The sequence below is a fragment of the Hipposideros armiger genome, unplaced genomic scaffold, assembly GCF_001890085.2.
Source record: "Hipposideros armiger isolate ML-2016 unplaced genomic scaffold, ASM189008v1 scaffold_18, whole genome shotgun sequence".
Classification (NCBI taxonomy): domain Eukaryota; kingdom Metazoa; phylum Chordata; class Mammalia; order Chiroptera; family Hipposideridae; genus Hipposideros; species Hipposideros armiger.
In genome coordinates this window covers 4,611,268-4,672,318 of record NW_017731368.1, presented here as the reverse complement: position 1 = coordinate 4,672,318, position 61,051 = coordinate 4,611,268, and the positions used below count along the sequence as shown (strand labels likewise).

General features: G+C 49.7%; 3 protein-coding genes across 6 annotated transcripts in view; 2 read left to right on the top strand and 1 right to left on the bottom strand.

Moving 5' to 3' along the window:
• KIF15 (kinesin family member 15) overlaps positions 1 to 8,307 on the top strand; it is a 67,594-nt gene extending 59,287 nt beyond the window's left edge. Inside the window, exons 23-30 of the mRNA XM_019630978.1 lie at positions 233 to 336; positions 637 to 801; positions 2,753 to 2,862; positions 2,948 to 3,020; positions 3,532 to 3,569; positions 6,948 to 7,113; positions 7,365 to 7,496; positions 7,815 to 8,307. Coding sequence (XP_019486523.1) covers positions 233 to 336; positions 637 to 801; positions 2,753 to 2,862; positions 2,948 to 3,020; positions 3,532 to 3,569; positions 6,948 to 7,113; positions 7,365 to 7,496; positions 7,815 to 7,874 — 848 coding nt within the window. The 3' untranslated portion in view covers positions 7,875 to 8,307. The remainder of the gene's footprint in view (positions 1 to 232; positions 337 to 636; positions 802 to 2,752; positions 2,863 to 2,947; positions 3,021 to 3,531; positions 3,570 to 6,947; positions 7,114 to 7,364; positions 7,497 to 7,814) is intronic.
• Positions 8,308 to 11,022: 2,715 nt separating this feature from the next.
• Positions 11,023 to 16,503, top strand: TMEM42 (transmembrane protein 42). Its single transcript, XM_019633033.1, has 3 exons — positions 11,023 to 11,247; positions 13,111 to 13,257; positions 13,940 to 16,503. The coding sequence occupies exons 1-3, from the start codon at positions 11,080 to 11,082 to the stop codon at positions 14,078 to 14,080; spliced, it is 456 nt and encodes a 151-aa protein (XP_019488578.1). The 5' UTR covers positions 11,023 to 11,079; the 3' UTR covers positions 14,081 to 16,503.
• Positions 16,504 to 16,722: 219 nt separating this feature from the next.
• Positions 16,723 to 45,444, bottom strand: ZDHHC3 (zDHHC palmitoyltransferase 3). Of its 4 annotated transcripts, none has more exons than XM_019632995.1 (7): positions 45,089 to 45,444; positions 35,830 to 35,954; positions 30,394 to 30,490; positions 29,689 to 29,770; positions 29,492 to 29,587; positions 27,098 to 27,228; positions 16,723 to 19,049 (listed from the first exon to the last, which is right to left on the bottom strand). In XM_019632995.1, exons 1-7 carry the CDS (start codon positions 45,392 to 45,394, stop codon positions 18,807 to 18,809), a joined length of 1,080 nt encoding a protein of 359 aa, XP_019488540.1. In that variant the 5' UTR covers positions 45,395 to 45,444; the 3' UTR covers positions 16,723 to 18,806. The 4 variants fall into 4 exon arrangements, with proteins under 4 accessions (XP_019488540.1, XP_019488555.1, XP_019488547.1 ...); XM_019633002.1 differs by lacking the exon at positions 16,723 to 19,049 and adding an exon at positions 23,106 to 24,754; XM_019633010.1 differs by lacking the exon at positions 29,492 to 29,587.
• Positions 45,445 to 61,051: the final 15,607 nt, after the last annotated feature.

Here is a 61,051-nt window from a genome sequence, read left to right as displayed (position 1 = left end):
GGCACAAATGGCAGCTCCAGGTATTGCCATTTATTACTTTAAAAATTGCTGTTTGTTGTTTTTTGTTTGTTTTAATATTTCACTGCTTTTCAAATTATTAATTAAATCCAAAAAAAAAAAAAAGATGTAAAAAGCCAGTTTCCACATGCCTTGGGAAGATTGGCTGTTCTAATGGGATCATGTGCCTCATATTATTTTATAACTTATAACCTTACAATCTGTTGATTTTCCCAGCTAAACCAAAAGAAAGAGGAAGTAGAACAGAAAAAGAATGAATATAACTTCAAAATGAGGCAACTTGAACATGTGATGGGTTCTGCTGCCGAGTATCCCCAGGTACTTTTCAGGAAAACGGTGCATTTCAGGAGGAATAAATAGCTTTGTGAGTGGTAAAAGTTTGGAAATTGCTAAGACTGTAGCTTTGTCTTTATATAGAAAAAGATTTTCACTAACACCTTTTCTGCTTTTTACCTGATAAAAAAGTACCAGTGTTTTATATGTTTTACTTGGACAAGAATTAGAATAACAAGCTAAACAGCCTGAGTATTTTCTATATGCTTGGCATATTCACCTAAAATGAACTCTTTAAAACATTCACTTAATCAGGTGTTTGGATGGCATTTGATTTTATTTTAGAGTCCTAAAACACCACCTCATTTTCAAACACATTTGGCAAAACTCCTGGAATCACAAGAACAAGAGATAGAAGATGGACGAGCCTCTACGATATCTTTGCAACACCTCGTAACAAAGCTAAACGAAGACAGAGAAGTAAAAAATGCTGAAATCTTCAAAATGAAGGTAACTGGATAATGTTGTTTTTCAATAGGATGTTTTAAAATAAGTAGTATCTTAGGGCTGGCCGAGTGGCTCAGTTGGTTAAGAGCTCACTCAAGAGTATGAGCTCTGAGCACCAGGGTCGCTGGTTTAATTCCCAGCCTCAGCTGCCAACGGTGGCAGGATGGCTCAGCTAAAAAAAATAATAATAATAATAAATAAAATACAATAAAATAAGTAGTATCGTTCATGGTTCCTGAGGATGCAGAATTCCAAAGGCACAGAACTAAGTGTAGACAGAGAAAAGTCTTCCTCTCGCCCCTGGCTGTGGGCGGCCTCGTCTGTTGTCCCTGGAGGCTCCCAGTGTAGCCAGCTCCTTGGTTATCTCTAAAGAGCCTTCCCAGTGTGTGTGTAACCAAGCCTGGGAGCCTTGTCTCCCTGTCACTTTGGTTTTTATATGATGGTATCATCATACAGGCTGCACCCGCTGCTCTCGTCACAATGCTCGCTTTTAGATCTTTGCCACCTTAATAGCTAAAGCATGTTATCTCCTGGTAGTTTTAAGTCTGTATTTGTCTTAGGAGTTATTGGGGAACTGGGGGATGGGAACAGCGCTGGGGAATCAGGGGAATGGGAACAGACAAGTTGCTGTCCTTTTTGTTCTTCAGTCTAGTTGTGGAGGACGTTGCTTCACTGGCCCATATTGGTATTATCATTACGTTCTTCCCGAGTGAGGCAGATTGGTCGCCGGCCTCTGGACGGCCGCTCACGGTAGCTCTTGGCAGCTCACGCTGGCTGCCAGCCACACACGGTAGCTTATGGCAGCCCACTGCAGCAGGGGCTGCAGCCTACGCCGTCGCCAATGACTCACACAGCCCAGTTCCAGGTCGAGGTGGTGTTCACAATCTTAGCTGCAGAGGGCAGTGTCACTGGCCCCCATGTGGGATCCAAACTGGGGCCCTCTGGCATCCCAAACCAGTTCTTAACCAACACGCCACTCGGCCGGTCCCACCCCATTTTTCTACTATTGGATTTTTTCCTTAATGATTTTGAGTCATTCTTTACATAGTAGAGAGATTTGCTTCTGTGATAAATATAAAAATGTTAAAAACACTCGTTTGCCATTCTTTTAAACTTCCTTCTGGTGTTTTACCCAGGTACTTGAGTGTGGTGTTTGTGTGAGGGGAGTGTGTTGAGAGTAGCACTGAGGGTGGGCAGTGCGTGGAGGAGTGTCTCGGTAGGTGATGGGTAGGTGTGTGCGGGGAAGGGTGGGGAAGGAGGGAACAGCATGCATGGAAGATTGCAGTTAGCCTGTGAAGCCATTGCTCTGCAGTGAGTTTCGTCTAGAAATCAAACTAGCTGTTGTAACCAAGTGGCATAAAGTATGTGAAGATGGTATCACTCTTAAGCTTTGTTTCTCGTGGAGGGGATCAGTCCTGGCCTTTTTATTTATGGCAGCTTTCAGTGTGCTGCTGTCTCAGGGATGTGGCTGGTACCCAGATTGGCATGCTCTTCGTACTTAGAAGAAATTGGGTCAGATTAAAAGAAATCAAACAGACAAGTAGAAGTAAATCAAAAAGGAACTCCTTGCAGACTAGTTTCTAGATGGTTATGCTCATGCTTTTTAAGTTAGAATCCAACAAAGTATTTAAATTAGAATCTGTTAATAGAATCAAATAGAACATTTACCAAAGTAGAGGCTTTTTGTCATCTTTCCTCATAAAGGAATGCTAATAAATTATGTGATACTGATAAGAGACTATGATTAAGACACTCTGGGTGTTATCAATAGAATGAATCCCAGTTCTGGGACCCCAAGAGCTTGTCGCAGTCGACTTTTAATCCAGCGCTATCCAGTGTTCTGTGCATAGAAGAGCTTAAAGGAGGAGCGCCGGTCTCGATCGTGGCCTTGGGGAGCAAAATAGCACCTTTTATCACACATTTTCTGGAAAGACATGATTTGATGTATTTTTAGGAGCAATTGAGTGAAATGGAAAACCTACGCCTGGAAGCTGAGCAGCTAAGAGAGAAAAACTGGCTCCTTCAAGGTCAACTGGATGATATTAAAAGACAAAAGGACAACAGGTGAGAAAGAGCCACCCAAAGTCCGTGACCTTGATACTTGACTCTACATGACTGTTTTCCCATCCTCGCTCCCTAATCTATGCAGGGAACAGAACCATCCACACAATCAACAGCTGAAGAGTGAACAAGAAGAAATTCTCAAAGAAAGACTTGCTAAAGTATGATTTTGATTTTACATCATTTTTCTTTTCTGAGAAGTGCTTTTATAGTTAGCATTTATGGTTGTATATTTTAGAAACCATTTACTATTGAGATTTCTGTCATTACTACTGAGATTTCTGTATCCCCACTGTTGAGTTTGATATTTATCATCAGTAGTTAGACCCAGCTGAGAATTAAGAGTGCATTTGTCTTATGCCTCAGTGGTAAGCCTACATTAGCGTACCCACACACAGTTGTCCATTTAGAAGCAAGGATCGAGTGCCTATTTGAGGTGTTAGAGGGCACAGTATACAAAGTCTTGTGACTAGGTGCCCCCTTTACGTGTGGGTAGTTGGGATTGTGGGAAAGGATGTTGGTTTACTTGATTTTATTACCGTGAGGGAGAGTGGACTGGTTACTTTCTATATCTATATATCTATGTATAGAGAGAGATATATAGGTATTTTTTATCAATGTTAAGAATTTAAGCTGTCTTTTTTTGTTTTTTTCTATTTTTTAATCTTATAGAATAAATTAGTTGAAGAAATGCTGAAAATGAAAGCAGAGTAAGTGCACTGTTTTGTAATTCAAGTTCTTGTTGGTCTTTTCTTTATTCTCCTCTAAGGGAAGAAATACTTATATCCACAGGGTAAGTAACTTCTTTACTTCGGCAGTAATATGTGAACATAATAGGTGTTTACAAAGTTGTTTTCTACATACCACTTGCTGAAGGGGTTCCCCACGTAAAGCCATCTCCAAAACAAAATCATAAAGAAATAAGAGCCAGGAAAAGCTTAGCTTCCGTGGACTAATTGATGGCTTTTCGCCTCATGGACACTAAGAAGGTTTCTCTTTCCACTTCTGGTTTCCTCTGCTTGAAAACTTTGAGGCGTCCTGAGACCCGTAGATCAATGCTCTGATTTCTTCTGGTCTTGACCTTGGGTCTCTATATATTTTCTGTAGACAAGATTTTAATTTATTCATAGTTTTAATATTAATTAATGTAATCTTCTAAACTGTCTGATCCTTTGATGAACAAGATACACTGTATTTTCTATCAAGTTCAAAGTAAGTAAGCTGGTTGGTATTAACAGAATAATAAAACATTGGAAACGTATTGTACTCTCTGAATAGACAGACACTCCTCATTAGGAAAAGAGGGCCTCAGAAACGGTTTCACTTGTTATACCTCCTAAAAGAATTTTGAAACACCACGTACTCTCTTGCACGTTTTTGGAGTTGAGTTTATATCTAAAATCCTAAGTTTAAATTGTTGCAAAGGATGGATGATCTGACATACAGGCAGACCTCAGAGATATTGCAGTTTTGGTTCCGGACAACCGCAATAAAGCAAGTATCTTAATAAAGTGAGTTGTAGCCTTTTTGCAGGTGGAGGGTCTTGCCTTCAGTTTGTAAAAACACAACATCTGTGAAGCACACTAAAGCCAAGTGCAATAAAACAAGGTCTGCCTGTGCTGAAAATGGTGACATTTAGAAATAAAGCTCTTGCGGTGTTCTTTTTACAGCATCGAACTGATTTGCTACTTGCCATCCACTTAAAAATACATGAAAAAATTCCTAAGTCTAAAATTTTACATTGTTTTCTTTTCCTTTGAAATTGAATTTTTGTTCTATACCCACCCTGGATTATATCCTAATTTAATATATTGTTTAGGAAATGTTTTGTTGATTAGTGTATCATATAACTTACCAATGAGAATACATATACAAATTGAAAGTGATTTGTATAAGTTTCTTATATTCTTATGGCTCTAAGTGTTGTATTTCTCCTGGATTGAGTTTTCATTACAGTTATTAATCACAGTATCCTAAATTTATTGTCAGTTTTCATAAACAATTATTATACCTGGTAAAATATTAGTGGAAATGCATCTCTCAATGCATTTTATCTTAATGCTTTTTCTTCAGTTAGCTCATTCCGTTATACTTAATTCTGGAATGAGATAGTATTTAGTATCAATTCTATTCCATTTTCTGTTTTTATAGATATAAATGCTGAGAAATCTTATTCACATAGTAAGTAAATGGCAATGGAAGGAGTTTTGTTAGAGTACTGTCATTCAGTCATTTGAACTCTGTCCAAGTTAATATGCAAAAAATCACAGTGATATGTCAGCAGAAATCCTTTTTAATGATCAGCTGATAAAGACCAACCAACTTGTGAAAGATTTGCTACCCGGTTATTGAGTCACATGCTTCTGAGAATCAGAGTGTGGATGTGGAACAGAGCTTCTCAGCACTGTGATCTCCATACGAGCAGTTCAGAGACTGGCTCCCAGCCAGTTAGTTGGAGAGCTGGATAGAAGCTGGGTTACTTACAGGATCTATGAGAATCCAGCTGTAAAGTTTGTAGAATTGCATCTATTTTAGAAATAATATCCATTTGAGACCTTATAGCAAAAAGAATAAAACTAAATGGGCATGTAATTTACTTCATAATCTAGTTACCAAGAGCCTCAGTGACACGTACCCCCTGTGGGCAGGTGAAGCACACTCCAGAAAATGGCACATGCCCTTCTATCAGCCCCAGCCTCCGGCAGCTTTTTAAACATTAGGTTATCCATGTGTGTATGGGAGGCCCCAGGAATCAACTTGTGTCTCCTTGGCCAGACTGAGCACACCTGCAGGGCACGCTGAGAAACGGGGGGTGGAGAGAGCCATGCTCAGCTCAGACCAGTTCCTGCTAACTGACCTTTGGGAGCTGGGTGTACATCTCCTCACCCTTCCTTTCCCCCAAGTAAAAGGAGTTTTTAGAAGCGAGGAAGAAGCAGGAGATTGGAGTTGGGTGGGCAGCTGCAGTGTCTGCCAGGCCTCAGAGCCTTTTCTTCAAACTGAAGCAATCAATATACACTAGCCAGACATGCAGGGCAGCTCCGTGTGAATCGGGAGAACCCCAGGCCCTCCTCCCCACTGTCCTGAGCTTCCATGGAATGCGGTCTGAGGACACCGTCCTAGAGATTAGTTGGCCTTTAGTGGTATATTAAATTCTGTGTATTGCATCATTTAAATCATCAGCATTCTGTTCCATATGTGCTGTGAAATGAAAAGCATTTTTTCTTTTGGGAATCTTATAAGATTCAGACCATTTTATAAAGTCAGTGAAATTCTATATACCGTATTTCCCCATGTATAAAACGCTCCCATGTATAAGACGCATCTTAATTTTGGGGCCTGAAATTTGAAAAAAAATGTATTACATAAAGTTATTGAACTCAAGTTTTCATCATCATAAAATTCATAGAACTCTTCATCACTGTCAAAACTCCCAACCATTAGCTTGTTCTCATCTGTGTCTGATGACAAATCACTGTCTTCATATATGGCCTCGTCCTCAGTTCCATCTATGGCATTTGAAATCTACAACCACTGTATAAGACACACCCAGTTTTTAGATCCCAGATTTTTCGGAAAAGGGTGTGCCTTATACATGGGGAAATATGGTAATTTTATAGTAAGCTTTTTTTCTTATGTTTCTTTTAAATTGATAGTTATACGAAGTATATAAGTTCTAAATAGCACATCCTTGAAGAAATGACTAGCATCTCACTGTCTGAGAACCAGATTTTGAAAACCGAAATGATGACTGTTAGATATGGGGCACTGAATAAAATGTGCAGACTGAACTAATGCTTAAATTACATTTGTTCCATGTGGGCTGAATCTGAAAGCTTCCATTCTAAATTTTCATTGTTGAAAAGAATGGTTTGAAGAGTTTGCCAGAATGAAAGTCTTAGGTAAAACACCGCCACAAAAAGCCTACCTGCAGGTCTTGTGATCTTCCTCTGCTGTCAGAAGGGTAGGGCTAAATATTCAGTGACACTTTCAATGCAAAATTCTGGGCTTAGGTGGAAAATGTCTAATTTGAGTACTGTTTTGTACTTCGGTTTCTTTGGAATACCATAACGTGATATTTGTTGTTACAGCCTAGAAGAAGCCCACTGTACCCTTCAGAACAAAGAGACAGACTACCTGAGAATGACTGAGGAAGTCGAACGAACCAGAACTTTGGAGTCCAAAGCGTTCCAAGAAAAGGAACAGCTGAGATCCAAGCTGGAAGAATTATATGAAGAAAAGGAGAGAACATCCCAGGTGCATTTATTTGTGTTTATTTTTTCCTGTGCTTAGGACATGTGAATGAGTAGAACCAATCAGAATAAGATGCCCGTCTGGGCATGGGTGTCCTGTGGTGCAGACTGCTGGAGCTGAGGCAGAGATGTGTGGTTATGAAAGCAGGGAGCCTGGGCGTCGTCTCTCCCTGTGCTCTCAGAAGCCATGAAATAAGGTTATTTAAAAAAAATAAGAACAGCTCATTTCTCCTCTCCGGATTGATTTATCTGCAGGAGCTGGAAGTGTTAAGGAAGCAGGTGGAGTGTCTCGCTGAGGAAAATGGGAAGTTGGTGGGTCACCAAAACCTACATCAAAAGATTCAGTACGTAGTGCGGCTGAAGAAGGAAAATGTCAGACTCGCTGAGGTAGGTATACTCTGAAAATTATCCTGATAAACTCACTCTGTTTTTTAAATAATTATTTAAATAAAACTTAACTGAATTATTGAATCACTTAACAGCTTCCTTTAGGGAACTTCTTGAATTCAAAAAAATTCAGTCATTGCTATTCCAAGCATAATTCAGTCCTCATACACATCAGATTCCTGTTTAATGGTAACTAGTTTACAAATTGAAAATTGTCATTTTAATTTGAAATATAAACTTAATGAATGCCAAGAATAACTCTTCCTGTAAGCGTTAGAGCCTTACTTTTTTTCTTTTCCTTTTTAAAAAAATTACCAGGAGACAGAAAAGTTGCGTGCTGAAAATGTAATTTTAAAAGAAAAGAAAAAGAGTTTCTGAGGAACATGCTGTATCCATACGTGTTCTGTGGCGATCAGCAGTCTGCTCTTTAGAGGTCACCACCCCGTTTCAAGGCTCTAAACCAACTGTAAATACTGGGAGAACCTTTTGCCTTTTAAAAATAAAAACCTGTAGCTAATGTTTACGGTGGATGTTGCCCAGATCATTTTCTCCTTAGATACTAACATACTCTTCTTCAATTCGCACATCATATAAGCTCTAACAATATATAGTGGTTCCAAACTTGAATGAAGTTAATGACTAATCAGCCATTAACTTCATTGATTGCGCAGAGTGTAGAAAAAGCAAACTTGTTAATACAGATTATTTTTTTATTCCTTCATTAAGTATTCTCGTGAGCGTCTTTATGACTGTAACATGGCCGATTTTCAAAATGTAATCTTTTTAAAATAAAGTCATGTTTTTTACTGTAGCCATCCTAGTGTGCGTGTGTACTGGTGGTCACTTACATTTTCCTAATGACCAATGATGTTGAACACTTTTACATATTATGGAAATACTACTCAGCAATAAAAATGAGATAAACTGATGTATGCTACAACATGTGTGAACCTCAAAAAAATATGCTAAGTGAAAGAAGCCAGACCCTAAAGACCACAATTCAACCCACAACGTCACTCCTAGCAAGGAAAAGGAGACAAAGCCTTAGGCCCACTCAGGACGGAGTTACAACTGAGATTTTTTTAAAACCAGACCCAATGAGTGCAGGGACCCTTGTCATCCTGCAACGCTGCTGCCTGGTGTGGGCCTGGCCCAGTATGTGCTCATTTGTTTAACTGAACAGAACAAAGGGGACAGAGGACACAGTGAAAAGAGAGGGGACAGAGGAAGAGACAGACAGTTCACTCCCTATCCGCCCTACTAGCACAGGCCCTGCCCACCCCTACTGTCTCACACTAGGAGCTTCATACATTTAAATTCCCACCTTGGCCCCAAGGCCTCATAAATTTGTGACTTCTAGCCCTTAAAGGTGAGGAATTTGAAGGGGTCTCCCGGAACTCAGTGGGGCATCTTGCCATTAGCCGTCTTTGAGGTGAGTTTTGCTTTTTTTTAATAAGGGTGGGATGAGGCATTCCTTCCCCTCCACCCTGTCCTAGTTCAGGGTGCTCTTGTTTGCATCATGTTGCTGTTTGTCAGTTATTTTTATGTTTTGTAATCAAACCATAGTCGGTTCAATCAAATATCTGTGGTCAATCAAATATGAGCTGGTCACAGTATCAGGCACGGTGGCAGGAACAGAGAGAACGTGCACAGCTCTGCCCTGACAGCCCAGATATGGAGGCCAGCGTGCTGCCTGGCGTGCGAGTGCACTGCGGGCAGCAGTCAGAGCCTTGCTGCTCAGTGTGGTGCGCTGACCTGCGGCATTAGCACCACCTGGGAGCCGGGTAGAAATGCAGAATCTCAATCCACGTCCAGACTTAAATCAGAATCTTCATTTTAACAAAGATTCCTAGTAGGTGGTCACAAGAGCATTTGTCTAGGAGGCAGAAATCACTTCCCAGCAGAGTGGCCAAGGATGGTGTCAATTCAGCCACCATCCCCATAACAAGGCCCAGAGCTGGACACTGGGGACGTAGAGAAGAAAGAAATTTCTCCGTTCCCTCAAGGAGCTTGCAGGCTAGCAGGGAGACAGGACTGGTGTGGGAGCAGCACAGACTGCTTTACAGAAGTGGCTCTGAGATGCTAGTAGAGGCATTGTGTGTTCTAAGAAGGCTCGTTTTATATTCTTTAAAGCATGCAGAGTTGATCAAGTGCAAGGCCACTTGATTTCTTGTAGGTACCAAGTAACATAAGAACTTTCCAAGCAGATCATCTTTGAGCTGGGTTCTTGCAGCTCTTTTCAGTGGCATGGTGCCTCTCTGAGCCTCAATTTCCTCTACTGCAAAATGGGGCAGTTTGTAACACATAGGAGTTATCGGGGTTGTCCGTGCTTGTATCTGAGCCACCAAACCACCCTGTCAGAAAGGGTGGCAAGGAAGGATTTCCATGAAAACTTCCTGAATGAAAAAGAAAAGAAAAAAAAAGCAGAACGATGTTCACTCTGAAATCATATTATAGAAAAGTCCCATACATATATGTAAACTTTTTAAACGTGTGCTATATATAGAACTAAATATGGATAGAGAAAAAAGTACTCTAATATTTTCCTGGAGAGTGGATGTAGTCCATACATTTCAACAGCACTTTATTTTCAGAGAAATGTACTACTTTTTTTTTTTTTCCCTTAGGGGAACAGGTAAGTTGCTGTTCTTTTGTTCTTCAGTCTAGTTGTGGAGGACGTTGCTTCACTGGCCCAAGTTGGCACCATCATTGTGCTCTCCCCGGGCAAGGCAGGCTTCTGGATGGCCGCTCAGAGGCTGCTGGCCGCTCACGCTGGCTGCAGGCTACACACGGTAGCCCATGACAACCCACCTGCATGGGCCACAGCAGCCCAGCTCCAGGTTGAGCTGTTGTTCAGCATCTTAGCTGTAGAGGGCAGTGTCACTGGCCCTCTGGCATCCCAAGCCAGCTCATAACCAACGCACCACTCGGCCGGCCGGAAATGTACTACTTTTTAAACGAAAACCTTTTAAACATATTTAAGTGCATAGGAAATGAGAAATGTTAATCCTGATTATCAGAGCGGAGTGATTATGGAGAACATCTTTTCTAAATTTCCAGCTATGAGCCTGTATCCTTTGATTTGTCCGAAACTAACTTGAGCCCGCCTCCTTGCAGAGTCTGGAGGTCTCTGGCGCTCTCTGCCGAAGCACCTTTCCACTAGGCCCTTCTCAAACTGGCAGGTACAGGGGAATCCCTTGGTCAAGGTGCAGATTCTGAGTCAAAGGGTGTGGGTCCCGGCCTGGGATTCCACATTTTAAATTCCCAAGGGAAGCTGATGCCAGACACAGCGAGTGCCAAGTATTGAAACTGCTAGGCCGCGAACAGTTACAACAGCAACCACAGAGCCCAGGTCTCAGACTCGCTCCGGGGTAAACCTAAACCTGACGCTGCAGGCCGCCCATCGCCGGAGGAGGCCGCGTGGACCTGGGCCCCGCCCCGCCCCTGCGAGGCCCTCGCAGGACCCGAATTGGCCTCCCCGCTCACGTGACGCATCACGTGAGACTGCCGTCCAATCGCGACGCGCGCTCGGCCCCTGAAGGGGTGGGCGCGGCGGGCGCGCGGAGAGGTGGTGGCTGGCGCCATGGCTTCGGGCACCGCGGCTGTTTACCCCGACACCCCCGCCGGATTCCCCCGGCACCTCCAGGCCGGCGCGATGCGGCGCCGCTTCTGGGGCGTGTTCAACTGCCTGTGCGCTGGCGCGTTCGGGGCCCTGGCCGCCGCCTCCGCCAAGCTGGCCTTCGGCAGCCAGGTCGATCCCTGGGCGCTACCGCGGCGGGCGGGCCGGGCGGAGGAGGGGCGCCGGGGGCCGGGCGGGGCTGGGGGCAGAGGGCGACGCCGCACCCACGGCCGTCTCTGGCCGGATCAGCCGCCCGGCTGCGCGGCCACCTGGGGCGGAGAGCATCCCTCGACTCAGTGATGTGTGCGCTCCCAGCGTAGGCGGTAAGAGACGTCGGGGACTGAGGCCTCTTCCCTTCCCAGGGACCCCAGATCTGCCCTCTGACTGGGCTAGTTCGCTCTCGGGGAAGACGCACACCTCCTACATCTACCTGCCTCTTATTTTGAGCCCCTGGTGCATGGACATTTCTCTCACGTGACTCTATGAGAAGCCTGTCGCCATAATTACGCCGTATTCTCTTTACGCCGTAATTAACGGATGTTTTGACGGGCCTGCCCTGCTGCCAGGAAACTTGGGAGTTTGGGAAACGCTCTGGACATTCCCTGAAGCTGAGAACTTGTAAACTGCCTACCCACATTTGCAACCCAGGGTTAGGCCCTGACCTGGACGGTGGACAGGCTGATTCTTTAGGTTTAAGCCTCTTTAGGGCGAATCCAGTGGGAGCTGCCATGCTGGAGGGTAGGTAGTACCCTGTGCGGTGTAATTCCTGAAATAAGTGGTCCAAAGTAAGAGGAACGTCTCTATGAGACCTGAGGTTTTCTGGTCTTTTTAATGGTGCACCAGGCCTTCATAACCCTTTATATAAGCAGGCTGCCACTGGCACATACAGTGTTTGTGTGTAAATTATACAAAGACACCCCTTCCTCAAGAGACTATGTATTCAGCTGCTGGAAAACTGTTATGAGAAATAAGAGATGATGTTTAAATGGACACAACCCCCAGAGGAAGCAGCTTTGCCGGCGGGTTGCTAACTGGAAACCAAGCAAGGGGGTCTGCATATCCCTTGTCTAGGAGGCTTCTAAAGATCCTCTCTTCTCTCAAGCAGTTCTCCTTGAAAAAAAAAGGAAGAAAGAACTCTGCAAATTCCTCAGGGGATGCCTGGATCACCAGTCAAATAGTCTCAGGGGGTTTGCTCTAGGCAGGGCTGTGTCCTGGTTAAAGGCATGGAGCCACACAGCCTGGGTTTGAATCCTGGCGGCTCCCACCAGCTGTGGCACTTTAGGCAAATTACTTAATGCCTCCAGCTATTTATCTGTAAAATGAAGTTAAGGAATAAATGAGAATGCATTTAAACACTTAGTACAGGGCCTGGCGCAGAATGAAAGCTCAAGGATGCCCAGCGGGACCAGAGTGGGTTGTAGCCTGCTCTGGTAACAGTAGCCAGCCATGGTAACAGGCTGGGGGAGACGCGATTAATTCGTGCTTTACCAGATCCCGGAAGTGAGGACTCAGCCCGATGTACTCATACTACAGACCAAGTAATAACTCTCAGGGCCAGCGGAGTGGCTCAGTTGGTTAAGAGCTTGCTCAAGTGCGAGCTCTGAGCAACTAGCGGTTCGATTCCCGGCCTGAGCTGAGCTGCCAACAGGTGGCAGGATGGCTCAGCTAAAATAAATAAAACTCCTTGGGCCTGTGGGACTGAACGACCAACAAAGGATTGGTGTTGAGGAAAATGCTGGTGATGGATTAGCATTTTACTTCTGCCCAAGGTCACGTGGCCAGCAAGATGGCGAAGTAAGTGCCATCTCTGAGTTTGTTTCAGCTGTCAAATGGATGTGCTGTCCACTGAAGGCCTGGCAGGAAAGCTCTGAGGATGCCCTAGGCTGTGGTGGGATCTCAGCAGGGGCCCGACTGCCAGTAACCATGACCCTGGGTGCGCTGTGAGGGGCGCTGCTGGTCGCATGGGCATGGCTGCAGTGATACCTTCTCCTGCAGGTGAACGTGGGCTTCTGCACCTTAGGCATTATTGTGATGGCGATGACCAATTCTCTGATGTGGACATTCTTTAGCCGGGGCCTCAGTTTCTCCATGTCTTCAGCCATTGCATCTGTCACGGTGACTTTTTCAAACATCCTCAGCTCGGTGAGTAGCCTGAGGGTATGGTCCTCCTGTCCCAAGCCTGGGTTCTGGGTGGGTTGTCCTTGGGCAACTCCTGCTTTGCCAGATAGGAGAAAGGACAGGAACTGAAGCGGTGGATGGGCTGTGGCTTGACCCCTGGCGGCTGCTCCTCTAATCTCTCAAACAGAGGAATTCTCACAATAGACAGGAATGAAGTCCAGGTGTAAAGCCAACCTGCTTGCTGCTCACCCGGGCTGGAGCCCTCGTTCTGGTCTCTGCACAACCCAGCTGCCTCCTAGGGGTCTGTGAGCTCCAGCATGCGTTGTGGAGAGTTCAGGTTCTCACCTCCGGTGGGCTGAGCCCAGTCCGCCCTGCAGTCAAGGGAAGGAGGATGCGATGGGCCAGTCTGGGTCAGCAGACATCGGTGCCAGCTGCCTGCTGGGCCTAGCTGCTGACTTTCTCCTGCACTTTGCTGGGGTCAATGATGTGAGCAAGGTACCCTCCCCGCTTCCACAGGTGAGACCAAAATGAGTAGAGTGACTTGCTGAGGGTGACAGCTGGGTTTTAAGCCCAAGACCTGCGGCTCCAGGCTTCCTCCTGCCCTAGGAGGGCAGTCAGCCACAGGAGGGCGAGGTCGTGGCCCCCTGCCACGGCTGGGTCCTGCAGGCACGTGTCTCCCGGCCTCACAGCTGTCTCTGTCCCGCAGGCCTTCCTGGGTTTTGTGTTGTATGGAGAGTGCCAGGAGGTCCTGTGGTGGGGAGGAGCGTTCCTCATCCTCTGCGGACTCATCCTCATCCATAGGAACCTCTCGCCACTCAGGAAGGCCCTTCCACACAAGCAACAGTAGTGTCAGTCGGCGGGGTGGACCTGCTGGGAAGAGTGATGGCGGCTCAGGCTGGCGGTGGGGACTACTCCCCTGGGTGATGTGGGGGTGCTGGGAGATGCTGCCACGGGCAGCTCCGGCTTCTGAAGCGGTCTTCGTACGTCTGCATGGTGCTTTTGACTCTCACCCTCCCGGACCCGCCCACTGATTCTTCACGGAGGCTGGAGACCCCGGGGTCCGTCTGCTTGGTGTATGGACTTGAACTACGCTGTCGTCGTAGCCCTGTGGCCTAACAAAGGCCAGCCACGTAACACTGGCATCAGGGCCGGCGGGGCTTTTCGGCAGCTTCACCTTGATTTTTCCGGTCATCTGTGTCCTGCTTCTGTGTTATGTCAAGAGAAGGAAAACGGGATTTTTTTCTAAGTTAAAACTACCAGCTGTGGAATCCTAATTCTTCCCTACATTTTTTTTCTGTCCTGATTTTTTGGAGTAAGAGGGAGCAGCCAGGGTGAGCCGCACTTTCCGGAGCAGAGTCGAACCCCCCGCCCCTCCCCCAGGCCTAAGGCCTGCCAAGCCCGAGCGCATGGCTCCCTCCTGGTCACCAGGTGGTGCTGTTCAGATCCAGGGGGGTCTGTCCGTTCTCTTGGTAAAAGGAGAAAAGCTGGCCCTCACGTCGGGGACCTAGTTTCATTTTACTTATTAGGAAAGAAAATGGGCTCAGAGGTTGCACCCGCTCCCTTATGTCACCTCTGGGCCTCTTCTGTGTTTTGATTTTTCTCTCCCAGATCCTTGTGACTTTTTTGTGTCTTGCACCATGTGAATAATTCCTGCTTCAAAATCTCTGTGCTGCCTGCAGTCTCCCTGTGCCTAGCTTCAAGTGTGACGCTCCCCTGCTCTAGTTCCCCGGGGCTCCCCTGGACGTTTGGGCCCTCTCAGCTCTCCTGAGCCTGACTGCTGGCCCCAGGTCGTCTTCAACATTCTCTGCAGTAAAAAGGGACTTGGGGGCCAGTAGGCTGGGGGAGAAGAGGGTCGTGTCCAGGCTGGCCCCTCTGTGCGCACGTGGCACCTCCATTGCCCTCCTCCATTCCTCATGGCAGCTGACAGATGGGCTTTCTAAAATTTCCATGGCTTCTACCAACTGGGATCTGGCACTAGCCCACCTCGCCCCAGCTTCTCTCATGCTGCCTCCTGAGTACCCAAGGAGCGTGCCTGGGCACGCCAGTGTTTAGAAGTCAGGGAGACATGGAGGAAGCAGGGAGACGCATAAGCTGACAGCCACTGAGGTGGGAGGAAACCAGGCAAGTGTGGCGTCTTGGAAGCATCTCCAGAAAAAGGCAGCGATCACCCGGGCTCATGCTGCTGAGGGTCAAGTAAGGGCAAGGTTGGGAAATGGCCTCTGGACCAGGAAAGAACCTTGACAAGAGCAGCTTTGAGGAGTGAGGCCAGGAGCCTGACAGGATCAGGTTCATGAGGCAGTGGTGGGTCATGTCAGTTAATGCAGAAAAGACATCTGACAAAACTCAACACTCTTTCATGATAAAAGCATCCAGCAAACTGAATAGAAGGAAACTGCCTCAACATGACAAGGACCTCCTATGAAAAACCACAGTGAACTCCAAAGTCAATGGCGAAACACTGAAAGATTTTCCCCTAAGATCGAGAACAAAGCAAGGATGCCTGCTTTCACCACTTCCGTTCAACAAGCATTGAGCATTCTAGCCAGAGCAGGTAGGCAAGAAAGAGAAAAGGCGTGCAAATTGGAAAGGAAGAAGTAAAACTTCTCTCTGTGCGAAGATGACATGATCTTATGTGTAGAAAATTCTAAAGATTCCAGGAGGAGGCCGCCCCCTTTCTCAGAAGCCTCAGGCAGGCCCTGGGGAGCCAGCACCCTGCATTCAGCAGCACCCCCTTCCCTTGAGAGGGGTCCATCATCTTGGGAGGAGGCACCTCCTTGTGCCAACAGAAAGCCCTTTGCTGATAACTGAAGCCCTTGTTCTGCCCTCCAGAGACCTGCTCAAATGATCAGTATACTTTTAATTAAACTGACTGCTTCAAGATAACTGCATGGTCCCCTGGGTCATGTGTTTTCTCTCTGCGAACAAGCTTTTTTAAGCATCTTGTGCCAGGGATCACGTGGGCGCCTGGGGAGCCAGCAGATCCTCTGAACTCCCAGGGCAAGGGACATCTCACAGGGTTCGGGCTTCGTCATTCAGGGCCCTGTTCAGGACGCCCAGCCCCTCCCTCAAAGGCCGTAACCCCGGTTGGACATACTCTGGCAGAGGCCCATGTGTGGGCTGAATGAAGATTATTCGGTGTGTAATTTACAAAACATTCAGGGTTGGTGGGCTGGACTGTAAAGTAAAAAACCCTCAATCCTGGCACTTTTGCCCCAAATGCCTGCCTCCCTGGCATACAGTAAGTGCTCAATAAATGCTCATTGCATGAAAGGTGATTGTTTCTTGTGCAGGAAATACCCCATGGGAGATAACCCAGAGAGAAAGGTTTAGTTAGTATCTCTCTCCATATGCAGCTCACTGCCTATGTGTGACATTTGTCCCCCACACTGGAAATGGGAGAAAAGAGGCTTTCTTTGAGGTGCCCTCCAGGTGACCCAAGGAAGGATGTCACACAGGGGTCTGTTGCTGAAGATGGGAGATTTCAGCCACTGAGGTCAAGCAGAGCTTTTTATTTAAAGAAAGGCAGAGGTTTGCGTCCAGCCTCCCTCCCGGTAGCCCCTTGTCTTGTTTTGACATCAGCTGCAATGCCAAACAGAATGTTATGCCACCGACAGCCTCCTAGGCCACTGTCACTGGTATGAGGCGATGAGGCTCCGGGGTTGAACAGGTTATTACCCACAGGGGCCCAGTCCAGCCCTCCCGGAACTGGGCACGTTGAGTCTAGCAGGGAGATGGGCTCAGCAAGGAGGGAGAGGCCTGGTCTGACTGGAGGTAAAACGCCTCCCGCCAAAGGACCTGAAGACAGAAAGGCTTTGGGGCAGATGGGTACGTTGCCTGCAGGCCAAGCTGGCCCCAGGGAAGAGCAGTTTCAAGCCCATTGTGCAAGGACACTTCTCAGGGGCCCCAGGATTTAGCACATGCCTCTGACCTCAGGCCGGAACTCAACAGAGAGCAGCAAACCCTCTTCCTTGTTCTAACCCCTAACCCTGCCTCCTTGGGGACGCCAGGGGGTGGCACTGCTTTGCTCCCAGGGTGGAGTCTGGTGCACAACCCACAATGCTGACAGCCCAGGGCTGCCTTCTGGGTTAGGACCTCAACTACTGGCCTCCAGGTCAGAGAGCAGCTCTCCCAAAGCGGGAAGCAGGTGCGCCCTGCAACTGGGGTTAGTGGGCTTCGGAGCTGAGCAGGGCTGCTCATCGTCATTAATAAATATTAAAGCTGACATGGCCTGAGGACATGCCCACGGCCTGGGTGTGGGAGCCGCTGTCTTTCTGCCTAAGCTCGAGTCCTGCCTCCACCCATCTGCTGGACATCACCAGGGAGCTTTGAGCAGGGACTCGGACAGAGGTGGCTGAGTGCCGGCCCCTCTCGGTAATTAACCCCGGAGCCTGATGCGTCACCTGCTGTAGGCAGGACGTCTTCCTCTGACGGAATCTCTACCCTTCGTGGAACACCCGAGGGTGCTATCCAAGAACCAGGACACTGCCTGGCCCCCACAGCCTTCCTTTCTAAGTGATGTGGGCTGCACCTCCAAACACTGACCTTCCTCGTTTAAGGGGCTCCAGGCCCGCCTGAAGCTGGGACTGTTCATGGGCAGGCTCTGCCCCTGTGCCCGAGCCCTCCATCCATACAGGTGCTGGCGACACGGGCAGTGGGCCAAAGAGAAAAATGGGCCCACACGGGGGGACGGGGCGGGGATGGGGGGAACCCTTGGACACTGTGGGTGGAAGGAAGAGGCTGCTCCAGCAGCCACTGGAATGGGGCTCCCCTGCTCAGGCCTTCAGGCTTCCAATGGCTCTGACTAGGTCTTCCCCACCCCACCCCCACCCCGACCTGTGAACGGACGGATTTGTAGCCGCAAGGCAGGCCAGCTCCAAGCTGCCTGGCTCAGTGAAGATTCTAGTATCTGTGGAACAGGAGCTAAGTTTGGTGCTGCTGCCATCAGTGCGGCTTGTTTCCATCCTGGGCACGTCCCACACGTATGAATTCAGCCTAGTGTTGGGTCCTCTCAAACCCTGACCCTCCCAGGGAGCTGTGGGTGCCATGCCTTCCTCCTGACTTGGGCGGCAGGGGGCGCCCTGTCCAGGGAGCCGCGGGGACCCAGGCAGCCTTTCAGGCTGGTCTCCTCATGTCAGTGTCCCACCCGGGTCCCTGAGGCCACCCCTGCTCTGTCCTTCTCTCATAATGTCATGGCCTTAGTTCTCAAACGCCAGAGGCAGGGCCCCAACCTTCCCAGGAGAAGACAGACAGCCCAAGAAAAGCCAAAGGCAAGTTCTCTTCTGCCCCTGGGCTGCCCTGGTTAGGGATATGCCCAGTCGTGGGGAACTGCTCCTGACAGTCGACTCCCCGTAGACAAACTCAGGGAGTCTCTTGTCCTCTGTCACCCCTAATCTGTCCCCACCCCCAGACCTGGCCCAACATGGGGAGAGGGAAGGGGTTACAGAGGCTGGCAGTGCGAGTGGGCGGCCTGAGGGAAGCGGGTGCAGGGGGGTGCCGCCCGTCCATGAGCCCTGCAGCCACACCACCAAGCTGACAGTGACTCGTCAGTGTCTGGCCCTCTCCCCACAGTGGCGTCACTCGTCTGTCACCTCCACCGAGTCCGAGTCCTTCCTCTCCGTTGTTTCCGTGTTGTCGGTGTCTGACATCGATGCCACCTGCCGCACCCAGTCCCTGTCATTGAGAGGCTCTGGATGACACGGTCCTGAGAAGGGGTTGAGCCAGTTCAGGGAAAAGTCCCCACCAAAGGCCTCTTTTACCGCCTTCCAGCTTCTTCTGTGCTCCCTGGGCTGGTGCTTTCGTTTGAGGCGCTCGATGCCCTGGAGGGACGAGATAGAGAGGGTCAGTATGGCATGGGCTGTGCACCCCCAGCCCTGGCGCAGCAGAGCCCCGAGGCCCCACAGAGGGCTGACGGACGCGCGGGGAGTGGCACGGGCAGGCCTTCCCCTCCCCACCCCACAGGTGCAAGTTTGCCCGGCATCGCTAAGTAGGGCCAGCTGTGCCCCAGGCTGCCGAGGGGCCAAGGAGTAACATCCCAGGCCTCCCCGGGTGTGAGCTGGGCCACCTGTCCTGAGACCACTAAAAAGGTGACCCCTCACTGAGGATTCTGGGCCACTCCCCCTACAGTAGGCGCAGCCAACAACATGAAGGATGATGGGGTGAAGGGGACAACGCAGGATACAAACAACGCAGTGAGGGTAGGAAGCAGATTGTGTACAGCCGGTGACAACATGCAGCGGGTGGCTGAGGGCGCACGGTCACTGTGGGGAGGCAAAGACTGGCGTCAGGTCTGCTCATGCAGGAGACACACCCTGCGGCCCACTCACCTGCCTCTGGTGCTGGCTGCAGAGGGCGCTGGGTAAAGGCAGAAGCCCCCATGTTAAAGGCGCAGCCAGGCCAGCTCTGCAGGCCCACAAGACCCTCCAGAGGCTATACCCCGCTGGGGCCTCTGCTTTCTCCATCTCTTCCGGAAGCCAAGGTTCAGGAGGAGCCAGTGGGGTTACTTTTTCCTGGAGGGACTCAATTTTGAGTTTTGTGTGGATTTAAAGGTGTTCCGAAGGCCAAGTTCTTAGGCGGAGGTTTGCGGAGTACCAGGTTCCCGAGGGAGACAGACTAATTACATGCTCTGTCATGACCCAGCCGAGAGCCTCAGAGCAAGAGCAGGTTGCTCGTTGCTCCCCACCTCACGGGGTGCAGAAAGTCACATGCTGCAGCCCGTAAACGTGCCCCGCCCCAGACGGCCAGGGAACAGGCTCCTCATCGGTGGCTTCACACCTGTTCATTGCAAACCACAGCACGAAATACTTCTGTGTTGCAGATCCCCCCAAAGTTTCATGAAGCAATACTTGTCCTATAATGTGTAATGCGTTATTTTTTATTTCTTTACAAAACTGTTGCAAACCAACAAACTGATCTCACAAATCATGAACAGCTGTGGCCATGGTTTGAAAAGTGCGGCTCTAACAGGTGACACTCACTAAAGCCACACGATGTGCCGGACGCCACACTAACATCCACATTCGTTACCCTGATTGAGCCCTCGCGTCAGCCTCGTGATGTAGACGATCACCCTGAGTTTACAGATGAGAAAACTGAGGCGTACGTGGGTCACTGCCCAAGGTCACAGGAGGCCAGGATTTGCACCAAAGACTGAGGCCAGGGCCCCCACGCCCCTCGCCAGCCCGCATCACATCGGCTGCAGGATCCTGGGTGCCTTCCGTGTCCATGTGCCCCCCCCCCCCCGGTTTCTGCAAAGCTTTTCTCAGCTCCTTGGACCAGCTTCATCAGCCTCCGTGCAGGCAGATGGAGAGGGGGCCCTGGGGGCCACGCTGCTTTGCCAGGGTAATGACACCACTCCAGTCACCATTGATTTTTTTTCTTGAGGGAGAGGGTGGGGAGATGAAGTCTTCAGTTTGGGAGAGTGCACTGGCCAGCGGCTTGTCTCGCTCACTGTGAATTCCTTATCTCCTATGAGGCGGTTCTCAGCTCAGACATGTATTTAAAAGATATGAGAAAAAGCCCTGTGGGTGTGGAGGCCCCCAGATGGAAACCAAAGGCCAGGATGTGTGCATGTGTCCACCCCAGGCTCCAATTACCACCATGCCATCTGGGGGACCCTGGCTCTACTCTCCCCTTGCCCTTCTGGGACCGTTCTTCACCCAAAGGGCCTCTTGGTCCAGAAGCCAGTTGGACAGATAAGATGTGCAGATGACTGCTGGACAGACTAGTAATTAGGCTCCCCTTCAATCACTTTCACTGTTTTCTCAGCATTCATGGGCTGGGGAGGCCACAGGTTACGGGCAGAGAGGCGCCCCAGTGGGTACACCCCACTCAGCAGCACTCAGGACCACATCATCAGCAAGCATCAGAGGCCGCTTATAGGGCGACCCCCTCAAGCCCAGGTAGATTCTCAGACTTGAGTGTGTGCACGTCAGAATCCCCACAGGGCTGCTGAAATCCAGGTGGCTGCCCCCCCCCCCTGCCCAGCTGGAGAACGAGAACCTGCATTTCTTAACAAGCTCCAGGAGATGCTGGTGGTCTGGGCACCACCCTGAGATGCACTGCCTCAGTGCATCACCAGCAGCAAGATTCTCAAGACGGCATCTAGCAAAATCTTCCTCTCTACATTTCTTTGGTATTGAAGGGCCCCTTCCAGGTTGGGATGCCTCAGCTCTACTGGCTGGCTCACCCTTCAGGCTGATGCACGACAAGTCTTGACATGAGAGAAACTTAAAACCCATGAGCCTGGCTGGAAGAGCCCAGCCAGCCTCCTGCGGTCGGGGGCTTGTGTGTGAGGCCGTCCTCACATAGGTGGTTCATAAACGCTTCCGAATCGACTTCATCTGAAAGCTCCCTACACCAGGAAGGGGGATGTTACCTTTCTAAGCTAGAAGAAGCAAAAGCTGGTAATTCAAGGGGTCTTACTTTTGGTTCTTCCAAGAAAAAAAGTATTACGAAGTTGAAATGGTTATGACTACAAGGAAACTTGGCACATGCATTTCTACCCAAATTTGCTTCGCGTGCACGATGTCACCAAGCCAATGCAAACCTGCAGATTTGTTTGGACCTAGGCTTTTTGCATGTTGTCTGGTGGTTACGAACACAAAAATGAAGTTGACAGGTGGGAAGGAGTCACCCAATCCAACTTGCCATGTCACCTTCCTCTTTTTCACTTCCACTCTCCAGAGCCCACGTTCTGTCATTTTCCATGCGAGCACCATTCGGTGCTGTCACATGTCCTGGCCGAAGCCAGAGGCCGGGAAGCCTTTGTGTAGACAGATGTCCTCTTTCGTTAGACGCCTGGGAATACTGAGAGCTCAGGGGAGACCCATGTCTTCCTGTGTGGACATCAGGTTGGTGACCAATTCCTACACTGCAAATGACAGCCACTGTCCTTACTTAGTCATTGTGCTCTCGGCGAAACGTTTTGTCTCAACAAAACTGAAACAGGGAAAACACAGGGACGCTTGAGGGTATTCGTATCTCCGGAGGGTGGCACCGGCACCCTGGCTTGAGAACTGGGGAACATTCACTCTTTCAACCAGAGGGCTCGTAAAAGCCCAGAGGTAGAATCACACAGAATGCCTTTCTCTGGGAAGGAGACGCAGTGTGCTCAGGTTTAAATGACGAGCTTCTATTTTTAGGACTCAAAAAGAAAAAAAATACATCTTCAGCACTATCCATTGCATTCCTTAGAAATTCCATGGGGAGAAAGAACCAACTTAGGTCACTAAAAAAAAATGCCCTTGAAGATGGGGTCTTTACAGGGCATCCGAATACTTATATTCCCTGGGTCCCAGTCTCCCTCCTGTGGCAGGAGGACCAGAGTGGCACAGCTGCCTCCCAGGGGATGGATCTCTGCGGGGCGTGACACGACCAGAGCCTTCTAACCTGGCCATGACTACAGTGCACATAGCACAGTAGGCAAGTCCAAGTTAACTGACTTGGGGTCGCAGAGTTCTTCGGTTAACCATTGAAGGGGTGACGGCGAGCTCATCAAAGCAGCGCACCAGAACTGTTTGTGGAGGTTTGGCTTTCAGCTGGGTGGGCAGAGGAAAGTAGGTCTCCCCCATGCCCAGCCCTGGAAGCAAACTCCACAGACAGGATGGCTTTTTCTGTAGCAACTGAAGACCCATGAGCACAGGGAAGGGATTTGGGCTGCAGAAACCCGAGGAGAGAGCCCGGTGGGGAAGCTTTTTCAAGAGGGGGACCTCCTGTCCTTTAAAAGAACACACTAAAAACCTCATTCCAGAGAGGGAGCAGAAAGAAATGTCCTCTAAAGGCAATGAAAACAAACACCCAGAGCAAACTCACGGTGACTGGACAATCGGCCCTCCCCACAGGGTAACACTGTGAGGGAGCAGAGCTCAATCAGAACAGGTTTTGGAAAAGTTTTATTGCATTTTGTTTCCATGTGGAAGCACTGACAGAATTGAAGAGGCAGCATGTTCCACTAACTTTTCTGAAAAAGTCACATGGCTAGATTCACGGTCTTCCTATCCAAGACTGGATTTAATAAAACTTATTCCCCCACCCCCACCCCAAGCAAAAGCTAAAAAAAACCCAGGTTTGTGGTGATTACTTATAAAAACAAATCCATGTGTGAGAATTCAGATGGTCGGTATTCAGATTTCCATGATTTCTACGTTTGATGGGCACTTCCTGTCTCCTCACCAACCCCATAATCGCCAGGCCTTCCTCTTGCAAATGAGACAACACAGGAAGCGCCTCCAAATGGAAAAGCTACCCAGTCCCAGCACCGGAGGCTTCCGTGGACCTGCTGATTTCAGTGACTGGGACAGCCACCCACCAGCTTTGAAGTTAGGGGGCTGGAATGTCGCCCCATGTGCGTCAGTCAGCCCCATGTCAGGCCGACAGTCTCCCAGGTTAAAATACAGGCAAGACGTGGGTCTGTGCACATTGATGGGTCTAAAATATCAGAAAGTGAACCCACTTTGGAGACTTACAAAATGAGGAAGGGGCTGATGGCAGCACTGCAAGTGTGGGGACTCCAGCTGTGTCACTCAGCGTTAACACTGTGACCGGACTACCGGACGGAGGAGGGGAGTGGTGAGAGTAAGCAGACATAATAGGAAAATGGCGCCCGCCTGAAGTCACGTCACTCTTTCTTCTTTTGATTGTGTGAGGCAATTCGAACCGGAAAGGCTTCTTTCCTTCATACTCTTCCAAATAATCACAGGGAATATGACTGGTGATTCAGGACACAAGGAAGACCCCTTTCATCTCCCCCCCCCCAGTCACTCCGCACACCCGAGTCCACAACGTACAAGGCAAGCAACTGATGTCCACATGGGGGATGAGGCTGCTGTGTCAAGGGCCCTTCTCGGGGCTCCGGCCCTGATCCTGCCCCTCTAGGCCACAAGGGGTAAGCATCCGTCTTCGGTGAGGTTTTAAGTCCCACGGGGCGCCTGTGACTGCCTCCAGGGCAGGGGGAGGTCACGGCCCTCCTATGCGTCCCCAGCCAGGCATCCGGACCGGTCCATCCACGCACCAGTGTCACATCCCACTCAGTTAGTAGAAGTGGGCACGACCCGGAGACAGCACCCTCCACGTTAGTCATGCCAGACAGACAGCAGAGAGGAAACCAGAGGCCAGAGAAGTGATTTTAACAAGGAGAAAAGGAGAGCAGCTTCGGTCACCAAAAAATAGAAAGGATGAGCTTTTAAAAATAAAACATGGGAATATTTTTTTTTCTCTGCAATGCTCAGCCATTTTACTTGAGACATATAAAAAAAAGTTTTAGAGTAGTAGTTTTGCTTTTCGGTTTAAACATTCATGAGAACGGATCGGACGGTGGTGCTGTGATGTGGTTTGTGTCTGAGTGGCAATGCTGGTCAGGGGTCCTTCAGACCACGTATTGGTACGGGTCTGCCTTCCCTTGGTCTGGCGTGGCAAAGGGGCTGGCCCAGCCTAGAGAGAAGGGGTGGCCAAAAACGGCTTTCATGTTCATCCATTTTGTTTTTTTAGCCCATCTTCTCTCTTCCTTTTTCAATTGTTCTATTCCCTGAAAACAAGAACAATCACACTTTCAGTCAAGCACTTTATTGCTGTGGTTTTGGGGGAGGGATGTCCATTAGCTTGAGGCGAATGGAGTATTGCTTCCTTTTCAAAGTCATAAAGCTAACTACATGATACATTTTCTTCCCTTTCTCTCATAAAAAATGTTAAAAAAAAACCCCTACATTTTTTGAGGGGCGGTGGTGGGTGGGCACATATTTACAAGTCCCTCCAGAAAGGGCGGGAAAATGAGCACCGTCGGCAGGCACCTAAGCTATTATTCCGAGCCTGCGATCCGGTGTGCTTGCTTAGGTGACGGGGACATCTGTGCAGACTTTGGGTCCTCACTGGCTCTGCAGGGGCGGTTCTGGCCTGGTGCTGGCTGTGTGGGAGTGCTGTGAAGGCTGTGGCCGGGAAGCCTCAGAGCTGGCCATCATGACAGCCAGCGATGGCTGCTCATTTGGGACCAAAGGAAGTTTGAAGTGACTATGACCACTTTGCAGACAAAAAAAAAAAAAGGAACGAATCAGATGGCTGCTCTGGCGCTGCCAGTCTCGCCAGCCTGGGAGCTCCGCAGGGCTGGCGAGGCACAACCGAGAAGGCGGAACAGGAGGAAGAGACTGGAGTCAGGGGAGAAGTCAGAGGAAGGAGAAAGGATTAGTACAGGTTAGAGGGGCCGCACGGACAGACCAGGCAGCCTCGGTCACGGCAAAGGTCTTCCCAGGGCTCCTGTGCGGAGAAGTGGGACCTGGGGCCACCTCCGCAGTTGTCACAGAGCCTGCACCGCTCCCCCGGCTAAGTCTCATAGAAAAAATGGGGGCTGGCGGAGAAAGCTGGTCCCCCACTTCTCCCTTCTTCCGATGGAGCTGGTCAGTGGCCAGGGATCTGCCTGCTGTGGTCTCTGGTGAGGTGGGGGGGCAGGGATGGGGCCTGAGGGGACAGCCCAGTCTGGGTCTCTGGTCACAGCCTGGGGGCCTGGGAAGGACAGAGGTGAGGGGAAGGCGCCGCTTCCCATGAGCTGTGGGGCCCTCCCTTCCTTTCCAACACGACTCCCTCTGGGCCTTGGGGGGAAGAACTGCCAGGGCCAGTGCCGCAAGCTCTCCTTCGGGCTCCCCAGACCCCGGCCTGTGTGGCCTGGCAGCACCCCAACAGCAGGGGAGGCTGGACAGTCACCTGTGGTTCCCTGCAGGTCTTACACGGAGAAGTGGGTCATGTTTACTGCTTGCATACACAGCTGGATCTACACCACTGGCGACTATTTTTACAGAAACTCTTTCACAATGACGTTATTTCTTACAAAAGGAAAAAGTTGCTGAGAGCCACCCAACCTCCTAAATCGTTGGGAATTGCCGCAGATGCAAATGATGGTGCCTTGGCAGCTGGGAGCACCGTCCTCCTCTGCACGCTGACATTCCACACCCACAGGGGAGGGGGCCTCAGCAGCAGAGGCTCGGACTGTCTTCCTGTAAGTCTCCATCTAAAGCTGACTACCCAACAGGCCTGGAGTGCCCCCACAGGGGCCCTTGACGATCGCTGAGAGCTGCCATCTCAGGGGACCTCCAGAAGCCAGGACGGATTCATGACCTCATGACTCTGCCCCTTCCTTTGACCCCAAAGCCAAAAGGGGAAGAAACGCCCACATCACAGCCATGGACTGACCACCTTGAGGCACTGGGACACCTTAAAAACGTTGGGGGGTGGTGGCAGTGGCCCCAGGGCAGCGGACTCCTGTCCAGCCCAGCTTGGTAGCTTTGACGCCCCCAGAGAAGGAGCTGTAAGCGGAAGGAAGGGGCAGGGAAATGGCAACAGGCGAGGACCAGAGCTGGGCCGAGCAGAGGTGACTAAGAGGCCAGGTGACCTTGAGCCCACTGATCTGGGGGCTCAAGGCAGGGGTGTCTCCTGACTCCACCCTCAGGACCTAGTCATGAAGTCACCTCCTCTGGGAAGCTGACCCTGCCTGTGCCAGCTGGGTTATGGGACCCTTTGTCCACCACCGTCTCCAGGCTTGTGGCCCTGGATTCGAAGGGTGTCCCAGTGGCCAGCAGAGTGCCCGACACAGAGCTGCATACAGACAGAACCACAGTGGGAGGACGGAAGGACTTGTGGCAAAGGGAACCCTTCACCAAGGCTGCTGGCCCATTCCTCGTGTGACCTGCCCGGCCAGCCCCAAGGAGGAGGACTTGTGTGTGAAGATCCAGTGTCACTGCAAACGGGGGAATGTGCCCTGCACACCGGGGCCTGGCCATGGGCTCCCAGGTCTGGCCTGCAAGCAGCCCCCCAACTAGCAACACCGGCCCCGGGTCCCCCCGCAACCCCAGGGGCGGAGGTGGTGGGCAGGCCGGCCGCTCACCGTCTCGTCTGTGCAGATGGAGTGCACCTGGGTCCCGAACATCACCGACGTGAAGATGAGGAACAGCAGCCCCTCGAAGCACAGCAGGATGAGGAGGATCACCGTGGTGGGCGGCGAGAAGGAGCTGCACTCTGCAAGGGAGGAGACACGTGGGGCTCAGGGCAGAGGCCCGCTGCCCGCTGCCCCCAGCCCTGCAGGCCTTGGGGCCTCCTGGGGGCCACCCTGCCCTACGCCTGGCTGCACAGCCCCCAGGGGAGCCACCCTGACAGGTCTTGTGCACCGTCTCTTCCCCCCCAGCCTGTGATGTCTGTACTCCAGGGCTGAGGCACGAAGGCCCGGCGACGCCACGGGGAGGCCCTCCTGTCCTCAGAGAGCGCACTGAGGTGGCACAGGTGTAGGGGCCTCTGTCCAGTCCTGGCCCTGAGATTCCTGTGCAGCCCATGCTGATCGGGGCGTGACCCCAGGCAAGTCCTTGTCCCTCTCCAGGCCTCCAGCCCCTCCAATGGGGAGCAGCAAGGTTTGACTAGATGTGATTTTGTTTAAAGCAGTGGAATAATTTGTCTGAACAAAGTCTAAATCAGAAACCTAACCTACTGAAGAGAAAAGCAGAGGTGCTGTGGGAGATGGTGGGGGGAGCAGGACAGAGCCCCTTCTCTGGCTCCCCGCCATCAAGGCAGCTTCTCAGGAAGCCCCTGGGAGAATGCGGCCCACACGGGGAGATGGGGGCCCCGCCGATGGCGCTGGCAGCACACCCAGACCCGTGGGGTCTTCCCCCACTGACAGCCTGACAGCTGAGCCTGCAGGCCCGGGCTGTCCGTGCGTCTCTGCTCCAGCGCTCAGGCCTGCCTCCCTGGCTGGGGGTGCTGACCCTGGGCGGCGGTCAGGCTTCACGGGGCTCCGGGAACTCAGGGAGTAAGTGGCCCCTGGAGCTGCCCTGCTGGCTCCTTCACAGGAAAGTCAAGAGGCACAAAGAAGGTCAAACCTGGAACCCAGCCCCCAACTCTGGGATCTCAGCACTGACTGGGTGGAACTGACAGAGTAAGGAACACCTCGTGGCAAAGCCTTCTTCTCATATTTCCCTCGGAACTTAACAAGTTCCACAAAGATGGTCCCTTTTGTGGGTCCTTGCTGGGCAGGGCTTGGTTGGGTGGCCACAGGTGTGGCAGCTGCCTGCCTGGCTCGGGCTCTGTGGTCAGGCAGACACGGCGGGCTGGGGGTCCTGGCACCGACTCCTGCCCAAGCTCTCACTCCGATGTCCCCACTACTGTTCTGTCCTGGCCCCTGTGACTTTCCTGTCCCATGCATTGTGGAATCACCTGTCCTTTCTGTGCTTGCGTGCTACCTGGCTCTCCCATGACACCTCCAGCTCTGGGAGGGCGAGGACTGTGTTTGGGTCCCTGCTGCACAACCAGCCTTGGAGCACTGCTGACAGCAAAAGACCCCGGGCCCTGAGCTTTAGTTCGTCCTTCTGTGCAGTGCAATGACTGAGAATTCCTCAGGGAACATCGGCACGGTTTGGCCTCGCCCCAGCACATGGGGGTGCTCCCCGGAGGGAGGCGCCTTGCTCCCTCCTTCCGCTCCTACGCTGCCCTCTCAGTGCCCTCATGTGGGGGACAGTCCTCCGCCGCTTCTTACACAAGCTGGACGGCCCCACGGCTCATGCAGGGCTGAACAGTGAGGGTAGTAACTGTCATATACGGCCAACTTTGGGGACTGTGCTGTACTTTCCCTGCCTAGCGGCCATGACTGGGTGCCTCAAGCCTCCTCCATCAGGAGTCTTGAGCACAGATGATGGAGAACACGCCGGGCACTGGAGTTGCCCAGACCGGGCTGGAAGCCCCTGCTCCACCTGAGGCTTGGGTCGCAGGCCTCCTTAGCTATGTGCGCTCAGGAACTAGCTCAGCCTCTGTGAGCCCGGGCTTCGTCATCTGCAATGTTGGGAGCACCTCTCCCCCCCTGCAGGCTTGTTACAAGGTCAAAATCAGGCACTGCTCAAAAAGCCCAGTGGGTCATGCTTGGCTCTGAGTGGGCATTACGAAAATGGCCGTCAACTCCGTTCCAAAGACACAGGCCTTCCGCCTCATCGACAATCTGTGGCACTCTCATCACTGCCCAAGTCTTCATGTAAACTGGTGATGCAGCAGTTAAAAAAACCACCACCACAAAAAACAAGTTAACAAAAAAACCCCTCCACATCCTAGCCAAAAAATTAGAAAAGGATTTCTGCAAGATTGGAATAAAATGACCTTTGAATAAAGTGCTTTGCTGAAAGACATGGAAACAAAAGTTCTCCTGTCCGGGCAGGGCGCCCACTACCCACGTGCGCCTCCTCCCTGGGGCCTGGTTCCCCCCGGGCACCTCAGGCGAGAGGCTCTGCCCAGCCCACTGCGTTACCTGTGGCCCTGACTTTACGGGGCTGCTTTTTGTCCTGAGGTGGGACTCGGGCCTCTGCTGATGCTGCCCTTGTCACTCCAGAGCCTTGCAGGAGACCTAGCAAATGAGGGGGCTCCTGGCACCGTGACAGAAACAAAGAGCCCGCCCCGCTCGAGTCACACCCCCCCGAGCAGCGGGGATGCCCGGCGCATACTCACTTGTCCAGTCTTCTTCAAAGCAATGCAGGAAGTGGAATCCCACCATGATGAGGGCGTGCAAGGAAATGAGAGCTATGTACATCTGAAACAGGAAGGCAGCGCAGGCGCCATTGTTGTGAGAACCTTCTGACCGTGGAGTCTCCCCGGACGGGGTGCTCAGAACGCCCCACTCAGCTCCCCGCTCCCAGCCTTGGGCCTGAGGTGAGCAGCCACTCAGCGGGAGCGCGTGGAACAAGAACAGAAGCAAGTGGCAAGGGGCCATCACCAGGGCGACCTGGGCTGCCCTGGCGTGCTCCACCAAGCTGCTTCTTCTCACTTGAAAAGTCAGGTGCTGAGAGCCCACAGCCCTTCCAGCCCTCACACCAAACACCCCCCCACACCCACCTGCAGCTTGGGGAGGGCTAGTGGTCATCACCCAAACTGCCTTCTTTTAGCTCCTTAGACTGGACCCTGGGAATGGGTGCCCAGAACATGGCCCTTGCTTAGAGCTAATCAATTTGACCCAATTTTCTAGATGCTCAAGCGAAGGGCGTAGGGATAGACAGGCCCTTGTTGAGCCAAGGAGAGCCGGGCAGACAGGTGGCGGTCTACAGGGCCAGGCAGTATTGGGAACAGCAGCAGAGGCCACTGTGAGTGCTGGGGATTTGGGGGAACAAAGCGCCCCACTGCTTCAGGGGGTGGGGCAGAATTGGGCAGCTGACTTACTGTAAACAGGACGAAGTACTTCTGGTTGTTCTCGCCCACGCAGTTATTGACCCAGGGACAGTGGTGGTCCATCTTCCGAATGCACCGCTTACAGACACTGAAAGAGGCCACAGGAGGTGTGTTTCAGGGTCTCCTCGCGGCGGCAGCCCAGACCCAGCGCCTCTCCACACCACGAGTGGCCACCTCAGGCACCGCTGGTGTTTGCTGGGTGCGTGTTGCAAGAGGCTTGGGGGGCAGTGTTAGGGCCCCCAGGATCACAGTCATTCCAAAGAGGGGGACAGTCATTCCCCTCCAAGGCCTCTCATTTTGTTTAACATAAAAGTGGGGGGGAACTGACATGGCCAAGAAAGGCTCCTCTCCTGAGGTAACGCTGAGCAGAGGATTTGGTTTGTTGAGAGGACACAAGGAAGAAGCAGTTTCAAAAACGTGACAGGATGAGAGAGGATACAGCAAACAGCTGCTTCCAATTTCCCCAAAAGACCAAAAGCTGAGGGGTGGGTGGAACTTCCCAGCTGGGTGGAGCTTCTCTGCAGAAGCTTCCAGGGTGGGCGTGGCTGATGGAGGGAGCGTTACAAGAGTTCAGAGCTGGGTGAAGTGCAGACCGTCTCAGGGTGGCGGAAGCCCCCCTCCAAGAACCTTTTGGCTCTAAGATAACATCCACTTAGCCAAAAAAGGCAAAAAAGTCATTTGAGCTTAAGTGTTGATCAGATGATGTAATTAATTTGTAAATTACTATCTTGTTGTTGGGATCATTTTTGGACAGTCTCAAGCTTAATTGATAGCAAACACCCTCCCCACCCCTTTTTGGACAACACACAAATGGTATGAAAGAAAAGTACAAGGGTAATCGGGGGCTCAAAAGCAACTCTTCCCAAAGCTCAAGTTTAGAAAGACTCATCTTCCAACAGATTGGCCATCAAAACTGTTCCCTTTCCAGTTCACTGATCTTGGGGGCATTATTAGTTCAAAACAGTTTAAAATACAAGAAGTATAAGCTTGGAAATAATGCAATTAGATTTCTTTTTCGAAAGTTCCTTAGTTCCCACCAGCTCTTCTTCCCACTAGCTTCCATGACTAACTTTAGCTCAGGTTCTTCAAGTGCGCAGTGGGCTATGGTGGGTGGCCCTGCTTGGGGGAGAAGCGGTTTCAGTTCACACAGGCAGCTTGCTGAGCTCTGGTCACTGACTGACAGGGCAGGAAGGTGCGAGAGGGGCGCCTGTGGGTGTGGGGATGAGCTGTCCCCAGACTCCAGGCCAGGGGCACAGACTACACCGAAGGAGGGCTCCACTGCGAGGGCCCCTGCCCCGATTCTGAGCTGCAGGGCTCCCCACACCCCAGGAGGAGGTGTGGCCTTTTCTAAGCACTGCATGAGCTTGGATGGCCAGGCAGACCTGGGTCTGCTGTGCTGCCTGGTCAGACTGGCCAAGCTCCGAGCCTCAGGTTCCCCATCCATAGGAGATAAGGAAGTACTGACACAGGAAAAACGGAGAGCAGACATTGGGCCTGGCTCAGACGAGCGACGGAGTCATCCTGGGCTCCACCCTTGTTCTTCTCAACAACTTCAAAGGACCTCGCTAACACATCACAGATGGGCACATCTGGGAAAGGCTGGCCCAGCTCCAGAGCCTCCTTGGGGCCAGGAGGGCAGGGGAAGCAAGGGAGGCATGAAAGGGACATGGAGGAGGTACAGCGACAGGTACCAGCAACTCCATTGCCCAGTGTCTCTCCCCGTATGTGTGTTACCAACTTAAACAACACACATGAATAACATACAATACATGTTTTAGTTGGTGGCTTGTTCTCGGTATACAATTGAAAGGTCCCAACAGGCAGACAGTAAAGAGCGATGCTCCCTGCACCCTGGGCCTCAGCCGCCAGGCCCCTGCTCCCCGCCATGGAGGTGCCCTCGGCTGCCCTTTCTTGCCTGTCCTTCCCGAGGAAGTCGGCTCTCAGCCCCCTCCCTGTCCAGAGAACAAACTCCTGAGGGTAACCACCTCCCTGTTCAGGCTCTTGAGTAGTTTCTCTTCCGTCCGCACTTATTTCTAAAAGGGGTTTCAAGTGGGTGCTCTGGGGCAGTGTTTGGTCAGCAGCAGAGAGGTGCCCTCTGAAAGGTGCCCAAGAGTCGACACAAGCTCTCTCGGCCGATCGTCCTTTGCTCTCCTCCCAGCCCCTCTGCAGAGACCAGGCGTGACCCTGGGAAGCTGCGTTTCACAGGCTAAGTCTCACCAGGCAGCCAAAGCAGAAAACTACTCATCCTTCAGGGAGCAGGGAAAAGTGAGTCCAACCCACTGAGAGCTGCAAAAAGTCGGTCCAGAGTGCTGGTCTATTTCCTGTTTGCAAAGACACGAAATGCCAACATGGCACCCTGGCTTACGGAGCTGTTCAGAAGCAGGCTCCAGGCCAGGGGGGTGAACTGCCCACATCCTACCGAAATGGTTCACCTCAGGAACCATCTGTCATGAGGAGGAAGGAAAACTGTGGGCCTCCCACAACCCCTGACACCCCAATGGGCAGCCAGTCACTTCTGAGCCAGCCCCCATGGCACGGTGGGCAGGGGGTCAGCAGTGTCCCCTCCCGGGCTGCAGAGCAGCCCAAGCACAGCGGCCAAGGCAGGCTCCCTCCCAGAGGGCCGCTTCTCTGCTCTCAGCACCTTCTCTGAGGTTCCTCCTTGCCCTTTCCTTCCCAGTCACCAGCCCCCTCCCCATACTCCTCTCTGACATCAACTCCACTGTCTCACGTGCGAGGTGCTGTGGGTCGCTGAGCTCCTGGGGCCCGGCAGCTGGTCCCACGCATGCGGTAACAGTCACTGCAGAGACAAGTGTCTGAAACAGAGGCGTCCCTGCCTTCAGGGTCTGAGGCCCCTTCTGATTTTAAATCATCGTTTTAGAAGCGGGAGGCTGTTGGCCCTCCAGTCGCCCGGTTCCCCACCACTTCTCAGGCCCGCAGCTTGGTGCAGCCCGCTAAGCCCACCGGCTCACGTGCGTCCGGCTCGCTTGCGCCTGTGGCTCCTCTCCGGGCACGAGGGTCCCTGGACCAGCCCCAGAGGAGCTGGCACAGGCCCCCTTGTCCACCCTGGGTGATGGCCCACCACGGAGATGTGGCCATGTCCATGAGGGCCCCGTGTCTCTCCCTCCAGGGGCACTGTATCATGATGGACAAGTGCACCTGCCCTGCCCGGTGGGAGGCCCGTGGGTCAGGGCCATGTCTAACCCACCGCTACAGCCCAGGGCCCCCCTGCTTAGCAAGGGTCAGCTGAGTGAAGGCTCAGACTCTGCAGATGGGGAAACAGCAAGCCTGGAAAATGGGCCCCACATCAGGCTGCAGCCCAGCAGGGAGCGGGAGAGGCGAAGCCAGAAGGTGCCAAGTGGTACCAAGTGGTGTTTTCATCTCACACCTCAGTTGCTATGATTCAGGTTATAAGCACCAGAGGCACCTGCCACGTCCTGGCCCCCCGCTCAGGAACGCTCTGGGGGAGGCAGGGCAGGCGAGTGTAGTGGACAGAACACTGCTCTCAGATCCCCACTGTGGGCTCCGGACAAAGAAGCTTAGCTTCTCTGGACCACCCTCTGCAGGACTAGCTCTGACGCCTCTCAGGGTTAGAGATAACATATATAAAATGCTTTAACAACAATGCCAGTGCTATACACATTTTATCAGTAGTCACGGCGACGAGAAAGACAAAACAAGCATCTGGCAGAGCCCTAAGCAGTCCATGACTGACTCGGCCTCAGTGTGGGAGTTTGTGGGCAGTGAGGCTTTGCCAAGGTCAGGAGGGTTCTCCGCCTCCATGTGCAAGAACCTAACACATATGCTTCACACCTTGGCTGTCCACATTACCATAAACAGCCCCCTCCCTGCAGAATTTCCACATGCTTCCATGGTCCTCAATACCAGGAAAAAGCAGCCTGTGGTTGCAGAGTGCCTCTCCTCGGAAGGAGGACCCACCCACATACCACCGGGCTGGAAGGAACGCCTACAGGTTCAAGTTCAGGAAGTGTCTGTGGTGCCCACCTGAGCTCAGGGATTGGAGAGTTTTAAATTCCATAGACTAGTGGGAGGAGCGGACCTGAGCAGCTGGACGCAAGCACACGCGTGTGCACACGTGCCTTCACCTGGGCAGGTGAGACCGACACCAGCATCCTCTAACCAGGCAGCAGGCCTCTTGGCTCAACCAGTCACAAACCCAGTTCTGTTTGGGGTGCTGGGGATTCTGCTTGTCCAAAGCTGTTGGGTCCCCAGATGGCATGGGCCACCGCAAGCCACCACAAAGGAGCAGTTGTCAGCATACGTTTCCTGACTCAGAAAGAGGCAAAGCAGGCAGCCCCAGTCAAGTTCATCTGAGTCAGCAGCGCTGTTGTGCTCAAGCTGCTGTGTTTACTGGCACTCAGACACCTCCCTCGGACCATCCCGAGATGCGAGGTGAGGGGGAGGTGGTGAGGAAAATGCCAGGCAGCGGGGGCAGCCGAGGGCGCAGGGAGGGCAGGGGAAAGACCCACTTAACCCCTCTGAGCCTCAAGTCCTCATCTAGGAGTCAGTCCTACAGCACGGCCGTCTCCTACAGTGACCGTGGGGACAAAGATAAGAGGGCTGCTGGTGAGGCCCGGTGAGCTGCGGTGCCTGGGACACAGCGTGTGCTCGGGGGCTGACCATGGGATCTGGATGCTGGAGGCTGACCGCTCTCCTCCAAGAGCTGGGCAGTGAAACCCACACAGCACTGTCCCCCTCAGTCGCTCGGATCTGTCACAAGACCTGAATGTTCCCCCAGCCGCAGACTGGCAAGGGTGACCTGGCACCGGGAGACAGTTCATTCCTCCACAGCCTCTCCCCACCCCAAACACACACCAGTCTGACAAAGGGACCAAGCGACATGTTTGTATTTCTGTGATCACGCATTTCAAGTTCCCTTGTAACGATAAAGTGCAATTTTTAGCTAGCTGTCTTCAAAGAAATCTGAAAACCAAAAGGGAAAAATCGTCACAGATAAGGTGGGGGGAAATGGCTTTTTTGCCTGAATTCTACAATTGTCACAACCTCTTGAAGTTTTGCTGCAAAGAAAAGCCTTCATTCAAGGATGACCCTTCACTTCCCTATGAAGCTTAAGGGGACAGGGCCTGCCTCTTCCATGAGTCAAGTTCCAGACCCCCAGAGAATGGTTTTCTAATGTTCCGTCTCACGTGACCGCCCTGAAGTAAGAAAGCTGCGGTGGGGGGACAGCAGGATTACCACACATTTGGAAACAAAGGCAGAGACGTCCCGGGCCTGGCCCTGGCCCCCGGGTCCTGTGCCAGGTATGAGACGGGTATCGCGTTGGTAGACAGCAAGCTCATGGGGATTGGGAGGGAGCCTGACGGTGGTCCCTCGGTGCCCAGAGCAGGGGCACTCGGAGCCCGGCCGCCGAAGGCACCCGTGGGGGAGTGTGTGTGGGGACGCGCGTACCTGCAGTGGTGGGCTCGGTCGGGCTTGATGCTGCAGCATTTGGGGCACTTGTACACCACCTGCCCGGGCTTCAGCTGTAAACTCTCGATGAACTCTTTAGTGGCGTTTCCTTTGGGCACTGCCCCCTGTAAGGAGGAGGGAAGGCGTCAGGGTTGGGCGAGGGTTCCCATCAGCTCTGACATTCCACAGCGGACACGGTCACTGGAAAGCGGCAGTGACACACACAGGGGTAGGACACGTTCATCCGACATATGGACTCTGTGTTCAGAAATGTCAAAACACTGAAGAATTCTATTGACAAAAAATATGCCTAAGGCAGGGCCAGGGTGAACGCACGGGCGGTATTCATTGTATCCTTTCAACTGTCTGAGGTGGTTCATTACAATTTTTTCTAAAAGGTCAAAAAAGAAGTAGGAAAAAAATAATAATAATCTGGACTGCAAAATGCAGTCAGATGCCAGAAAACCCCATGACAAAATTTAAAAGCAAACATACTTAGGGAGGCAAAGATTACATGGTCTGTACAGGGCCGCTTAGGATACAGTTTTGACACTAAATGGGCCATGAAAGGACACAGCTACTGACATGGGAAACGCCGATGATAGACTGTTAAAGGGAAGAGCAGATTTCCAAACAGTATGTAGCATATAAGCCCATTTTGGTACAAATTTTATATATTTCCAGATATAAAAAGACACAGGTATGCGCAAGAGTATTAATGGTTATCTCACCTAGAATCACAGGTAATTTTTATTGTCTCGACTATATTTCCTAAATGTTCTAGTATGAACATGTGGCTTTTACAATAAGAAAAAAACTCATTAAAAATGCAAGCGAAAAATTATACCTCAGGAAGGAGCTATCCAGTAGGAATATGACCAACTGTCCTGAAGTTTGTAACCTAAATGCTATGGCTGTCCCATCTTGAGACAGCTGAGGGAGCCCCCTGAGGACCAGAAGGGTCAAGGTGGAGGTCTGACTCACAACGACAAGGCAGGGCCCAGCCCACTCAGGCGAGCGGGTTTGAAAGGGGGCTTGGGGATGGCACTGGCCCAGGCAGACGACAGGGTCCTTCCTACAAAAAGCCCAGAGGGCTTTATTCTCATTCTCTTTAATGTAAACAGTCATTGAGTTCAGGCAACTGTGTGACCTCTTATGGATCCTGAAGCCACAAAACCAGAAATCACTATTGTCACATGTACAAGGCCAAAGCATTAAGGAACATCATTCCCAAGGAGACGAAGCAATGGGGCTGAGTTTTCCTAAAAGCAGGCCCAGGGTGGGCTCTCCTCACCCCCGCCGTCCAGTGTTTAAGGTCCCAGCCACCAGAATTTGCTGTAAACCTCAGGAGGCCCCACATAAAGGACTCTGGGAGGAAACCCCTGCACTGCAAAGGGCAAGCGGGGCTCTCCTGTGGTACCCTCATTGTCACCTGCTATGGCACACCACATCGGAGAGGGGGCATCTTGGAACAGCTCAGCCTTTCTAAGAGCTGGCCCCCCAGTGTGACCATTTGCATAAGTGTCCAGGCAGGCCCATTCCCATCCAGGTAAGACCCCATCTTCCCCGGGGGGCCCATCTCTCAGAGCCAGAGACCGCCAGGGCCAGCCCCTGAGCCAGGATGCCGTGACACAGGCACTTGCCAGTCTCTGCCGGAGACGTCTTCTTTCTTTTTTTAAAGATGGGCTCATCTCCACCGAAGACAGAGCTTCCTGTTACTAGTTCATGGTAGCGAATTTTGTTCTGTCCGAAGGCAGGGAGTCGGAAGGCTGGCTGAGACATCTGCCACTGTCATCAGGTCAGGCTTGCAGTGCTGAGAATCACCCCCTCCCCCCATTCTTCTATGTCTCACAGGGGTGGCTCCAAGCACGTTACTGCAGCTTGGTGGGTTCAAATTACTGACTCTCCCTCCCCTTCATTTCCAAAGTAATACTCATTCATGATTTAAAAAACATGCAGATGAGAAAACTAAAAGGGAAAAAAACCCAGCCTTTGATTCTATCACCCAGAGGTAAGTACTATTAGCATTTCGGAGTATATTCTCCCAGTCTTTTCTCTGTACATGTGGTAAGCTAAAAACATTTAAAAAAATCCATAGATCCAGAGACGCTCATACGTACGCTTCTAAAATATTTATTGGGCCCTAGTGGGATCCATTTGAATCCAGGGGAGGGAGTTGAAACCATTCCCCTCAGGGGCTAGCCCAAACTTCCAGTACCTCCCTCGATCCCTCCTCACTTGCATTTTTGTTTGAGAGAAACTCAGCGTAAACCCCCTCCCAGTCTTCATCTCCCTGCCCGGTTCCTAGACCCACAGGTGCCCGCCATCTTGGAGGACTAGGGCTCAGGGGCCCCACACCATCACCTCAGAGCTGTCCCCTCGGGCTCCTAGCAGACTCCGCGCTCTCCCTCCCCATCAGAGCTAAGCTCCTTGAAGTTGTGTCTGTCTCTGCTCACCTCACATTTACTCTAGGTCGCTGCTCACTGGCACCTGTGGCCTCCAAGCCAGAGCACTGCTCTCACCAGGTCACTGAGCAGCTAACTAACGCCCTGTGGTCCGTCCAATCCAAAGGTTGATGCTCAGCTGTCATCTCCCTGGAATCTCGTCACGGACCCCAGTCCCTCCTCCCTGTCACTCTCTGGATCTCCATGTCTCCCCTTCTCTTGCGAACCTGCCCATCAGTGCTGATGTACAGTTGCCAACTCCAACTCGGACCTCTTTTGGAGTTGCAGATAATTCCACCTGATTGTTCAAAAGGCATTAAAACCAACCCCCCAAATTAAATATTCTAGAACCCAACCCATTACCTTCTCCCCAAACTGTCTCTCCTATCCCCACTTCCCTGGCCCATGGCACACCCATCTATCCTGTCAGCCCCGGCACAAGTCCAGCAGTCACCCCCAAATCTTCTGCCCCTCTGCCCCACAACCTCACCTACTTCACCGTGTTAATTTGGCCCCAACCGGGCCTAGAATCGCATGTCCTCCACTCCACGTCATGGCCTGCATTCAGCTCCACTGCGTGTGCCCCAGGGACAGAGAATCTCCTAGCTCTCCCTGCCTTCAGTCGCGCTCTCCCTCGCATCCTGCAGCCCCACCTCCGTTCCTTCTCCCCACTACATTCCAGAGTAAGCTTTCTAAAACATGAATCTGATCTTGTTATTCTCCTTGCCTAACAGCCTTCGCAGGCTCCCTCGGGCCTTCACCTGGCCCAGACTCCAAGCTCCTGGGCAGGGCTCAGAGAAGGTCCACGATCTAGCCCTGGACCACCAAGTCACTGTCACCTCCTGCTCTAGACAGTCCGTCTTGTGTACTTCCCAGTGGCACCGTGCTTTCTGGGGGTGAGCCCTCAGCGACCCCGCATTAGCACCTCCCTCCAGCCTGCCAGGAACTCCCAAACCACAACCCACTGAGGTCACCTCCTCTGCCTTTTTTCAGTGCCCAGGCCACTCCCAGGTCAGGCCCGTCACCTGGCCTTTGTGCTACCACGACCTGTATTTGTCGTATAACAACTATCATTTAATTATCCATTTAATTAGTCTCTCCTACACAACTATAAATTCCTGGAGGACAGAGAAGATGCCTTTCAACGTGCTGCCCAGTGGATAGCCCAGGGCCTGGCATGGAGCCTGCAGTCAATAAATCCGAGCGGAATAATAGTGACACAACAGACATTTATTGAGTGCTTATACGCCAGGCACAGTTCCAAGTGCTTTACTGTATTTTGCCAGTTAATTCTGACAATAAACCTTTGAGGTAGAGACTATGCTATTCCTCATTTCATAGATGAGGTAACTAAAGCGGAGAAATTAAGCAACTTCCCAGGATCATATGGCTAGTAAGAGGCGGAACCAGATTACAGACCCAAGCAATCCAAGTCTATAACCTGTGCTCTTCCAGAACACAGCTTATGTATTTATCAGATATTTTTATAAGTGACTTGAAGAGGACTTTTTTTTCAGGACCTTGATGCTGTAACACCATTTTCCTGCCAACAACTGTATCACCCCACTAACGTGATTGAAACAGGCCTAGGATGATAATAAGGCCCGTTTCAGTGAGTGTCTAGGATGACAGGACAATGCAAAAAACACACAATGGGAAGCAATGCAGACAGGTTCCAGAGAAACGCCGACGGTGCCAAGGACTCAGCTTTGCCATTCGTTTCTGTCAACAAGGATGAAACTTGCTGAAATTGTTTCGGGGTCATGGGATCAAGGCATGTGCCACCTGCTGGTCCAGGCAGAAGCTCTTGCTCTCATGGTCCCACCAGAACGTGATGCCCAGCCCCAGGCCCGTGTCACAGGCCACCTGTCTCCTCCACACACAGGTAGAAGGCAGGTAACCCCCAACTGGCCCCTCTCCTCTCTGTGGAGCCAGGTTTTTCGGTTGGCATTTGTTAAGTGGCTCAATGGCAGGTACGAGAAGTCACCTGGCACAAGGGAGAACGCAGCACCCTACTCAAATGAACCCCGAGGCGAGGCCAGTCCCTGGACCGCACGCAGGGACTGTGCGGCACCTTTGGGCAAGACGGGCACGGCGCTGCTCTCGCTGCCCCGGCCCCTGGCCCATTACCCAGCGTCTATTCCTCCGTGTTCCTGGGGGCCTGACATCATGCTGCCATGGGACTGGCCCCAGCAAATGCTTGCCACGTGGTTTCTACAGTGTGTGCTCAATAAGGTCACTGAGTGAGACTCCAGAAGGGAGTACCAACGGCACGCTGGCATGAGCCCCAATGGGTTCCCCACATGAGTTTGGCCGCTGACACTAAAATCAGTGGCCTGCAGCGGTGTGTCTGAGACAGTCGTGTGGAGTCTTCACGGCAAGGTGTCCGCAGGACAGGGGCAGCGGCAGGCAGACAGGCAGATTTTCTTTTCCTTAGCAATGTGGTTAAATCATTGATTTATAGTCCTCCTTTTCTCAAATCTCAGAGTCGAGATAATTTACAATGAGGTTAATAAATTATTAAGTCCAAAGAAAGGAGGGGTAAAAAGTGCAGCTCACAAGGGTTTGCACAATTGCTCTACTTGCGTAGTTCTTGGCTTTGAGCTTCCGGGCCATCAGGACAAAAAGAAACATGCGATGGCTCTCAGCTTTCAGCATCTTCTGGGACAAAGACATTGTCCCAGATCTGAGATTTAAAGGGACTCCCTCAGGAGTCCTACGGGAGTTCAGAGGATGAGGAATAAAACTGTATTTGTAACCGGAAAAGACAAATGGCGAGACTGGGGGAGGGAGAAAAGGAGAGAGAGGGGTACCAAGATAAGGGTTTGTGAGTGCAGGCTGCTTTCAAGAGGCTGCCTCCTCCCGGCCAGTGGGACCACTCCAGTCCTCCAAACGTCTGAAGTGTTTCAGGAACACAGAACACCCCTCTGATGAATTACACAACCTCAGAGCAGGCAAGGGGAGGGCACACTGAGATCCAACCCCCGTCTGAGCGGTGCTCCTGCCCTCGCTCCTGCCTCCTCCAGGCCAGCCCACCTGCCGAGTGAGGCACCTGCCCCTGTCTCCTCCCCTTTCCTTACAGGCCCGGCCCTTTTGTCCCATTTCTCCAAGGGGAGCTTCGCCTGCTTACACATTTGTCAGTCATTTCCCACTTCCTTTTCCTGCTCTGTGTGGACCCGTTTATTACATGAACCCATTTACTAAATGCTGGCTAAATGGCCCAGAAAGCTGTGGGTTGCATTCGGAGTAAGAATCTCAAAGCTGGAAGTGGTACAGTAACTATTTGAGAGAGACTATTAGATCTTTTTTTTTGTTTACTAGTAATACTAGCAAACTGAAATGATAGACAATGTATATACATTGTTATACATGGTTTATAACCTTAGGATGTAACGTTTTCTGACAGTTACATACAAACATTATAATCCTATTAGGGAACTCCTTAGAACCCTGCAGTGACACCGTTTTAAAAACAGAACACCCCCCCACACCCCCGGCAGAACCCTGCAGTGACACCGTTTTAAAAACAGAACACCCCCCCCCACCCCCGGCAGCGTCGGTAAGGAACCCCTAACCCATCTGCTTTCAGTGTGAGACCTGGGCTCCCACCTCTGCTCCTTGGAAGCCCAGGGAGCCCCTGGTGTTCTCGCTGCTGCAGCTCCCCCTCTCTTTGTTTACCTACGGGGTTTTGCATAGGATGCCACATGCTGGGAGTGGGGGGAGGCAGGTGGTGGCCTGCCAGAGGTGCGGCCTGTCTACAGGACATGCTTTGAGTTGCCCCCCTTAACAATGGTAGATTATTTGACAGGCGCGTCATTTTTGTGCCCAGTTTTCTTTGGGGCCACCAGCAAAACACACCTATGAGAAGTTGACTGGCTTTTGGGATACAGTCTACGGCTGTCACTCATCTGGGGTAGAAGCCAAGCAACATACCACAGTGCTCCCCGATTCACACGTCTTCTAGAAACCAATCACCCCTACGCTGCACTCTCTGATCCAAACCCTCCACCAGCCCCAGACCTGGCTGGCTGTCTGCTGCCCACCTGGCACCTCTGCTTACATGTAATATAGACACAGTTTGGCCAGAACAAAAGCCTTGATCTCTTTTCCAAAATCTACTTTCCCCAGATTCTACCATTCAATAAATGGCACCAGCCATTCCCCAGCTGCTCAAGCCAAGAAGGCTCTGGAAGGCACTCCGACTCCTCTCCATTCTGTCAGCTCTCCTGAACAGCAGGTCTCAGGGATGAGCCTGAGAGACTCATGGGAGCTTTAAAGCATCCCAATACCCAGGGTCCCGCCCCAGGCCAATTAGAGTAGTCCCTGGGGGTGGGGGCACAGCCCAGTCATCCGTACTTTTTCAAAGCTCCCCAAGGGGTTCTAATGTGCAGCCAGGCTTGAGAATTAGTGGCTTAAAATATACTCCTTAAAATATACTAATCAGTGGCTTAAAATAGACTCCTCTCCAGCTTCACCGCTCCCACCTTGGTCTGAGCCAGACGTCTTGTTGGACCACTGCAATACCTCTCATCTGCCTGCTTTTATTTGCCCCCCATCAAACCACAAGGCATGGTCACATCATGCCTCTCTGATGGCTTCCCAATGCATTTAAAATAAACACCAGCTATTCTGTCCATCAGGCCCTGCGCGATCTGGCTTCTGCAGCCCGCCCCACTTCTTCTAGCCCCTCGGTCCCCACTCACTGTGCTTCGGTCACCTGACCTGTTTCTCAGACTCCCACCTCTGGGCCTTTACTTCCTCTGTCCTCTTCCTGGAAGGCTCTGCCCTCAGGTTTTCATTTGCCTGACTAGCAACTTCATGCTGCTCGGGTCTCAGCTGAAATGGTCCCGCCTCAGCGAGGACTTCGCAGGCCACCTTGATCTAAAGTAGTCTCCCTTAGCCCAGCAGTCACCAGCACATCCCTGATCACATGGCTTCATTGTCTTTACAGCTGTTGTCACTTTCTGAAATCACCCAGTTCAGTCACCTCTTGCTGCCTGACCCCGTGAGGATGTGAGCTTCCAGAGGGCAGGGATTCGGTCTGTCTGCTCACTGCAGTATCCACTGCTCAGAATGGAACCTCAGAATAGTAAACCTCTCCCCCAATAAACATGCCATTCATTGTGTCCCCGCCATCAGCCCCCAGGGCTCCTCCTCAACTGCTGCCAGAGTGACCCTTGGAAAGTGACAACGGATCCCCTCACTCTTTTGCGTAACGTCCTCAGGGGCCCCAGACTGCCCCTCAGCTTGCCCACCCACACACCAGCGCACACCCATTCTCCTCCTAAGTCCCCACCACGAGTGCTCCTGGCTGCCTGGAGGAGCCCCCACTCCTGCATTCCCGGGTCTGTGCAGGCTACTCCCTCTGCCTGGAAGGTCCTCAGTGTCTTCCTGCCCTATGCCCTCCACCTCCCCTGCCCACGTACACCACTCTGATAAAAACGGGCCTGGCACCACCTCCTCCAGGCAGCCACCCCTGCCTGCTGGGATTGGTTAACCCCCCCTCCCCCACTTATTCTTCCTTAGCAAGCCATGTTTCCGTTTGTCACAGCAAATTACAGCTACATCCAATTCCAGGAACCTAACCACACAGTAGTAGCCTCACCCACCTTCTCTTCTAGACAGTGGGCACCTGAGGTAGGAATAGTGCCTGGGGCTTCATAGAAATTAAGCGATATGGTGAGCAAAACAATATCTTTTATGCCTGGGTCCCCAACAGCAAGGGCATCATAAACATTTCTGAATGAGCCCTTAACTTGTTTCTGGTAGGGCCAAGTTGATGCTGTTGGGAAAACTTTTATACCCTTGAGTTTTGGGACATTTCCGATTGTAACCAGGTACTTCATCTCCTTCAGGTGATCCTATAAGCGGCATTAGCTCTGGGCCCACAGGCCCCGCCCTGCCCGCAGGTGTGCGTCAGCTCCCCAGGCACGTGCGTGCGTGAGAAGGGGCGCTGTCTGGACTGGTTGCTGACATGTAACTGAGCTGGGGAAGCTGCTTTCCCTTGGGACGGGCTAACAATCCACCACCTGACCCAGCAAGCAATGGAGCCCTTGGAGAAGGGAGCTCGCTCAGCGCCCAGATCTTACTGAGCTTTCCTTGGGGCGCACAGAAGGTGAATCTGCGGGTGCTCTCCCTGCCTTAATTTAAACGCTCACCCCCCCTAAACAATGAAGCCGCAGGAGGTCTTTATCAAATAACACACTTGCGCTTTCCCCATTCAAGATAACAAACAGCATCGAAGGATTTAGTAGCAGCTAACGACATTCAACAGCCACTGGCACAGCTGGGTATGTATGCTTAGCTAAGTCACCGCTCTCCCCACAGACTTTCATCAGGAGGCACTTGCTGCGGCCCAAAACAGGTTCGTCCAGCTTTTCAGGAAAAGGCGGGCCTTGCCCAAACAAAGTGAAGGCCATTTCCGTGCAGGTGCCTGGAGCTGGCTATGGCTTTGATCTCAAATCCACCGAGCTCCAGTCCTGTCCTGGCTGCGAAGCTCTATCCTGACCCAACCCCCCCCATGCTCTCCCCTCCGATCACCTGGCCCCAGGCGCCATAGTTATGTGGCTGCGCCTTTCTAACTAGAGGCGAGGCTTCCCCTGCACCGAACCCCTCCCACTGCAGGCTCCGCTAACGCACATGTACGTAGAGTCTCATTCACCAAGACCGATGGGCTGTGGCACAGATGGTGCCACCCCAGCCCTGGTCCACCGGTTCTCCACATTCCCGAGGTCAGGGGGAACATGCAGGTGGCGGGCACGCCAGGGCCAGAGGAGAGTGTGGGCTGTGGTCCAAATCAGCCCAGACATACTCACGGGGTCCGTCAGCATAGCCCGGCCGTGGGAGGCCAGGGCCAAGAAGGCCAGCAGGTTGAACACAATCCCGTTGATGACACTGTACACGTAGTCCCGAGATGGGATCAGCATGACAAAGAGGACCACAAACTCCGCATACAGGACCAGAAACCAGGTGACAACGGCACAGGCGATGCCACAGCCGTCACGGATAAACCACATGGTTCCCACAGGGCCAGGGTAGGGAGGTGGGACGCACTTCTCCGGCTGGAGGTATTCTGGCTTCCGCTCAATGTCTCGGAAGTGGTGGGTGGGGACGAGCATCATAGGCTATTCTGTCCATACTGGCATCTGGAAGAGAGAAGAACAGACCCCGAAATTTGGTGTTGTCTTGTCATCAAGGAGACCTGACCAAATTACCTTCCCAGAGTGAGCCAGGTGTATCTACGTGTGAACCCCCAGCAGAAAAGCTGCCTAAACCTTCTGTTCACTGAAATGTGAGTTCTCCCGCCGTCTCCTGAGCATCAGCTTATTGAAATCGGCCACCTTGCCCAAAGCCTTCACGTGACAGACAACGAAAAGGGAGCCTTCAAAGGGCGAACACCTTGCCCAAGGTCAGCCAGGGCAGCGATGCCACACACAACACAGCAACTCAGAGGCAGACTGAAACCAGGTCTCCTCGTTTCTAGGGATCTACCGGGCAGACAGTGCCTCAATATTTATGTTCAAATAGGGACCTAAGCCCACCGGGAACACACTCCTGGGCAGTAACACCGCTGCCTCTACACCGAGGACAAGCCCAGAGCCTGACACTGACACTGTCTGCAGTTAACAGGGGTGAGTAGGAAGGAGTAGCGGTGACCCAGGACTAGTGCTGAGCTGCAACCGTGAAGATGTTCTAACTCACTGTGCTGCTAACTAGTGATAAAAGTAAAACAGTCACCAGGATGGGAAAGTTGTTGAAACAAGCCAGGAATTTTAGCCCTACGGCCCAAATGGCTTCTCTTCCAGGGAGGAGAGGCTCTCTGAGTTCCGTGTTTGTGGGTGGCGGGGCGAAGTGTAGGAATGTGGGACAATGGGTCCAAGGTTGTTCCCCACCACCTGGCTGGGGGCTCTGTGAGGTTTTGTCTCCTCACCTGTGAAAACAACAGTCCAGCCCCGGCCACCCCCTCACAGGGTTGGTGTGAGAGTTGAGGGGGTTGGGGGTGTTCGTGAGGAACTCCAGACCGTGACACCCTGGGCATACCAGGCTGTGCACACATGTTCTCTCCAGGAAAGGCCCCTTCCTTCAGAAACAAGTGCTGAGCAAGGCGCCCTTTCTTCCTAACATGTAACTCGAGTCTCTGGAGACAGCAAAGCAGCTAGATAACTAAGGCCCAACGACGGAAGTTCTACCAAAATCAAACAAACAACCAAGCTGAAATCCCATGAAATCCCATAATGATTGAAAAGCTAATTGAAGCCCAACAATCTGACAACCTGAGATGCAGCCCCTCTGGGTTTTTCCTGCTGCCATACAGATTTGAATGCATGCCACCCATGTGCTCACAATTACTATTTAAGCTCTAAGCCAATGAAGTTTTATTACTTGTGGTCTGTGCCTGCTTTTGCATTATAATGGTGGAGCTCAGTCGTTCTGACGGAGACTGGCTAGCGGGCCTCAGTCTTTACTCCCTGGCTCTTTACTGAAGTTTGCGGACCCTGGTTCTAGGCAGTCGCTACGACCAACTAAATAGCAGAGGTCCATTCCCATTCCTGCTTCCCGGACAGAACAGCTCGGTGTGATAGAGACGGGCAGTTCCAGCTCACACCACCCGACCCGCAGCGGTGACAGCACAGCCTCCGTCATCTGCAGCCTGAGGGTCATCTCACCATAGCCTGTGGATGCCATCAAACTGCTCTTCAGTGCTCACAAACAGGGTGGTTTCCAGAAATGGAAGATCACTGAAAATCTGTTTTAGAGCAACGCTTCCCGTTTAGCTACTTCTGGTGACTACGTTATGCGCACGGTATAGTATTCAGAGTAGATGACTGTATTCTACTCTCTGACAGTTGCTCATTCTTGGTGGTCCGTATGGCAATGGCTCGACTAAACTAGAGCTATGTTTCGTAGGTACGGTTTTGCTGAGGAATAGGCCCTTCCATGTGAGTCAATTTCCCAAGGAACAGTGGCTGGTTCCTAAGCAGAAACACATTTTAACCATTTGGATGGTTAAGATGGTAATCTTAAAAAATAAAGGAAAAACAGATATCCTAGCTGCTCCTTAAGTACAATGCCCATCCGCTTCTTTGGAAGGATTTAGAGTCATTACCAGGAACATCAATTACTGGAGTTTGTGGGGTACTAATGTCCTCAGGGGATACAGGATTCTCTGGGCTCCCCACTTGCACCAACTGGCCTGTTCAGACTATTCTAATTGTAATGCCGGCGTCTCCTTTGTATGTTCTGTGTGCCCCTCCTCCACTTCCGGCTGCTGTCATTTCTGTGTCTACGGTTACCAGTTCTCCCAACGAACCCTCGATTTACCACTGCTGATTGGCTGTGGGCTGGAAAAGCAAATGAAACTAACCCTTGTTAAATTTGTTTGTCTGTAAAAGAAGGAGACCCATTTTCGGGAACACCTGCTATGCTGTTCCACCATACAGTTCTTGCAGGCTGGAAGCCCTGTCTTTTCATTGGTCCAGTGCCTGGCACACAGTAGCCGCTTACCACACGTGTTCATTACATGAACGCATGAGCAGAGTGCATGAGCTATGTGATCCCAGGCCCACCTCGTGGCGGCCCCGTCTGCTCACTTTCAGGGCGGTGGCCATATTCTAAATGGTGGAGGTCCACCAAGTAGGGCTCTGAAGCAGGTGGACTGTGACTGTCACTCAAGTAGCCAGAATTTTCCGCCCTTGGACAACGTGGGACCAGAGCATACAGAGGAGCTCTGTTTTCCCATCGCCCTGCACGGGGGAGTGATAACTGGGCTGGGGAGAGCACCCAGCCAAGGGCACTCCTGGCAGAGCCAGGCGCTAAACGTTGAACCAAAGGACACACTCCAACCCACACGTCAGAGTTTTAAAACATCCCGATCAAAACCAGTAAGGCATACTGCTGTAAAAAGTTTACTTAACCCGCAGCCCCCCCAAAAGCAATGGAAGTAGCTTTCCAACAAGGATTTGTTCCTTAAATTAGCCAACTGAAAATCTGAGAAATACAGGGGGGAAATCACCGTGAAACAAACGGTCCACGCTCCCTTCACTCTGCCCCTAATAACAACGGACAAGGCAAATATTTACCTCTTTTCTTTTTCTGTTTTGAATTGGGGAAACTCCACCCTTGGGGCTTAGTGGCTCTTTGCCAATGAGCCACCCCCGACACGAGTCTTTGCTTGCGAGGAGCTGGGCAGGACTGGTTGCTCAGGTCTGTGGGGCAGACACACAGGAGGCTGCTACGTCCAGAATCCTTAGTCTACTCCTGCCAGCCAGCTCCTATCTCCAAGGGGCAGCCTGCTGCAGCACCCCTCTCCCGGCCCTTCATCCCATTCCCTCACCCTGTTTGCTCTCGAATGTGTCCTCACTTCATTTCAATTCAACTCAAAAAGACATTTATAGAGCAGCCACTGAATGCAGGGACTTGTGCGGGGGGCTCACACACAAGGGATAATGAGGACAATAATGTGTGTGTGCTGCCCAGGGCAGGCCCTGCCTTCCCCGCGCCCAGCTCCCGATCTGGTAAGACCAGTCTTACTTGCTTTTTTCCTACTAACCGGTGTGTCCCATTTGTTTAGCTTTGCAGCCTGGTATCTGGCACGAGTATGTGCTCAAATCAATATTTCCTGAGTAAGTGTATACATAAATCAGAGACAGGCACACCCCACAATAATCCTAACACATAGGTTTCTAATGAATAGCTCGACAGGCAAATAGCACCTCCCCAAACAATCCCCCCACAGAACCCAGCAGCGAGATAAACAGCTTTTTTCAAGGCTAGGACCCCTGAAGGGGCGGTTGGCAAGGCATGGAGCCCTGTGAAATGCATGTTTAGATAAAGGGGGTGGGGTGGACCTGGCAGGGAGAGTGCTGGTGCTGGTGTGGGGGGGCTGGATGTGCAGGCCTGTATGAAATATCTGTACACAGACTGGTTTAATAAACTCAAAATTAGGTGTAATTATTTCCCTTGGCTTAGAGAATAAGAATCATCCAAATACTAAAAAAAAAAAAAAAAGGATTAAACTTTTTGGGTCCCTACTAGTAAGACCTACATAGTTGAAACTCAATTTCATCAACTCCTTAGCAGATGTCATGAACATCATCAAGTAGTAAGCTAAATAGTAGGCTTTTAACTTAGGTCAAAATTTGTTTTAGGTGACTATTTCACATTTTAATAAATCTAGTATTATGTTGGATTTCTGTTGGGGAGCTGGTCTGATATCCTCTTGAACTTGCCCTAAAGATGGGATTCTCACCTAAACTAATTTTCACTAGTTAGCTCAGTAAACAATCACTTAAAAGGGCCACTAAAAGGTAGCATCTTTTCTGCTATTTCTATTATAATTCTGGATTGAAATTCATCCTAAAGAGTATATCAATAATCGTCTATGGTTTGAATCCTGTGGTCCTAAGAACATGGTGTTTACCTTTTCGAATTTCTCACATTTCGGAGTGATAGGCTCAATGTATCAAAGTATTCACAGGCCAGCCCCACAACTTCAAAGATGAATAAATGGCCACGCCCTGGAATCTTTAGAAATGAATCTAATCAAGTAGAAAATTAATCTATCTGGGCTATCATTCTCTTAATTTGTGTAAGGATCCAAAAGGACCGTAAATTTTATACCCATTTTTAGATGATTCTCAGAAAAACAAAGAATGAACCACAAATCACAACGTTTGAAATGTTTCATAAAAAACCAGAATGAGTCACTATGTTTCCAAAAGGTGTGGTCCAAAGGAAAGGCCCCTTATCGTCTACATCACACCTTGCCAGCCAAGGAAGGTGTCCAGACAGGCAGAGCTCGCTGGCCTTTTCTGTAAGATCTTTACTGACAAGTCTACATTGTTTCTCCCTCTTGCCTCTTATCTCTGTCATGCTCAACCTTCAACAAAAAACTGGAAAAAAGATATTGCACCCCCAAACCAAATCCTATACACATTCAAGTTCACTGAGGGAACCAGGAAGTGGTACGTTGAACTTGCCTTCTTGCCTCATAACCGGCCACCTTCTTCTAAAACCCACTCGTGTATGCAGGCTCCTAACAATGGGTCTTCATTTCAGAAAAAAGTCTGGGATTTGGAGAGCTCACGGAGGCTAACAGTTCTTCCACTTACTACAACTATCTATTGTACTACACTTGGCTAGTGTACTACCTCCCAGCTTTCTAGAACTATTAAAAACAAAAAAAATACACACCCACATATAGGATGACAAAATAAGTGACACCAACATGAAGGATAGTAGAAACCACCACTCATTTAGGTAACACAGTCTGCTTTCCCTTTTTATGGATGTGTTTTATGCTATGTTGCAACAATGAGAAATATTAACAAGACAGACAACTTCAAAACAAGACCACGCATAAAACTCACTGGCAAAAAAAATTACCATGAGACAGAATTTTAGAGACGCTTTAACAGGTTTTAATCAAACTCTTCTGTTTTACAGAAGAGGAAATCGGAGTCCATTCCGAATCCCAACTACTAGACCACTAGGGAAGCTTCAGAGTCCACTTGAAATTTTTGTCTAAAACATAAGTTTTTGGAAGAAACCTGCAGCGCTGTCTGCAGGAATGGAGACAGAACACCAGCGTTAACTGAATGCCTATTACGACTGAGGACTCCTAGAAAACAGCTCATTTCAATTCTTACAACAACCCAGCACAGTAGCTTTTATTATTCGTGCTACAGAAGGAAAGAGTTGGGTGCAGAGGTTTGGGATATTACCCCCAAGCCTCTCAGGTCATACAAAGTGAGGAGTGGATTTAAAACCAGCTCTGCTTGCCACCATAGGCCACGTTTTGAGCACAGCACATGGCTTTTCTTCTCCTTCTCATTTTTTTTTTTTGCAAGGGGAAAGGAGGAATGAGCGAGCAGGAAACACGGGTTCCACTTCCTACTTCCTCACACACATCTGATGAACCTGAGGAGGAGTCACTTCAACTCAGCTTCCATGTCATCTCTGAAGGGAGCAGGGAGGACGAGATCTCTGAGCTTTTAACAACTCAAGAAATGGACTCTAAGCAGACTTTCCTTCCACGAGCTACTGGGAGCCTATAATATCCATTCTATAAAAATAAAAAAAATAAAAGACCGCTCTTTCTTCTGTGATTTTGCTTCTGTCAACTGTCTCTTTAATGGACAGCTAGGCCAACTGACCTCTTCCAAACTCTGGTCCTGCCTGTTTTTCAGATGGGTAAAAACATGAAGCACAAGGAGTCAACTGATTTTTCACGAAATGTGTAGAGAGGCGGCTAACTTCCTTTCTACTAGCTGCCTTTGCTGCCATCTCCTGCATTAACGCTTCCTTCCACGAAGTCTGTAACCTAGCAGGAAAATCTTTAGAAAGGCAACAAAATGCCACTGGTCTAGCTACCCAATTCATATTCGTCCACCAGTGTGACACTCTCATGGTATGTGGAACCCTTTGTAATCAGATGCATGACCCCATTTGACACTGAACTGCCTTCTGGCCTCATCACAGGAGGCTCCAAGATGGGCATTTTGCTTGGCTGTCGCCACAGTCTGAGGCTGAATGCAGAGTGGGGCCCCGACTCTTCCTGAATGTCTGTTACCTGCCAGCTACTGGGCTGTACACTAGATACACCCCATCCCGTTTGATCCTCATGTCTGCTATGTCTTGCGGGTATAAATTCTGAGTTTCCTAGCCCTCTTCAGAGATGAGGAAACTGAGGCATGAAAAGATTTGCCTACGTTCATATTTCTAGGAAGCGGTGGAGACAGGACACACTTCCAAGCCTGCTCTCATTTCAGAGCCTAATTTTAACTACTCACGACAACCATTAGTTTTGCCCAGTAACTAGAAAACAAAAGGAGGAGGTCCTGACGTGTCCGCCAGTGACCTGGGGTTACTTACAGTTTGGCTCTCTGGCCCACATGGCTATGCAGAGATGGCACTAGCCAGTGGGCCCCATGCAGCGGCATTCACAGACCACGGGCCTGAAATTACGCATTTTGTGCTCGAAGGTGGGGCCCTGGCTGAACGCCAGCGAACACTGAGAAGACTGATCCTGCCTTAACCTAGGAAGCAAGGAGGGCTGTGAAGCTTCAGCCAGGAGTCACTCTAAGATGGAGTCCCCAACATCTGCCTCCGCCGGGGAACACTTTCTGGGGGCCAAGCACACTGCTTGTTCTGAGAAAAAGCCCACCCACGCTAGTTAGAGACCAACCAGCAAAGGTTCCCACCTAAGGGTGTTGAAATGGGCACCTGACCCCACATTGTGCCATATGCAGACATGCAGCCACTGTGACATCACCCAGGCAAGAGCTTGGGTTTTTTTAGGGACTAAAAGCAACAGTGCTTGGAGGAATCAGAAAGAAGAGCTAGGGATAAAAATAAGAGAACCAGTTACTGCAACTACAGGCTTCGAGAAGGGACACTATTTGAACAACTGATTGGATATAAGAAAAAATGAAAGGGAAAATTAAAAAGTTTCTTGAGACAAATGAAAATGGAAACATAACATACCAGAGCCTGTGGGATGCGGCAAAAGCCGTTCTAAGAAGTTTATAGCAATAAACCCCTACACTATGAAGCAAGAAAGATCCCAAATAAACAACCTAATTCTACACCTTAAAGAACTAGAAAAAGAACAAACTGAGCCAAAGTTAGCAGAAGAAAACAATATTAGAGCAGAAATAAATAAAATAGAGAACAGAAATTTAACAGAAAAGATTAACCAAACTAAGAGTTGGTTCTTTGAAAAGGTAAACATAATTGACAAACCCTTAGCTGGATTATCAAGGAAAAAACAGAAAGGCCCTAGATCAACAAAATTGTAAATGAAAAAGGAGACATTACAATGGATACCACAGAAATTCAAAGGATTGTAAGTGGCTACTATGAACCTATATGCCAACAAATTGAGACAACCTAGGAGAAATGGAAAAATTCTTAGAAACATATAACTCACCAAGACTGAATCAGGAAGAAGTGGAAAATCTGAATAGACCAATCACTAGTAAGGAGATTGAGTCAGTAATAAAAAAGCTCCCCCCAAAGCACAGGATCAGATGGCTTCATTGGTAAAAGTTACCAAACATTTAAAGAATTAACACCAAGCCTTCTCAAACTCTTACAAAACATTGAAGAGGAAGGAATACTCCCAAACTCATTTTACAAGGCCAGAATTATCCTGATATCAAAACCAGAAAAGGATACTACCATAAAACTATAGGCCAATATCCCTGACGAATAACAGATGCACAAATTCTCTATGAATACCAGCAAACCGAATTCAGCAACGTACTAAAAGGATCATACACCATGACCAAGTGGAATTTATTCCTGGGATGCAAGGGTTGTTTGAAATATGCAAATCAATCAATGTGATACATCACACTAATAGAATGAAAGAAAAGAACCATATGATCATCTCAATAGATGCAGAAAAATTTTTTTGACAAAATTCAACATCCATTCATGATTTTTAAAAATCTATAATAATCTGGCATAAAAAGAACATATCTCAACATAATAAAAACCATATATGACAAGCCCACAGCTAACATCACACTCAATAGTGAAAGGTTGAAAGCTTTTTCTCTAAGATCAGGGACAAGACAAGGGTGCCCATTCTCACCACTCTCTATTCAATATCGTACTAGAAGTTCTAGCTAGAGCAATCAGGTAAGAAAAAGAAATAAAAGGTATCAGAGCTGGAAAGGAAGAAGTAAAATTGTCTCTATACACAGATGACATGATTTTATATATAGAAAATCCTAAAGACTCAACCAAAAAATTGTTACATCTAATCAATGAAATCAGTAAAGTTGCAGGATACAAAATTAACATAAAAATCAGTAGTGTTTCTATACATTAACAATGAATTTTCTGAAAAAGAAATTGATCCCATTTACAACAGCATCAAAAGCAATAAAATACGAATAAACTTACTTATGAGGTGAAAGATCTCTACTCTGAAAACTGCAAGACATTGATGAAAGAAATTAAAGCAGGCACAAATAAATGGGAAGGTATCCCATGTTCATGGACTGGAAGAATTAATATTGTTAAAATGTCAGTATGACCAAAAGCCTTCTATAGATTCAATGCAATCCCTATCAAGATTCCAATGGCATTTTTCACAGGAGTAGAAAAAAAGCACTCCTAAGTTTTATATGAAACTACAAAAGACCCTAAATAGCCAAAGAAATCCTGAGGAAGAAGAACAAAGTAGGAGACATCACACTTCCCAATTTCAAGCTATACTGTCAAGTTACAGTAATCAAAACAGTATGATACTAGCATTAAAAATAGACAAATAGACCAATGGAACAGAATCAAGAGCCCAGAAATAAACCCAAGCATATCTGGTCAACTAATATTTGACAAGGGAGCCAAGAATACTCAATGGAGAAAAAGACTGTCTTTTCAATAAATGGTGCTGGGACAACTGGATATTCACATGTAAAAGAATGAAACTGGACCCATATCTTACACCATCCACAAAAATTAACTCAGAATGGATTAAAGACTTAAATGTAAGACCTGAAACCATGAAAGTCCTAGAAGAAAACACAGGAATAAAAGCTCCATCACATGAGTCTTGTAATGATTGTTTGGCTACGATACCTAAATCACAAGAAACAAAAGAAACAATAACAAGTGGGATTACACCAAACTAAATAAAACACTTCTGCACAACAAAAGAAACAATCAACAAAGAGAAAAGACAACCTACAGAATGGGAAAAAATACCTGTAAACCATACATCTGATAAGGGGTTGATATTCAAAATATACAAAGAACTCATACAACTCAATAGCAAAAAAACCCAATTAAAAAATGAACTCTGAATAAATAAACATTTCTCCAAAGAAGACATACAAAAGGCCAACAGGTACATGAAAAGATGCTCAATATCACCAGTCATAAGGGAAATGCAAATTAAAACACAGTGAGATACCACCTCATGCCTGATAGAATGGCCATCATCAAAAAGAGATAACAAATGTCGGCATGGAGGTGGAGAAAAGGGAACTCTCTTGTGCACTGCTGGTGGAGCTGCGCTGGTGCAGCCACTATGAAAAACAGTATGGTGGATCCTTAAAGTGTCAAAAATAGAACTACCTTATGATCCAGCAATTCCACTTCTGGGAATATATCCAAAGGAAATGAAAACACTAACTTGAAAAGATATCTGCACCCCCATGTTCATAGCAGCATTCTTTACAATAGACAAGAGATGGAAACAACCTAAGTGTCTATTGATGGATGAATGGATAAAGTTCACACACACACACACACACACACACACACACACACACACACACAGAGGAATATTATCAGCCATAAAAGAACGAGGAAATTCTACTATTTGTGACAACATGGGTGGACCTTGAAGGCATTATGCTAAGAGAAATAAGTCAGGCAGAGAAAGACAAGTACTATATGACCTCATTTACATGTGGAACCTTAAAACAAACAAACAAACCCAAACTCATAGAAAAAAGAGGTTACCAGAAGCTGAGAGTGGGGGGTGGGGGGGGGAGAAATTGGAGGAAGGTGGTCAAAAGGTACAAATTTTCAGTTATAAGCTAAATAAGTAGGGATGTAATGTACAACATGGTGCCTATAGCTAACACTGCTGTATCGTACAGGAAAGTTAATCCTATGAGTTCTCATCACAAGGAAAAATTTTTTTCTGTTTTTCTTTCTTTTCAGTGTATTGTATCTACATGAGAAGACGGATGTTAGCGGAACCTATTGTGGTAATAACTGCACAATATCTGTAAATCGAACCATCACGCTGTATACCTTAAACTTAAGTATGTCAATTATTTCTCAATTAAACTGGGAAAAAAAAAAAAAGAAGGGAAGCCATTTTGCTTCCGGGTCCCAGGTACTGTACGTGGTCATGTAAGAGCAGAGCCTTGGGAGAGATCTGGGACCAAGGAAACGCCCACAGCCCCTGCCTGCCAGGTGAGGTGCTCTATGGCATCTGCCAGAGGGCTTTGAAGACAGACGGGAGGCTAGTGCTAAACAGAATGGAGATGTCTTGGTGTCAAGAGGCCAAAATTCTACTCCGAGTCCTGCTGCTCATTAACCTGAGGATTTCGGGCCGGGTAGGCCCTGTCCCTGGGCCATCTACAAAACAAGAGGGAGGACTGAGCTTATGCTCAGGTCTCTTGCAGGCTGAGATTCTGATTCCTCCATTGTCGGGAATAAACTCAGCATTTTCTTTGTTAATTTCTTGGATTTTTATCAAACGCATCTCTTGAGTTCCTTTCTCCATTCTTTGTTCATATTAAAAAAGAAGCACACCGGGCTGGCCGAGTGCACGTTGGTTAGGTGTTGGCTTGGGACGCCAGCTCTGAGCAGCAGGGCCCCGGTTCGGATCCCACATATGAGGGCCGTGACGCTGCACTGTCTACAACTAAGATGGTGAACAACAGCTCGACCTAGAGCTGGGCTGCCGTGAGTCGCCGCCGACGGCGTAGGCTGCAGTGGGGCTGCCATCAAGCTATCGTGAGTGGCTGGCAGCCAGCGTGAGCAGCTGCCGGGCGTGAGCTGCCATGAGCGGCTGTCCAGTGGCCGGCGACCGATCTGCCTCAGCCAGGAAGAGCGCAATGATCACAATACCAACATGGGCCAGTGAAGCGACATCCTCCACAACTAGACTGAAGAACAAAAGGACAGAAACTTGTCTGTTCCCCTTCCCCGATTCCCCAATGTTGTTCCCCTCCCCCAATTCCCCAATAAAATCTTTAAAAAAAAGAAATGCACCAATAACTGTTAGCGATGTTCCTGAGCATGTTTTCTCAATCAAATATGGCATCTCAATTACCATTTCCTCTTGTTCTTTCACTTAATTTTTTTTTTCAGAGTGGAAAAAGCACTATCAAAATTCATCACATATTACAAAGTGGTGAAAGAGAAAACCTTAAAAGCCAAAGTTAAATAAACATGACCATTTTTCAGTGTTTAAATATTTGCACATCCAGGATCTATTCTGACTTTTACAGCCTGGTAAGACATGCATTTGACGATAAAATGAGGCATAGATTGGTTTACTGACTTGCTCAAAGTTACAAAGCAAGTTTGTGGCAAAGTCCAGATAACTGGAATAAATGCCCAATAGTCTTTCCACCAGTGATCCTTATCTTCTCAACCAACTTGCCTTTCTAGATTCCCTGCTACTATTTCTTGGCTTAGAAACGCACACTTTGTACACAACAAAGTTAAAACTTACTGCAACGGGCTGTGCTTATCCCACTAGGCTCATTTTCCTAAGGTGAAAAATCGATCCCACCCGAAGGCATTCCATCCCATTGACCCTACCTCATTTCTCAGGTAGCCCAGAAAATGCAGAGTTCAATCGCCAAGCCTCTGTAGACCAGGAAGGTTACAGTTTGGAGGAGATTGAAAAGGTGGTGTTTTCCTGGCATTTCCTGGATGAGTGACTGAATTAGGTGGGACATGCAACTATGGTCTTCTCACCTTCACATGTTACAGCACCTTCAGAGCCAGGGATGACCTGGTCATTTGTCTCTGGAAATCTGCCTCCAATGAGGAAGGCAAATGACTTAAAAAATGCAAAAATAGGAAGGAACTATAGGCAACATGGGATTAGCATCTTTTTCCCCCAAATGGTCGATATCCACACATCACTCCTCTATTTCTACTTCACATTCTGTTGCTTTCTATGGCTCTCAGGGTGTGCATGTGTGCTTAAATATTTCCAGATTTGCTAATCAGAAAACATGAGCTCCTTTTCTCACACATGCCTTAATGAAAGACATAGGAAGCGCCCTGTCACCCTCTCAAAATGAAACACACATGAAGACCCTTCCTCTAAATGAGAATAAACTTCACTCATGTATTCCTATCAATTTTTTTTATCATTGTAATCACAAATTACAATTTGTAGAACAGCAAGACAGACACAGACCTGCCGGCCAGTCTATGACAGGTTGTAATGAAAATTCTTTAAGACATGAAACAGGCAGGACAAATGCAAAGTGTTTAAAGGAAACTGATCTATAGGGAAAACAGCAGCTCACCTTTGCTTTTCTGGGGTGCTAGGCTAATTGTGAAAATGCAAAGGAAAAGCCCTAAAACTTGGCTCCCTCTGTTTAAGACTGGGAATAAAATGTTCGTTCCTCTGCTGGGTTTTTAGGAGCTCTATGCAACTTCAGCACCACAGACTCAGCACTGCATCAAAGCTCTTCTGTCACCAGCTTTTACTGCTTTAATGAACCAAGGTTAGGTGGGACAGGCTGACTCCATCTCTGCAAGGTTCTTGGTGCCCGCTAGTGGCTAGCAGCAGCTCTTGACCTTTTTTTGGCTTTGATACCTGACAATTAGCACCTTATTATTGGCTGGCCTCTTGTTTAATTACCATGAGTCTCAATTGAGCACTATTTTATTGTCTTGTTCATACACTTGTTCAAAGTGCCTGGGCTCCCCCCAGCTATAATAAATCCTAAACTCCTTTTAGGCAGGTGTGTGTTTTCAGTTTCTTATTACTTCAGGCCCATGAGAACACAAGGGAGTCATGGGCATGCAAACAAATACTTCCTGATTGTTTGAAGAACTTCTAGATGTCTAGAACTTCTAGAACTTCTAGATGGGTGTAAGGCACATGGTTGGAATCTGGGTCTCGGTGCCTATCTCAACCCTCTGTACCAGATCCATTGAAGGCTGTCCTCAGCTCCTCTGAGTTAAGCTCTATCAGCCTGTATATAACAGTTTCCCTTATCCAAAAGAGTTAGACATAGAAATTTCCCATTAGCACCACATTCTTTGTTAGGTGTGCAGGTACTGGAACTAGATTACCTGGTCTCAAATTCTGGCTCTGCCAGTTACTAGTTACGTGACCTGTGGCCTTGGTCAAGACAATTAACATCTCTGCACCTCAGTTTCCCAATCCGCAAAATAGGGATAATAGTATCTTTCTCACAGAGCTATTGTGAGGACAGAATCAGTTAATCTTTATAAAGGGATTGGCACATAATAAGCACTATGTAAGTTAGTGTTAAATAAAATTAATAGAGTACAGAGATTTAGAATAGACAGGCCTACAAAATAGTATGCGCCCTAAAGAATCGGACAGCGATGGAGAAACAAGCTGGTTTAATAGAATAATGTGCCATCCTTGGCTTCTTGATTTTCTGGCTAACATACATTCTTTGAATTGCTTCAATAAGCCAAAAAAATAACTCTGAATTTATGGGTTTTAAAAATGTCTAATGCATTATCACTCACAACAAATAGGATAAAAATGTTCTGTCTGCACTGAAATAGAACGATCAGTGAATGTGTCACTGTTTTAATAGAGAATTTAAAATGAATATTCTACTATTTATACCTCTCACACCTACTTAGCCTAATATGTCAGACATCACTCATTATTTAGCAAATACTGCCAATCCTTCTCCAGCAAGGAACCTTTAGTCAGTTGTCAGGGGAACAGCTCAAATAGATATTTTATAATTTTTAAGACATATTGATTTTTTATGTAGAGGTGATTCTGTGGTATCCAAACTCAGACTTTTTTCCTGTGTCTCTTCTGATCTGTCCATTTGCTGCCACTTTTTAAATCCTTAATCCTCTTAGATAGTCTAGCTACTAACATTCCACGTCCGGGGTCTCTCCTTTCTGAGCAATCTCTACCACAAAATACCATTTTTAACATCAGCAGTCCCTTGTTATCTCATCCCAGTGTTCCTCACATGGAATCCAGGCGTCAAACCACACACAAAAGCATCTATGTGCCACAACAGATGGGGCACCTGTGCTTTCATTAGGGAGGGAATCCTTCCGGCTTCACCTTTCCCAGTTTCTCCCGAGGGCAAAGTCCAACCCTGCAAGATGTCTTCCCTATAGGAGCACCTGTAGAGAACTTCGTAAAGTCATAAGAAACTAATGTCTAGACTGCTAAGAAGTGATCATCTATTTTGGGAGCTTGGCAGTTTAGGTGCTTAAGAATGTGGGCAGGTATTTCCTTTCTGTACCTTCCTCTGACCCACCTCCCTTATCCCACTGTGCTCATTGGTGCCACCATCATAGCTCCTAATTAACCACCGTGCTCTGTGGTTATGTTGGCCCCGGAGCCTTCCCTTCTGCCTGGGGAGCTTCTCTGGGTTGAAGTTGTGTTTTACGTGCCTTAGTGTTCCAAAGCTAGCCCAAAGCCCATCCACAGTAAGCTCCCTATAGTCATCTGTGAAACTGTATTGAAGACAGTTTCTGCGAAACACCAAACATTCTTTGGGTGATCAAGCCATCAAGGGTTACTTTCACTTTTGAGAACCGGGAGGTTCCTCAAAAGTGGGATATTTGGTAAAGTCATCAGATCCCCTCTTTGCGTCAATCACTTTTGGTTAACTTTCCTCCATTTAGCCACATGGCTCCTGTAAAATGTGTACTATACCCTGTCTGCCCCGCCTTAATGGGCTCCTTCAGTGACCCCATATTCACCTTGCAGGTATCCTTTCTGGATATCCAAGGCCCATGCTCCTACTTGGCCACCACCTGGGCTTCTGCCCCGTCTCCCCGCCCCCTCCTGCCCTCAGCAGCTGTCCACAGCTCCCAGAAGTCACCCCCATCGAGCCAGGGCTTCCAGCCACCACTGAGAAGCGCTGGGGACGCCTGGGCACCGCGCCCCTCGCCAGCGCCGGTTACCAGGATTCTGCACCCTACTCTCTTTGGAATAATGTTCCGGCGATCATCCGGGGCAAGAGGATCCTGAAAGGTCCTGGGTCAGCGTTCGGTCAGAGAGAGAGAGAGAGAGAGAGAGAGAGAGAGAGAGAGAGAGATCA

Bases quoted from the DNA above. Each gene is read 5' to 3' on its own strand.
- TMEM42 (XM_019633033.1), top strand. From the start codon at position 11,080: ATGGCTTCGGGCACCGCGGCTGTTTACCCCGACACCCCCGCCGGATTC. The intron at 11,248-13,110 runs GTCGATCCCTGG...CTTCTCCTGCAG, and splicing joins AGCTGGCCTTCGGCAGCCAG to GTGAACGTGGGCTTCTGCAC. The intron at 13,258-13,939 runs GTGAGTAGCCTG...TCTGTCCCGCAG, and splicing joins TTTCAAACATCCTCAGCTCG to GCCTTCCTGGGTTTTGTGTT.
- ZDHHC3 (XM_019632995.1), bottom strand. From the start codon at position 45,394: ATGATGCTCGTCCCCACCCACCACTTCCGAGACATTGAGCGGAAGCCA. The intron at 27,229-29,491 runs GTAACGCAGTGG...CCTCCCTTGCAG, and splicing joins CCGTAAAGTCAGGGCCACAG to AGTGCAGCTCCTTCTCGCCG. The intron at 19,050-27,097 runs GTGAGCGGCCGG...TCGTCCCTCCAG, and splicing joins CCATCTGCACAGACGAGACG to GGCATCGAGCGCCTCAAACG.